Source organism: Cololabis saira, chromosome 16, assembly GCF_033807715.1.
Source record: "Cololabis saira isolate AMF1-May2022 chromosome 16, fColSai1.1, whole genome shotgun sequence".
Lineage (NCBI taxonomy): Eukaryota > Metazoa > Chordata > Actinopteri > Beloniformes > Belonidae > Cololabis > Cololabis saira.
Window position 1 is genome coordinate 24,193,035 of NC_084602.1, and position 72,089 is coordinate 24,265,123.

General features: G+C 40.8%; 2 protein-coding genes across 2 annotated transcripts; one reads left to right on the plus strand and one right to left on the minus strand.

The window, feature by feature from the left end:
- Window positions 1-17,043: 17,043 nt before the first annotated feature.
- tgfb3 (transforming growth factor, beta 3) lies at window positions 17,044-31,990 on the minus strand. Its single transcript, XM_061742876.1, has 7 exons — window positions 31,249-31,990; window positions 23,916-24,076; window positions 21,907-22,036; window positions 21,648-21,755; window positions 18,436-18,574; window positions 17,708-17,861; window positions 17,044-17,614 (listed from the first exon to the last, which is right to left on the minus strand). Exons 1-7 carry the CDS (start codon window positions 31,592-31,594, stop codon window positions 17,456-17,458), a joined length of 1,197 nt encoding a protein of 398 aa, XP_061598860.1. The 5' UTR covers window positions 31,595-31,990; the 3' UTR covers window positions 17,044-17,455.
- Window positions 31,991-34,939: 2,949 nt separating this feature from the next.
- On the plus strand, window positions 34,940-55,923 carry LOC133461884 (intraflagellar transport protein 43 homolog A). Its single transcript, XM_061742877.1, has 8 exons — window positions 34,940-35,026; window positions 45,356-45,426; window positions 47,595-47,627; window positions 48,346-48,392; window positions 53,332-53,404; window positions 54,993-55,068; window positions 55,170-55,232; window positions 55,472-55,923. Exons 1-8 carry the CDS (start codon window positions 34,973-34,975, stop codon window positions 55,574-55,576), a joined length of 522 nt encoding a protein of 173 aa, XP_061598861.1. The 5' UTR covers window positions 34,940-34,972; the 3' UTR covers window positions 55,577-55,923.
- Window positions 55,924-72,089: the final 16,166 nt, after the last annotated feature.

Here is a 72,089-nt window from a genome sequence, read left to right on the forward strand (position 1 = left end):
TCAATCTTCCTGCTGGACCAGGCGTATCCTACCTGGTAGGCAAAGAGTTAAGGGGCATGGTGTATGTGTTGTATAGAATAATGAGTCGGGTAGGTGTCGTGTTTGCTCCTGAGTGTGTGTGTGTGTGTGTGTGTGTGTGTGTGTGTGTGTGTGTGTGTGTGTGTGTGTGTGTCTTCCTGGCAGTTACTGTGTTTACCCTCTGCATGTGGAATTCCAGAGCCCCCTCACACTCTCCTCTGTCCTGCATTTTTGCGGTCGACCAGTGTGACAGGGGAGAGTGTGGGAAAAACGGAAGCTTCAGGACCAAAAATGCGCTGATGGAAACAATGAAGAGAAAGAATAAAGAGATGGGAAAAGAGAGAATGACATCGTGAAAAGTAAACGCAGTCCAGAAGAAAGGGGATGATTGTTTGCAGAAAGCGGAGGGATAATAAGTTGCTTCCCCATATTTCCAGCGCTCATTTTTAGGGGCAACTCAATACCTCTGTTATTGAGACACATCTGAAATGCATCCCAGTGTAGGCCTAAGCCCCTCCAACTTATAATAGAATCACTATGCTGGGTGTGTTCAAACGGTTCAAGGTTATGCAGCCCTCCAAACACCTTCCTCCAGCCAGCTGTAAAATTATTGCTTGCCACAAATATACCATGCACTGACCATGCTGGGGTTTCCCCAAGTAATACACTGCTGATAATCATCAACAGTTGAGTTTATTCCTCAGTATGACATCGGTCTTTGTGATCTTTTTCTTCTTGTTTTATAACAACATCCATATTTCTGCTGAAGGAGTCAAATACTTTTCCAGTTTGGAAGCCTGAACATCAAAATCTTAAAACGGTTGCAGCAGTTTTACCCAAAAATGACGGTTTCTCATCCAGTGATTGGATCAAAAAAGACTCATGAACATGCAGCTCTAGCCGTGCGTATATGGAGCCAAATCAAGGCCAAAAGTTTTGCTAATTTGAAAATAAAATTTGAACCTGAAAATTCTTTTTTACAGTTTCAATTTTATTTTTTTCAGTATCAGATCTTTTTTTCAGTTTCAAATCTTTTTATTTCAGTTTCAAATCTTTTTTTCAGTTTCAAATCTTTTTTTTTCAGTTTCAAATCTTTTTTTTTCAGTTTCAAATTTTTTTTTCAGGTTCAGACTTTTGGCCCCGATCTGGCGTGGGGGGCGTGGCATCAACTGAGAGGGGCGTGGCATCATGAGTGACAGCAGAACAGAGAAGGCGGGGGACGTTCCTCAGTCATGTTGCCTTCAGGAATCGTAGGTTGCAGAAGTTATCAGTAGAAGTATGATTCAACACGGTATATACACCATATTCAAGTGATTGGCAGTGGAAAAAACTGATATTAGTGACACATTTCTGTTTAAAAAGCTGTTTTAGACCGTACTTGGTAGTATGTGGAAGTGGGAAATGTCAAACTTTAAAGTGTGGCTGTTGAACTGTACAGTCTGGCATAGTTTATTGCTTTTATACTGCGATTAGTGCCATGTACGGGAGGAACGTCCCCCGCCTTCTCTGTTCTGCTGTCACTCATGAGGCCACGCCCCTCTCAATTGATGCCACGCCCCCCATGCCAGATCGGGGCCAAAAGTCTGAACCTGAAAAAATTTTTTGAAACTGAACAAAAAAGAAGTGAAACTGAAAAAAAGACGTGAAACTGAAAAAAATAAAATTGAAACTGTAAAAAAGAATTTTCAGGTTCAAATTTTATTTTCAAATTAGCAAAACTTTTGGCCTTGATTTGGCTCCATATGCGTACAGTTGTAAGTTTAGGTGCCGAACAGTACGCTTGCTTGAAGCGAATGTGCGAGGTCTTGGTGTCGTTCTCAGCAGGGCAGGGCTCCCTCTGCTCTATCAATATACAGTCGCTGCCAACATGAGGGGCTGCGAGAGCTCAACGTGGTATGACTTCAGTGAAGGCTTTGAAAAGAGCAATTTGTAACACAAATAAATGAGGCTGTTTGGTATTTTGTTTGCAAAGGTTTAGTTGGTCACAGCTGTAGCTACGGAAACCCGGGCTGTCGTGTGGCATTACGAATAGGGTGACAATTACAGCAGTGTCATTAACGTCAGCCCTATGTTGCTGCTTTCACTCCCTATTAATCACTCACAACAGTAGTTATTTTCACAGGATACTGTATACACACAGAAGCTGCCAAACGTGTGTTTATGGTTAAACTTTATCCCCCTTTAGTCAGCCGGAGTAGCATTAAGACACACGGACTACCTTAGTGTAGCAGAAGCGAAGCTGCCAGAGGTGGGTAGTAACGAGTTACATTTACTTGAGTAAGTTTTGGGAAATTTTGTACTTTTAGGAGTATTTTTGAATCACTATACTTTTTACTTTTACTTGAGTAGATTTGTGAAGAAGAAACTGTTACTCTCACTCTGCTACATTAGGCTACGTTGAGTTCGTTACTTTTCTTTTATCCCTTTTATCCGCGTATACGCGTCAATCTCATGACATCACTGAGTGATTCTTTGGGAAAAATTTTTGTTTTTTCATGTTTTGTCACATTTACACAGACTCAAACACACACACACACAGTTTCTATGAGTTCATGGGCTTGTTCTAGTTCTAAGGCTTGAAATTTTGTGCTACTTGTGCTTAATTTATTTTTTATTCTGTTATTATTTTATTATTTATTAAAGTACTTGAATTTACTTTATGATTATTTTAATTTAAGCAATTTTTTATGTTTTATTAATTTTAATTTACGTTATTATTTTATTGATTTAATTTGCCTGAAGATGATTATTTTGTACTTTTGTCTGTTTGAATGGTTGTGTTAAAAAAATAAATCAGACGTTACTCAACAGTTACTCAGTACTTGAGTAGTTTTTTCACCAAGTACTTTTTTACTTTTACTCAAGTAATTATTTGGATGACTACTTTTTACTTCTACTTGAGTCATATTATTCTGAAGTAACAGTACTTTTACTTGAGTACACTTTTTGGCTACTCTACCCACCTCTGGAAGCTGCACTTGGAGCCGTGTTTACACAAGAAACTTCAGCTCTGTGCGAGCGGTGTGAAATTTTCAGCTTTAGTCTTATATGTCATCTGCACATTCTGCAAAATTCAGAATTGGTTCTCACCTGCAGTGTTTCTGGCTGCCGGCTGACACTTGAAATGACAGAGTGAGAGACTGTTGACAAAGAAAGTGATGTGAAGAACCCAGGGGTCAATGCCCCTCCTCTCCCTCCCCCTCTCTCCATATGAAAGGGGCTGCTTCCTGTCGGGGTATGCCACGCTTTAAGAGGGCCAGTTCTATTTGTGGTTGTGTAATGGTATGAAAGAACAACTGTGCAGCCCCTTACAAGGAGGCAGTGTGTACCTTCATTACCTTATTAATGCTCCTCTGGCACATTGCTGTTCTGGGGTGAAAGGTTAATGCCAGCTACGCTTTATTTATTGTTCCCTCTAAAAAAAATGCTTAACAGATTTAATGTATAAGGTTGCAGACGTGTCTACTCCTGCTTTATGCCTCAGTAGTTCTTATATAGCCATGTGAAAAAGAAAGTAAACCCTCTCTCTCTCTTGATTTTAAAGCTTTACGTAACAGAACATTAAAAAAGGATCCTTACCAGGTCTTAATTTGAGGTAAATACAACCCCATCTGAACAGGAACACCTGATATATTACACTGAGCTTTTGTGTATTTAACAAAACAGGACAAAATGTAGAAGAAGTGTGCTGAAAGCTTAGCACAGCCTTACTGCGTCCATAGGAATTAAGAGGTTAAATGGCAGCCAGGTGCAGCTAATCAAATGTACTTGATTAACTGATCACCTGCAGGTGTGCACACCTCTACAAAAGCCTTACTGTATAAAAGTTTACCGGCCTGGAGCATTTAGGTGTGTGCTAACGCAATGCCAGACAGGAAAGATATCAGCGTCATTCTTAAAGAAGAAATGAGTGCTGACTATCAAATGAAGTGGAAGTGGAAACCGGTCACAACAGTTCCCAATCTTTTCACAAGCCTCCCAGCAAGCTCATCACGGAGCCAGAAAAAATTAAATATAGTGACAAACGTAACAAAAACTGTGGTGTTTTCATGCATTTTGGCCGTTCGTTTACACAAAAAACCAAGCTCAAAGTCACCAAAAACGATCAGTTCTGAACACTCCGGCCAAAGTGGAGATTTGCAAAAAACCCCATCTTCACGTTGGCTTGTAAACAGAGAGAAACGGACATTTAGGCTTCAGAACGTCACATTATGCAACAGAAACGTCACCAGCGTCATGTGTGCGACCTGTGTTTACAATTTGTTTGGCCACCGTCAATATTTTCTTGTATTTTACCTGTTTTATATTCTAAAGTCACACTTAAAAGTAACTCCACTTCTCTGTCACTCCAAACGAAAGACTCTCGTTCCATCTTGGAAGTAACTGGAACTTAAGCCGGGCATCCACTGTGCGATTATCGGCTTGTTTTGAGCCGATTTTCCAGTCGTGCGACTTTAGAAATTACAAATATTTTGAATTACAAACATCAGGAAACTGGATCCAATCAGACCGGTCATGAAATCACTACACTGGCTTTCAGTGAGTCAAAGGATAGAGTTTAAAATCTTACTGCTGGTCTACAAAGCACTGAATGGTCTTGGACGAAAATAAATGCTTGATCTGTTAGTTCCTATGAAGCTCCCAGACCCCTGAGGTTCATCTGGATCTGGTTTGTTGTGTGTCCCAAGAACCAGAACCAAGCAAGGTGAGGCAGCGTTCAGTTATTCTGCTCCTCACCGGTGGAACAAACTTCCTGTAGACCTGAGGTCTGCTCCAACTGTCAGCTCCTTTAAATCAGGCCTAAAAACATTACTGTTTACTGAAGCGTACTCTTAAATTAAATACTTACCTGCTGTACTCTACTGCCCTTATTTTTAACAGCTTGTGCTTTTTATTATTTTACTTTTTTTGTTATCATTTTATTTATTATTTTACCTCCTTTTCTCATAATTTTATTTACTGTACAATTATGTCTTGCTGCTTTTAATGTCGACGTAAAGCACCTTGAATCACCTTGTATTGAATTGTGCTATATAAATAAACTTTGCCTTGCCTTACTCGTATCATTTGTTGACATTTTTTTCCAGGATTCCAGGATTGGCTAGCATGACTTTATGCTTTTCGTTACACTGCCCCCTGTAGGTTTGGCTGCTCATAGCACCCCCTAACAGCGTATTTATGCGGGTTCGTGTAAATGATGGTATTTTTCAAAACGTAGAGGGGGAAATATCCGTTTTTGTAAATACCCGGCTATGTGTAAACGTGGCCAAAGACTGCACATGTATGGTTTGTTTGGAAGAGCTGCCAGGAAAAAACCTTTAGCTTAGGTGTGCAAAGTTAAACCTGAACAACCATAAGACCTCTGGAAAAATGTCTTTGGAAAGATGAGACCAAAGAGAAGATGTTTGGCCAAATGTGCAGCGTCACGTTTAGATAAAACTAAGCATAGCATATCAGTATAGACTCCTCATGCTGTGGTGGAGGGGTGATGATTTGGGCTTGTTTTGGAAACACAGGACTGGGAACTTTGGGAGGTATGGAATCATGGGTTGTATTTAGTTCTCCATACACTGCTTATACGTTTTGGTTGAACTTTTGTTTAATGAAGAACAGCATGGGGTAATAGGTGATGTATGGTTGTTCTACTGAAGTGTACTTAATTTTTGGAGGTAATTTTCTTTCTTTTTTATGTTACTGTAACGATTTTCTTTGTGACTGAGTTATTCAGTGCCTTGCCTTTAATTTCTTAATACTTGTGTGTGAAATCTTGACTGATACAAGTACTCTCTACACGCTACTTGTATTCAGAGTTTTGTTGCACATGCTTTCTTTGTCTTTAACCTCAGCTAACCACACTGCTGTCATTATTCACATCACCAAGGACAAGGAGCAAGAATTTCTCCCCTTCTTTTCACAATACCTCTCGAGAGGCTCTCGGTAAACACTCAGCATCACCCCCCTCTCAGGACTGCACATAAAAAGCAGTTATGTGAATTTGACTCCACCTTTCTCCTGTTAGACAACGGCTCTTCAGACGCTGTGCTCACACACCAGCGGAGACTTTTATACGTTCCTTTTTATGCTTAGCTCAACATGGAACCCTGGGAGACCTGCAGTGATGACCATGGTCTTAAAAATGCAGTTTCCTTTTTTGCACAACCCCCCTGGGATTGCTTGTTTTCAGTCCTTACTGATACTTGCACTGTGTCTTCTTAACAGGGGTATGTCCTCGGGATGTTTGAGGAGCAGATCCGTGTCAAATGGCCAGCAGGTGGTCTCCGAGGCCATGGGCAGTGAAACAGGTGGGTTTGATGTTGCAGTCCTACATATGCTTTGCCCTCTGCTCTGGTCCTCGCGTTGGGGGGGGGGGGGGGATTTGCCCTCTCTCTCCACCAGTGTTCATGATTACAGCCAGGCATAGTGGACATTCCCCATGGAGGACTGACAAACACCACTGGATATTTTTACTTTGGTTCTCCTTTGCACAGTAACACTATTGTCATAGTCATCAGTAATTTACAAACTTTATTAAAGCTTCTTTATAAGAGTGAAGTTGTATTGATAGTTGTTTTACAACTTGTTAAGTGTAATGATTTTTAAATAATTTTGGCCTAATTTAAATAAGAATAAGTAGGTACACTGTAAGAAATGTTCGTAAAAATTACAGTGAAAAACTGTAAAATAGCAACAGTAAACGACCATAAAATCCAAAATAGTATATCACTGTAGTAGATACATTATATTACCCTAAATCAAGAAAAGAGTACATAACTATACTTTTTACTGTAATAATATGTAGAAATCACACAATTTTATTGTAAAAATATAATTTTTTGGTAAAATTTTTTGAAAATACCATAATATCAGAAGCACCCTAAAATTAACTGTATTATTCTGTCTAAATTACAGATTTAGCTGATGTTTACATTTAAATTTACACTATAAAACTGTTCAACATTATGCAAGAACATACTGTAATTTCTACATAAACAGGTTTACAATATGTCTGTTTTTCATAGTAATTTACTGTAAATAAAACAGTTCTCAACTATGAAATGTATGGTTGCCTGAAAAGCGTACCGTAATGTCATATACATTGTTAACGTTTTTTTTACGGTGAAATTATGGCAACCACAGCTGCCAGTATTTTACCTTAAATTTCAGTTTTTTTTTTTGCAGTGTAGTTGATTATACAATATAGTAACATACAGTATCAGATATTGAAAACTAAAGAACTGTTCTGTGTTTTGTCAACTTTATGCTTATTTTGAACTGGAGATGCTGCGTAATACCATGTAAGCAGTATTTATTACTAATTAGGGCTAATTCAGTCACACAAATGATCATAAAAAGAGCATTTCCATGAAGTTGAGACTCCCAATGTAAGAGACCTTCACCACTCTGTGCAAGTGTACCAATGTTCAAAAATGTAATAATTAGGTCTTGCTGGGATTTCATAGTCTATGATACATAATAAAAGATATAGAGATTTTGGAGAGATGGTCATATGCAAGTAAAGAGTACTTGGCAGCACTGAATTCAAAAGAAACATGATTCTGACATAATATCACTGTATGGTCTCATGAATAATAGTGCACATGCGAATGTTAATGAATAGCACATTAACAATGAAATACGTCTTCCAGTCTGATTCATTTAAAAATCGCCAGATGTTATGAACCTCACTATCCAAAATATTACCAGGACAGAATTTTAAAAAGCAGCATTGTAATCGTGGACTATTTCAGTGCATATGTGTGAGTAATGCACCCCCACCTTTCACCCAGAGGTTGGCTTGGTAGATGTATGTGTTCAGGTTCTGAGGAAGCATATGCTGTCGGGGTGTGTATTGGCAAGAATATGACGATACGATATGTATCACCATACATGATACATGATACGATATATTGCGATATGTTGCGTTACTAGAAACAAGACAATATATTGTGATTTTATTTTAAAGAACTTTAGGAAAAAACTCAAAGCTGTTACATGCTTGACATCAACTTAGTGAATCATAACTGCCTTCCTTTGTAATGACTCCAAAATGAGTCCATACATCAGCTTTGAAAGCTTCCGAGCGGGTTGAATCCTCTCGTCAGCCATCAGCTTACTTAACGGACAATAAAGTTAGCATCATTTATCAGACCGGAGCTATCGCGAGATCTTGTTGTCCTGTTTGAGGTGAGGAGGTAATAAATGCTGCCTACTAGCAGTCAGAGAGTTACATGCAACACATAAATGAACAACCCCCGTTAGTGTTTGCATAGGAAACATTAATTTAAGACATTGATACAGTACTTATCAATACGGTATTGTGATGCAAAATATTACCATATTTCAGTGTATCGATATTCTTTTACACCCCTTATATGCTGCCAACAAGATGTGTGTTTTTTTTAGGGAAGGTCTTGCTTATTTGTGCAACACAATGCTAAACCACATTCAGTGCAAAATTATGCCTGTAGAAAAACAACTCATGTATTTTAAAGGTTCCCTGCAGTACACACCTCTCACCCTCGCATTAGGAAGCAAAATCTGAGTAAGAGTACAAAAACATTTCAGTTTCTACAGCAACTACAGCAGGTGATCTTCAAAATTCCAGAGCATAAAGATGAGGCAAGAGGGTGGTCAACATGACAATGTCTTCATTTTCTTGGGAACATAACCATCCAATTCAGCTTTACACTATAAGAAAATGTTACAAAAATAAAATAAAATATCTAAACTTCAAAATCTGAAATGTTGCCTGTGTATATTTGTTGTCACACATAGTATTTATGGTTATGCTGTAACATGCGGATGGCTCTTCCCCCTTAGATTGTACGCCTTAAATCTGAATGACTAAAGGTCAGATAACAGTGAAAACATATTTCATTACTTTTTGTTTTTTCAAACAATAAGTTTCAGTAATAGGAACAGTGTGGGCATTCCCATCTGTTGACCATCCGCAATTACTGTCCATCCGCCAAATTGTGGACCAAAGAAATCACACTTCTCACAAGACAAAATGAAACTCAGGCTTTGTGTGTTCCTACGCTCACATGTGCCACCCGTCCTGCATCATTTCCACAGCTCTTTCCATCCCAAGAAAAAGTGTTGAGCTTATTGCAGTAACATGCATATTAAGCAATCTGTGTTGATACGCACATCTGTTTCTGCGATTACAGCCTTTTCCAGGAACCGTCTACACATTAACATAATCAGATTTTTCACATCGTGGCTTGATCGAGCAGCCCCAGAAATCAGTGTCTGCAGTGTACAGTAGCTGCGCATTGACCAGTCAGATCCTTCACTGTCCCACCCCACCATGATCCCCTACCTCACACAAACACATACAGATTGAAAAATAAAACTGTGTGCCTCTCTATGGTAAGAATGTTTCTTTTTGTTCTCTCTCTTCCATCTGCTGCCAAACTATGAAAGCTGGCCTATGTTCACAAACATCTTAGAAACTCATCAATTACTGTAACTCGATACTTTGGGAGTAGCTTCTGAATTTCATGAATGCATTCTTTCCATCGTTTAGGGTGCACAGGGTATGCTTCCTGAAACTATATACAGTATATGTATATATATATATATATATATATATATATATATATATATATATATATATATATATATATAGGGAACACAGAAATAAGTCAACCCAAATCTGAATGAATGAACTATTCTTATTTGATACTTTGTTCTTTACATAGTTGAATATGCTGATGACAAAAATCACACAAAAGTGATCAATGGAAATCAGATTTAGCAACACATGGAGGTCTGGTTTGGACTCACACTCAAAATTAAAGTGGAAAAACACACTACAGGCTGATCCAACTTTGATGTAATGTCCTTAAAACACACAGATGAGGCTCAGTAGTGTGCGTGGCCTCCACGTGCCTGTATGACCTCCCTACAACGCCTGGGCATGCTCCTGATGAGGTGGCGGATGGTTTCCTGAGGGATCTCCTCCCAGACCTGGGCTAAAACATCCACCAACTCAACAGTCTGTGGAGGGAGCGAGACATGATGTCCCAGATTTTCTCAATTGGATTCAGGTCTGGGGATGGGCCGGTCCATAGCATCAATGCCTTCGTCTTGCAGGACCTACTGACACACTCCAGCCACATGAGTCCTAGCTTTGTCTTGCATTAGGAGGAACCCAAGGCCAACCGCACCAGCATATTGTCTCACAAGGGGTCTGTGGTCACTGCCTGCAGAACCACTCCTTTATTGGGTATGTCTTGCTAATTTCCTATCATTTCCACCAGTTTTCTATTCCATTTGCACAACAGCATGTGAAATTGATTGTCAATAAGTTTTGCTTCCCAAGTGGAATGTTGAGATTGACTTTTTGACTGTTAAAGACTACGTTCACACTGCAGTTCCCAAGTGACCCAAATCCGATTTTTTGCTCATATGTGACTCAGATCTGATTTGTTTATGACAGTGTGAACAGCACAAGTCACATGGAATCTGATCTTTTCAAATCAGATTCAGGTCGCTTCCATATGTGGTTCTAAATTGGATACAGGTCAGATGTTTTGCAATGCAACCTCAGTGTGAACAGCCAGGTCGGAATTAATGCGACTTTGACGTCACTTGAGAGCGACCGTTGTCGTAATACTGCGCTGGCGGGGGCGGGAGTCACTCGGAAGCGATCGGAAAAGGTCAAGACAAACATGGAGGATAGCGGCGACGGAGCTAATCAGTGGAGGGACAGTGAGGTCTTGGACCTTATTGGCACTTTTGCACTAGGACTTACTTGGCCCGGCTCGGCGCGGCGCGGCTCGACACGTGTGTTTTTGCACAGCCAGGGGAGAAGTGGGGGGGTTGGGGTGAAGCTGCTGTGACGTACTCGATTGCGCAACACCTTTGTTTGTGTCGGCGCAGATGAGAAATCAGCTGGAGCCGGGAGCGGCTGAGAAAAAAACAGCCCGTCTACATCGCTTTTTTAATTTTTTCTCGACAGCCACCAGGTTTATGAACATCTGCACCTCAGAGTTGGATCACCAAACAGACGTTTTTGCTGTATAATAAAATCGCAGCGAGCCGCTTCCTGATTCAAACGTTTGACGGCCCCGCCCCCCGACCAATCAGAGGCGTGGAGGGTGGTGACGTCAGAAATAGTCCCGGCTCAGCCCGCTATAGAACCTCGCTGAAATGGTTACAGAAAAAAGTATCGGCTTGGAGCGGCTCTACCCGTCTCAGCCCTAATGCAAAAGCGCAAAACGGGTAGAACCGAGCTAAGGTGATACTAGTGCAAAAGCGGCATATAAGTATTTGGGGGGGACACTACTATACAAGCTAAATTAGAGGGGTCTTATCGTAACCGGTCCGTATTTGAGAGCATATCAAAAGAAATGTGCGAAGAAGGACGTGGCTGCAGTGCACACACACCTCTCTACAGACAAGGCAGCCATCGCTCCACAAAAAGCCACTATTAAAAATGCGGCTTTCTTTATCCTCCTCCTCCTCTTCATTAACACTTGCTCACAGTTTCGTCGGCTTCCACCACACAACAACCTCAAAGCCTCCATGTTTACCGCCGTATGACGGCGTGCTGCGTGTGACGTCTTTGTTATTGTTCCTCTGTGCATGCGGGTCAGTTCATGGCCGCGATGCGTTCACACTCGAGTCTGATATAGGACACATTTTAAAAGATAACGTGAACAGCCACACAAAAAAATCGGATATGGGAAAAAATCGGAATTGAGCATTAAGGCCTGCAGTGTGAACGTAGTCTAAGTGTTCCCTTTAATTTTTTGAACATATATATATATATATATATATATATATATATATATATATATATATATATATATATATATATATATATATATATATATATATATATATATATATATATATATATATATATATATATATGTCCAATATGTTCATATATGTATGTGTGTGTGTAAAATGCAGCTGGCAATATATATATATGTGTATGTGTGTATGTATATATATATATATATATATATATATATATACTATGAGAGGAGAGTCTAGTTGAACAAAGACTGTCAGAGACTCAGTGTGGCCATTTGGAGGGGGGGGGGGGTGTTATTAGAAGGGGTGCAGCTTTTGTGGAGCACAGAGGTGCATCAGGTCTTTCTGCCTGCTCAGTGTACCTTTGTAACGAGATGACTGAGCTCCCCTGATTGCCTCTGACAGGCAGTTAGAGCGAGTCCAAATGGAGAACATTCTCTATGATCAGCTGTCACCCGTCATTAATCACCCTCTCCCTTTATCTCCCTCCTGTGCGCTCTCTTAATCTCTTCCTCCCGTTGCTCGTACAGCTCTCCCTCCATCCTCTGAAATGTTCTCTTGTGCACTCATCCCACCCCGCCCGGTCTTTCTCTGTCTCTTCTGTGTTGATTCTTGACATGACAAGAGGGCAGGGTTCTCATGAGGACCTGCGAAAGTTTACAAAGCTAGATTATATCCAACACATGTGTTTAACAATGCTTCCCTTGAGGTTCTTTTGAAGTTCTTAGGACTCCACAGTTAGTGACTCTGCTGTGATTTATTGCTCAACTCTGAGGGGGAAATGAATGCAGCACTTGTGCCACTTTAATGGGAGTCTGATCATGTCAGGATGGATCGCTTAGGCCCCTATCTATCAAAAAAAAAGGACTGTGTAAGGAATTGTTGGGAAAGAACGGTGGTTACTAGCTGACACCCCTTTTCAGATATATTATGCAACTTACTGGATGCTTGATTTCTCTGAATGACTATCCTTAAAACAATGGACTTCTCTAGGTAAAATCTGGTCATTACAAATACTCTTTGAGTCCTTGCACACTCTCGATTCCTTAATGATTAAGTATATCATTATGATTAAACTGTAGATCAATGCAAGTGTTGTATCATCTTTATTTTCTTCACTTTTGGACTGTAATAAGAGAGAATATATCCCCATATCTAATGATCTTTCTTTTGCTGAGCTAGAGGAAGCACCTTCCAGCGGTCTTGTCATTCGACTGGCTGTCAGGGAGATGTTTTCATTTTCCAGCTCAGTCAGGCCCCAAAGTGTAGAGGAACACCAAAACAAGCAGTTCACAGAGGGAGAATGAAAGGGAACAGTGTTTGGGAGCACAAACACAGCGGCTCTAATTGTATTTGGAACGCCGGATACCTGGCTGCATGCCAGGTGATAAGACGGGGTTCAGGGGCCGCGAGCGGAAGCAGTCAGACAAAAGGCTAACAAGCGAGCTGACTGAATAGATCAGCTGGTAGCCATCTCAACCACGAGTAATAGAGGAGATAAACAGATCAGTCCTAGCCAGTATTTTCTGCGGAGAAACCCTTTTGAGTTTGACATACATTTCTGTTTGTGCAGAAGGGTGGGAAGACCTTTAAAAGCTTTTTCATTTCTTTTAGAAAATGTTCTTTCCAACCAACAATAAATGAATGGATTGATATAATATATAATATATACGTGATGGAGAGGATCACATTTAGGCTGAGACAACAAATTGAGATTTTTGAAGGAAATTGGTCAAAGTGGCTCTCTTATGTGTCAAGTTTAAGACCTGATTTTGTATAATCGGCAAAACATTAGTAAGGTCATATCTTCCAAATTTAGACGTTTTTTTTTTTTGTTTTTTTTTTTTTTTCCCCTGCTTCCCAAGTGCATAATCTTTATGTTTTTTAAGTTTGGATGTTGGTGCCCATGCAAAAACAAAGATGTGGTACAGTATAGGAGTGGGTATGGTGTGTATCTATGTGAATATGTGTCTATATGCGAGTAAGATGTGGAAACTGACTGAGCTGTCAAGATAAGTAAGGGTGTGGGTACATGTGTCTATGTGTGTATACTGTATTTATGCTGATTCTGATGTCTTATTAACACCCAGATCTCCCCCATGTTATATGTGTTGTGCCCAGTTGGCACATGTATGTTGTTTTGTTTCAAAAGAAAAATGAATAAAAAGTAAATTACAAAAAAAAAGAAAATGTTCTTTCCTCTGTTGTTTCCTAGGTCTGTCTGTGTGCAGGAGACCGGTGCAGGGCCAGGATCCCAGATCTGGGGCATGTGCTGGCACTCTGCAGGCCTGACAGGTGTCTCTGAATGTAACTGCATCTCATAGAGGTATATTCTGGGAAGGGACAACAGATAAAATTATGCCAAACACTGAGCAGAGTCCTATTAATTTCTCTACAATGTAGCCACAGACACGCGAGAAGGTAGTCTGCCAGGCCAGGAATGCCTAGCTTTGACGCAGGTTGGGATTTGGTTGCGCAGCTCCAACCTCACTTCCCTTCATAGCCCTTGGCTACAATCAGTCTACCTCCCAACAGTTGCCCGCCCTCATTCCCTCCATGCTACTAATGCCACAGGAAGATTTCACTGACAGATAGCCTTCAGCAGATGGGTTTTCAAGCCCTGTTGGTATTTAACTACAGGATTCAGTGTTTAATTCGGTACTTAGGCTGTGGTATGTTAACCCCTGGCTATATAGTTGCCCTGGTAACACTCCCCCAACCCCCTCAAGGAAAAAAAAAAGGGTGTGATTTATGGTGACCTATACATCTCACCATGGCGATGGGTATTGTTGAGGCCACGCTGGCAGCTTCTCATCTTACTGTGGCACATAGTGAGCATGCTGAAAAGCTCCTATAGTTTCCAGCAGCAGCCAGAGTGGAATTCATGTAGCTGCTATTTTCTAACTCACTATGACATTTGCATAAAAGTAAGTTAAAGTATGGCATCCTTTGCTAGTAGCTTAAATATGACACGTTACGGTCTTGCTTCCAGTTTATAAGGGCAATGCTCAAGAGGTATCTCAAAACAAAAAGGTCTTTTTACCCATTTCTGTCACTCAAAGTATAACATAAAAAGGAAATAGAGCCATGTACAGACTTGTAATGAAGGTTACTTGTAAAGTAGCAGATTAATAACTTGAGGGCTGATTTTGCACAGATAAAACATATCTGAGGTCTTTTTGTAAGACTCCACGTTGTGGAGTTTATTGATTTTAAAACAGCACATCCTGTTTTAAAAGGCCATAATTTCCTTATTTTGTGATTGTTGCAAGTATACGTGCATTGAAATATTTCTGGACCGTGAAGATCATTTGTAGCAAGCAAGTCTGAAATGAAAACCTCGAAAATATACTGCCTGGTCAAAAGGACATACCGTACACAAATACTTTGTCACAACACCATTGATCAAAGCATGACTAATATTTCACCAAGATCTTTTGTTGATGATGGAAGTTTTGGACTGCTGCATTAAGTCTTCTTCATCACATCCCAAAGACTCCCAGAGGGTTTAAGGTCTGGAATCGGTCAGGGCTCGTGCATGCGTGAAAACTACATCTCACACTCTTTTAGTCCTCTTTTATACAAACAGAGACTGATGAATCCTGGCATTCTCATCTTGGAGTATATCCGTGGCATCAGGGAAGAAAAAAAAAACGTGATGGAAAAACCTGGAGATATTCAGGTAGTTAGGTGACATCACTCTTGGGCACATAACATTGATGAACTTTACTAGCTGAAGAAACCCTGGATCCTAATGCAGCCCCAGCAGGCTTGCACAGTAGGCACCGGCTATGATGGGTGCATCACTTCCTCCACCTGAGGTGCCAATCCTGTTTCATTGGGGTCAAATTGGTTAAATTTGGGCACATCAGACCACATGACCTGCTTCCATTGCTTCAGACCCCAATATTTTTGCTTCTTAACAAACTAAATCCTTTTTTTTCCTCCAAAAAAAGTAATTGTAGAGCTATTTAGTTGCAACACCTTGAGTCTCCTTTACATTGAGAATAGAAAAATACTCTTATGGCGTAGCATTGCAGTACGTTCTTCTGTTTATCTTCGATTACATCTCATCAAATGCTTTTTCCTGGAAAATGATGGGCCAACATTGACCTTCCAGGTCATCAATTTGGGTTAAAGAATTCGCTATTAGGTAAAACATTTTAATTACTGCACTACTTTTCCAATTGGAGGCTCTTACCACCAATATTTTTGCAGAAATATATGAGATGACCCCTGGGAGATAGTTCAAACAAGCATTTCAAGCACCATCTTATGTTCATTTTCACCCCTTTGCGTAGATTATTACAATTACTCCATCTCATTCATAAGTTTATTAAGGAGCCAGAATTACTTCTCTCTCACATGGCTTCTGATGGTTCTCACCTGCCAAGCTCTCTGCCACTGTTAAAAACCCATCTCCTCCTCAGGTTCCAAGTACGCTCTGACTCCAGGTTCATCTCCCCAATATCTCTATAAATGCATTTTAATTGGGAATTGACTAGATTGGAGGCTAGATGCCAAAACCCAAGTGTTTCATTACATAATGAAAGCATTCATTGCAAGAGCTGATGGACCGATATCCAGGTGTTTTTTTTTTCTTGGCCAGAAGCTGTATTAAAATATGTTTTTACCCAACAGTAATGCAAATTGAAAATCTCTATCCATCTGTCCATTTTTAATTAAAAAAAAGAAGTGTTTCCAAGAGTAATAAAAACATTTACAGTTTGTGATCTAGTTGAGTTCACGTAGTGACATACATCTCATACAACAGAAGGGCTTCACTTATAAACGAAACAATCCCTGGAATCACCAATCTGTTGCATTACAGAGGTAAACATAACCATGAAAAAACTACATTGAAATAAAGATTGTATTCCAGCATGTTTTCTTTTCTTTTTTTTTTTTCTAACGTCATTTTAATTCAACAGCATTTAATCCTAAACAAACAGTGTAGGAGCTGTGGCGTGCACAGCGACAGCTTCCAGCTCAGACATTTAAACGTGTCCTCTGTGTCCGGGCTGAGAGAGATGCTTGCTCGCAATAAACAAATCATTTTTATCCTACTCATCTTGACACACTTGCAATTATATTACGTCCTTGGGAATGCGTCGGTCATAGCAATCGTTGTTCTCCCAAAAAAACAAAAAAAGTAAGAGAAGGCTGGAGCTCACTGATTAGTTTTGTAGTCCTTCAGTGGAGAGGCACTTGATTCAGCTGCATTTTGCTGGAAGATGTACGGAGAGCTTTGCTTTCTTTTTCTTTTTTTTTACAATTATTCCTCTGTTCCTCTTTCAGTAAAAACAGGCTTCGGTTACCAATAGTTACGTGAGGTACAAGCGTTTCAAAATGCTGGAATATTCAAAAAAAAAACATTAAATGAGAAATACTGATGTCAAAAGGCAATGCTGAGGGTCAACAAGAGGTCTGCTGGCTTTGAGAGCGTTGCTGGAGAAGTGCTGCCAATGATTGTGAACAGAGTAGTGGGCTTTTTCTTTTCTTTCTTTCTTTCTTTCTTTCTTGAAAGAACTTTGGTAAGGATGGGGCGGAGGGAGATACTCATTGGCAGCCAAATTGTACCCTGTCCACTTTAACTTCACTCGCCTTCAAGTACTGCTGCGAGCTGTCTCATCCCATTGTCTCTCACCAGGGCCCGTAACCCAAAGGTTTAGCTGCACTTGCAGGACCTAACAACCATGTTTGAGAGCTGTTCCACCTTTGGTGAGCGACCCACGTAATAGAGGATGGTGAGGGGCTCCAAGTCCTGAGGAACACAGCAGGGTGAGGCGGACGCTTCGGGGTTCAATGTGTTATAGAGGCTCAGCAGCTGCAGGAGAAAAATGCAGGAAGAGATGAACATCAGTCAATGCATTTCCCAAATAGATTCTGCATTTTAAAGCGTTGCAACACATCGCCTCACCGAGCTGTGGGTGGTGTCTGCGCTGCGAAGGTAAGGACAAGGACCAGAGCAGAAGTTAGCATGGTATCCTTCTGGCTGATGGATCCACCTCCAACCCAAATCCTCCCGGAAATTAATATATAGTTCTCGCACGCAGCAATTCTCCTCATAATTGCTGCAGAAAAGAGAGGTCAGACAGGATTAAACCTTTAAAAACTTTAAAGCACACGGTTCTGAGACTTGTGCACATGTCCTCTATGGCCTCAGAGATGACTGAGAAGTTCAGGAATTCCAGTCTTAGGTGTGCCCTTATTTTCCCTGTTTGGAATCAGCCCAGGTGTCTTTGGTGCTGCCTGTCAGTTTAACGGAGGAAATCGAGAGCTGAGGAGACACTGTGCTAGAGGAGGTAGCATTTTCTAGCACTGACAGATCCTGACTTGCATCGCCTCATAGATCTGTCACGCTTGTTGGGTGATTAACGTGCTTCTACTGTGTTTTCTGTGCCAATGTGTGCTTTTCTTTGATATCCTTGTCATCTTTTCTGTACGTGACAGCCGATATCTAAACTTCTTGCTTCTCTTGCCTCTGTGCTATTATATATCCCCACGTATGCAAGTCTTCCTTATCATATAATTTAGGCTGGCCCAGTCCTTGCATTTCTAAAGCTGGCATGGAATCAGAGAGATAATTTCACAGAGTTCAAAACAATGAACAATAGTCTAAGAAGAGAATTACACAGTGGGACTTACTTGAAGCAGTAATTGGTGTCGAGGTCCCGCTTGCGTCTGCGGGAAAAGGAGTGGACATCCATCCGGTGGGGAGGTAGCATCATGAGGAGGAGGTGAGGGTACTCTTTATGCTTTTTCACACGCTCGTCATAGTCCACACCTGCGGGAAGAAGTCATGAAATTGTTTAAAAGGATAACTTGGCTTCAAGAGCTGTCAATCGTAACTTTCACATAAGGATAATCTGCAGGCACAACTTCACTCATTTCTGGCTTACTTTTCATCCCTTTCCATATTTAACACTGTTCCCTCTAACTTCCTCTTTTCCTCTGTTCTCCCCCCTGGGCCTGTGTCTGCTCATCCAATCTATCCCTGATAGCTAAAGCAGTTGATATCTCAGGGGAGATGCTGGTGGATGTGTATAGGCCTCTTTAATTTGGGGCCAAACGTCTGAGCGCTGTCACAGCACATTCCTTGCGGCCAGGCCAGGCAGGAGTGTTCCCAGGACCGAGGGCCCGGGGGCCCCAGTGCTAAGTGAGATACCAGATCAATTGTATTCCCATGCTCTGTGTCTCTTCCTCTCAGAAAGGAAACCCACCACCTTCACAAAAGCACCTTGGTGAGTATCGTTCTTTGAACAGCACGTTGATGACTAGACAGAAAGTAACTTTTCATGACCAGTTAAGCATTATTTCATTTGTACTAGACCCTAAGAGACTTTGATGCACAACACACCCGGAACAAGGTTGAAAAATCATGTCCTTGGAGTTTTTAAATAAAGGAAATACCACTAATGATGAAACAAATTGAAAAATAGTGATATGAACATGGTATCATCCATGAGGCATCGTCTAGACTCTAGACCATGCGCTAATACTTGTAAAACTATTTGACATTATACATATGCTATTAAAAACAATCAAAATTTACATTTGGAAAAAGTGTAATAACTTATACTGGAAACTCCTACACAGGCATTACAAAGTGGGGGAACGGGATCCAAAACAGGTTTCTTGTATCAACCATTATCGAGTCTCACTAATGCAAATCATCTGAAAAACTAGCAGAGCCCCAATAGCTCTAATCAGAATAAACCAAATTTTTCAACAATGCAGAGATGGCTATCTTGAACATTAGACAAATCGAACACAAGTCAAACAAACCAAATCGTTATTTGATTCTTGACTGTGAATAGAAACTGGCAGGACATTTCTTTGCACTGAGACCAAGAGATCAAAAGCAGAGACAAACCCTGACCAAACACAGTCTGCTCACGGAAACGGGACGATACAAAACAATCTCAGAAACCTAAAAACAATAGAGTCTGCGCTCAACGCACAACAAATGAGGGTGTGAGTGAGATGTTTTCATAGAGGAATAATCTTGTGCTTTTTGGGATGTCTTTCATCCTGACGGTGTGTAGCTTTCTAGTGCATGAAAAATGTCGGCAAAGTCAAAGCACCAAGTCCACACCGAAGGGAGTTTTTCTGTCTTGCAGAAGAAGCTTAACCTGTTGTACTCAACACATTTAATCAGAGTCTAGATGGTTATTCCCTTCTGCATATCTCCAGCATCACAAAATATATTTACAGACTTCCCATAGCTAGTTCGGTATGACTGTAACAAAAAAATGAGTGGTGGTGGATTTCCACAGGCACTCACTACAACGGTGAACATTCAGGGGAAGGACATTGAAAGAGTGGACTCTTACAAATACCACCTAAACAATAAACTGGACTGGTCTGATAACAGAGATGCTCTCGACAAAAGAGGGCAGAGCAGACTCTTTCTGCTCAGGAGACCAAGGTCTCTTGGAGTGCCGGGAGCTTTTAAAGACCTTTAATGAGTTGAGAGAAGGGAGGGAGGTAACCAAACTCTCATCCTAGCTGCTCCCAGCGAATCACTGGTGACTACTAAACACTTAAGTCCTCTTTGCAGAAAAAAGGCAGTTCATGTTAGCAAAGGGGGCAGTGGAGCTGCGTTCATACAACAAGGTATCACTGCCACCTATTTATAAGTTTGTACAAGTTCACCATTGATGTAACTCAAACTACTGTCAGTTGACAAAAAAGATGAGACTTCAATCGAGTGTTGTTTTAACTCTGAAATTTTCTTTAATTTTGACTGACGGTTTCATGATGTTCACATGTTCAATGAGTTTTTTCCTTTCATAATAGTGTATTAATAATGACTAACGCAGGTATGCCTCTTCCTTCCTACATATTTATAATGAATCTGCAGTGCTGCAGTCAGGACAATGTTTCCAGTGTCCAAAGCATCTCCACACAGTTGAATTAATACGGCTGTCTTTGATAGTGAGCTCTTTATCTAGCATGAAGCCATTTGCACATAGAAAACTAGCATTGCAAAAGGATGTAATTGACAGTGTGACTTAACCCTATAATGCCAGATGGATCATATTTTATACATGGATTTTGTGAGACATTTGCACCACCCCATAATAAAACAAACAAACCAAATATATTCAGAATCATACAAAAAAAAATATTATATAGATTCTGTTAAAGACACAATTAGGAGTGTTTTTCATTTCAATATATAACATACGCCTCGAATTATTTATGTGTATATATGTATTATTTCATATGTCAGGCATTAAAGGGATTAAATTACCTGTCACACAATTGTCAAGTTATATCAGCCAAAATGTGTAATGTGTTATTGTACGTGTAGATGCAGTACAGAGTAACTCAGTACTCAGTAACTCAAGTTATTAGTATAGACAGATTGTGTTATTATAGACAAGAAAAACATTTGGACACTTGAATTACAATAATTTGAGTTTTAAATTACCCTAAATATTAAGAAAAACAGGGGATAGTGTCAGATCTCAACACAAGACAGTTGCTTCAATAAAATATATCAGACAGAAAAGGACGCAGATTTTATATGAAAGTAATCTTATTTGAAAATTAAAGCATGTGAACCTGTTGTAGTACAAACTAAAATAAAATGAGCTAGCAAAGTAGCTGATAAACTATTTCTGACATTATAAATGCATGCATTAAACTGAATTTTGCATGTAATAGTTAGGTTGAATCTACTTGAGTGATTACTTGAGAATCACCTTAAAACCATGTTTTTAACTAGACTGAAAAAACCCCCAAAACAAAACAGACTTATATGTCTTTTTCAGGAAAATACCAAAACATCTTGACAAAAAGCCAAACCACTTACATCAATCACAGGACTGAAGTATCAAATTTTGTCATACCTTCGAACTTGACCTCCAGCACCTTGTTGGCATTCTCAATTATATCACCATTGGGCCTCAGAGTGTGACAGGGACAGTGCACGCTGATCTCCAGGCCAAGATTCGTCTCTGAGGAGAGATCATGAGCAGAAAGTGAGGACAGAAGGGGATGACATTTTTCCCTGAGACCATTAACCCTCATTACTAAATGAAGCAGTTCTTTTCTGGCAGGATATGTAATAATGTGTGAAACGAGGAAAATCTGAGGTGTCCCACTCACGTCGGTACATCAGCCACTCCCTCACTGTCTCTGTCACATCAAAGGAGATCCACTCATGTGTCCCCTTGGTCAAGACATTCTTGCCCCCAATGTAACGCTGTTTGGCTTTAAGGTCGTCTTTCGGGAGGATCTGTGAGGAAAGAAAATGTGACCCAGCTGCATAAACTTTATTTTTTACACTCACACACACATACACGCTGAACCAAGGCTGTCTCTTTGAGCCAGACTCTCCAGGATGCCTTGGGCCAAATGTCTACTCTTCATGGAAAAAGTGACTCCCTATGTTGATATCCCATTTTGCAAGTTAATGCCTGTGTGTTACCCTCTTGCCAATGAGAAACTTGCTGTACTTCACATCAGCCATTCAAACTTTGACTTAATCCTCTCAGACTCCATATTGTTTCAGTATAAAAAAAAAAAAGAGAAAAGAAAAAATTCGCACAGCATTCATGTGAAGACCACAAATATTCAAAGCTAATGATGGGAGGAAAATACAGAGGTGGATATCAGACAGTCATATCTGAACCAGCACCTCTCTGGGCAAAGGTGTTTATCTGTAGTGAGAAATGTGTGTTTGGGTAGTGGGTATGAGCCTTGGGCCTCACAGCAGTGCTACGGATAACCATGTTCCTGAACATTGTCGGCATCTAATCTGTCTTCCTGTGGGAACGAGGGGCCACAGGACTGCCAGCATCAGCCGCCTGCCAATCAGCTCCAGCCTGAAAAGTCTGGGGGCGAGTGAACGGCTCCATTTACTCCCACCAGTGGGCGACCCTGCCTCTATCTCCTCCTAGGCCCCTGGAAACAATCTTTTGAAGGCCTGACAGTCTGTATTCAGTGCTGGCCAGAGCTTTGCCTCAGAGGTGGTATGCAGTCCGGAGACACTTGTCTCACTGGCAGGAAATGTTGGAACCTGATCATCACTCTGAGCCTCTCACAGGAGATTAATAGAGAAGCAGCAAAAAAAAAAGCTCTTCTTGCCACCCCTTACACAGACATCAACCAGATATATACCTTATAATCAGAGGTGGACAGAGTACTCGACCCCAGTACTTGAGTAAGAGTACAAATACTACTGGTCAAAATTTACTCCGTTACAAGTAAAAGTAGCTCAGTCAAAATATTACTCGAGTAAGAGTAGAAAAGTACTTGCTTTTAAAGGTACTTAAGTATCCAAAAGTAAATGCTTTTAAATTTACTTTAAGTAAAAGTAAGAGTAAGAGTAAGAGTAAATTTCTTATTTTCCACATCAGTAAATTACTATATTTTTTCTAAATTAATTGTTGCAGGCTACTTTGGCGGTATCGTTTTGAGGAGGCTTGACGTATTTCCGCTTTACGTACATCCCAGTGGAGAGCGTGCACTGTGATAGGTCTCCTCCTTTGACAAAAACAGCTTGTGTCCAATAGGATTTTAGGGAAGAAGAAAAAAGAGCAGACCTGAAAGTAACAAGTACTTTTCAGCCTTCTTAGAAATCTACTCGAGTAAAAGTAAAAATATTTGTCTTGGAAATGTATTCAAGTAAGAGTAATAAGTACCAAAGAAATCTAATACTCAAGTAAAGTACAAATCCTCTGGATATGTACTTAAGTACAGTACTCAAGTAAATTTACTCCGTTACTGTCCACCACTGCTTATAATAAACATACATAAGCATAGGCAGATATTAAAAAACTCTTTTGAACTAAAGCAGTATGGTCAACTGCTTTGAGACTAACAGCTGAGAAAGAAGAAACTGCAGACTGGCAATGTGGTGTTTCTTAAAAATGGCTGCACAAGCTCTTAAAGTTGTCCTGATGTAGAATCCATTGGAGTATAAGCACATGGAATAATGATTAGCACATGAAAAGAGAAGAGAGGGGAGTTGGACACCCTAATATAAATGTTTTCATCTTTCTCACTGACCTATGCAGGCCTTCGGAGAGAAATCGAGCACATAAGCCTGTCCCCCCCGCCCTCCCCCCACCCGCGCTCTGCTAACAGTGGAAATGAACGGTCAGTTCACACACCTGGTAGAGCTCAATTCTCTGCTCGTTTTTCTTGGCGTTGCTGTTGGGGATCCGCCGCGCTCGAAACTCAGCCCGGAACAAGTTGGTGGCGTTCTTCTCCATGATTGACACGTCGAAGCGGAATATCGTGGAGGTGATACTCTTCGAGCAGTAGAGGTCATCTGCAGGTGAAGAGAAAAAGGAAAACTCACATTGTTTTCAAGTATAAGATTTCTCTTTTAAAGAAGAACTGACTGTAACCCCTAAATCTTTGATCTACTTCAGCTGTTGTTTGTTACCTCATTACGAACATATCATCAAAGCCAATTTTCCACATGTTTAAATAGTTTGCAGATAAAAACCAAAGTCCTGTCTTTTTAACTAGTTGTAATTCCTACAAACTATCTGCTTATGCCTCGTGTGGTGGTGGAACAAGCTACAGTGGGACAGCAGCATGCTCCTCCTCCCTCCAGCACATAAGCCCAACAGGTGCTCCCAGGGCTCAGACAGAAGCCAAATATTCCCTGGAACTCAGAGGTTTGGCCAGAAACATGTGGCCTCACATGCTGGAGCTGAACAATACTGGAGCAACAACCTAGGATGGAGAATTCAGCTTGATAGCAATGCCACTGAATGTCGGGAGTGAAGTGAAGAAGTGATTCTATCTGCGGAGATCTGGTTACACTGAAGCGTTCCCCTTCTTTATGCCATTATACCACGGAGGAGTCTATTATTTTAACAGGCAAAGCACATGCGGCGTTGAGCAAAACAAGCACATAGCAAACTTTTTATGAGCCAAGTGGAAACAGTCATGTACAGCCAAGCCTAGGCTAATTTATTACCTTGAGCTTAAGCTTTATTACTAAGTCTCAGATTTGCTGGTGGTTGAAAGGCGCATAGCACCTTTAGCTGATTTGCACCTCCAGCACTTTTGGGACAAATGGAAACTCAGAAGTTGTTTCTGTGTCATGCAAACTTGCACATCTCCAAGTATCTGTACTTTATTTGACCCATAATTCTGTTTCAGTGTCCTTCCAGTCATTATCTGGGATTCCACGCAGGTTTTTTTAAACTTTCCCTATTTATAGGTGACCTTTTCAGTGTATCATCAGACAGAGATCTGTCCAGCGTTTCCACACAATATATTTAGAGGAAACCTCAGTAGCCTTTCCTCCCCTCAATCACTGCTCAATATCCCCCCTTCCTCCTCCCCTGCCTCGCCCCCAGAAGGTGGAAAGCCCCACTTCGAGGGGAGATTTGAAATTCTAATCAAGTCTATGGTTTCCTTTTGGATGACCTAATTTTTCCCACTGCAATGGTTTTAGGTGGATTTCACATTACGACTTATTTTTGCCAAAGGTCTGAAAGGTAATTTGTTCCATGTTGGTGAGTGGAGGGGATACTTGTATAATTAAACTGAGATATATTCACTATTTTTTTAAGACCCTTTCCATTTCTAGATTATAGTTCTTCAGACTGGACATCAGGATGCTGACACAAACTGAGCCTGGAAACTGTTTGAAGCTGTACAGTTTTATGTTAATATATTTCTTCTGGGTCTAATTTCTACTCTTTACCTGGGGAAAAGAAATTAAGCCTACTGTTATACCTTAAGATTCAGCTGAGTAACTGCTCTTGTAGCAAATTATAACTAGCGGACCTCTTTATTTAGAATCCCTAACACCATCTCAGATCACTAACACTATCTCAAATCACTGACACCATCTCAAATGTGCATTTGAAGTCGGATATAAAAGCCTGCGCATCAGAAAAGTGACAACTTGATTTCTTTTTTGGCATGGTCTCTCAGTTCACTAAAACAGATACTGTATAGACTTCAAAGAATAAAGGTGAACAGACGAGTTGCCTATGAACAGACATTTAAACAGTTCTGCTGTAATTGCATGTAGCAATACCACTTCTGACCGCATGGGGCTCCATATCTCAAGAAAGGTCACATGTCAGCAACTGGTGCAAGACACAATGAAGTGCACCTTTTATACAAGATGTGGTCCACTGTCTCCACCAAGCGCCAACCATAACAAACCTCTGGGTTGAGGCTAATGCGAAACAAGGATTTGTTGCAGTTCCTCGATTGACCACTAGATGTCGGCTGCAAAAGTGAGTCAATCTCCATTGACTCCCATGTTAAAATGACCCAGTTTAATGAACAAATAAACATATTTACCACCTGGTTCAAAAAAACATTTTATTTGATTATACACCCATGATAACATTGAGTGAGGTAAAACATTTTGTACCACACCAGATCTTATATAAAGCAATACATATATTTCTAGTATGATTGATTGACAGTTGGTTCAGCCAGTGGCTATTCATAACTTCCTCATCTATAATCATCATGCTACCATACTTAGTGCAGCACCAGTCATTTGTACAAACTAGGGATGGGCAGTATGGACTAAAAAATTTATCACGATAATTTCTGGCATTTATCCCGATAACGATAAAAAAAATACCAATTCAACTCTACCTTTGTAACTATAAATCTATCTCCACATTCAGTCTTTGGAAACCCCAAAACACTCCTCTAAGAGAATACTAAATGCTACTAAACTACACTAATTAAATTGAATTGATAAAAACCAATTAAATGAGTCCACCTGTACTGAAAAAATGTAATGACTCTGATCTGCCGTGTTTGTTACACAAAAACCTCTTCAACAGGAATCCCTTTCTTTCTTTTTTGGCTCATTTCTTTCTTTCATTCTTTCTTTCTTTCCCGTACGTTGTGCGTTGATTTAAGGCAGAACCATAAATCAGCTTTACACAAAAATGTCAACGGGAATTTATCGTTTTTACCACGAGATGACAAATTCTTACCGTGGGGAATTTTTTTGACGGTATATCGTGAACGGTAAAATATCGCCCATTCCTAGTACAAACCCAGCATCATTTAAACGCAACTGAATTTTTTTATCAAACCGTCGAGAACATGTTAAACATTATATTCTGCTGTAAATGTCTGCTGGCAGCTATCCACTGAAGGATCTGGTAGCTAAAGCTAACTTCTATTGGCATACTGTGGGCATATAACCATAGGCTGTGCCCTTTACAAAGAAGAAGAGACTTCAAAACTGCTCTTCAGAACCCACCGGGCCTACATGCCCCCACATGGTCAGAAGTGGTACTACTACATAATGTGGCTTCAAAAGCAGGGTAGGGATTTCTAAATGACTATACTTCTGTTGATATTTGAAACATAACATCAACAAAACACAGAGAATTGGCTTTTCTTTCCCCCTTCCTGCAGTGCTACCAAAGAAAAAACAACCGATCATGAACTCTCCTAAGAGCGTTTTGTTTTCTTTCTACATTGTTCCCATAAGGTAGTGGATGATGGGAGGAAAATGATGAGTTCCAACTCACATAGAATCCCTAACCCAACCCCCCTACACCATAACATGGATCTTTACACTGTGTGACTTTTTCACAATTTACATGAGTTGCGTCTACTTAACATGGTCACAGTTGCAACCATGAACGGTTAATACAAAGGACGGACCATTAAGTCATGTGACCCATTGCTTTCTGGAGAGCAGTTTTGAACCCTCTTTTCCATCCTACTGCATGCAGCCATGTTGCCGGGAAGCTGACAGAAACACACTCAATACATGTCAAGCAAAATGATCTGTAGCTATCAACTCCTTTAGTCGATCCCTGCGAAATATCTCCAGAGCTGCCAACAGACATTTATAGTGGAATATTCCTTTTCACAAGTTCTCGGCAGTGAAAACAACAATTACTGTTGCATATAGCTGACGCTGGGTTAGTACAAACCACTGATTGCTTTGGTAAGCTTGGTACCATGATGATAACCAATGAACAATTGATAATGGCAAGCTATTGGCTGAGTTGACTGTCAATCAATCATGTTAGAAATAAATGTTTTGCTTTACATAAACTCTCTTCATGTGGTACAAAAAATTAACCCCCCTCAGAGTCGTGATTGAGACCAAAATGTTTTGTTTTAGAACCAGGGTGTAAACATGTAGCCTATAAATCTGCATGTACCATTAGCAAAATTTAAATTTGCTTTGCTGGTACATCTGCTTACTAACTCTTGGAGCTCATTAAATATGCCCAAAAGTCTTGGGGAGCAGATCAAATCAATCTAGCCTTGTAGAGAGAGTCACTGGGCAGGCGTAACACGATGATGACAGAGCGACGACATAATCCGGTGTAGATGACTGCATATGAGGATTATAGGTAGTTTTAATCTGCTTTGGCACTGACAATCAAAAATTCCGACTTCTTCTGAAAATCCCGAAAATTGAACAGAAGACGGCACCAAAATCATTCCTTTCCAAGGAAGATGTGTTTGCTGTTTTGCTGACAGGCTGCAGCCAAAGTTTAATTTACTCTTCCACACAGTACGCCCTACCATTGACCCGTTTTCATTGCTCTAAATATGTCACCTTGTTGTTCCTGTGATTGAACATAGAACTAACCAACGACTAACCAAGGCAGTTTGATAGGCAACCAGTGGTGCCGCCCTTTGGATGCGGAGGCCCTATGGATCCATTTCAGACCCTACATCTTTCTAGATGTAGGTCTGATCTATCAGGCTAGTACAGTAAGTGGCCACTCGAGGAACTGCAATGAATCTTACTTTCCGCATGAGATGCGACCCAGAAGTTAGATGCTTGCCGCTTGGTTGCAACAGGGATATTCTGCAGTCAGAAGAAGGTTATGACAATGTAAATTGGTTTCTGATGGCAAAGTGATGCGCTATAAATATATCTAATAGAGTGTGTGCTTGAATCACCATTACATTTATGAAGTTTCAGTTGATTTGGATGTTGAAAAGTTGCTCTTCTACGTAACTGTTAGCATTGGTCCCCATCAAAATTCCTCCCTTAATGTTCAAATTGAGGGTGACATGGTCGCTGTTGGTTGCAGGTAAGATACTGACTATTGATAAGTACTTCACAGAATCCCGCTTTAAAAGAAAAAAAAAACTTAATTTGCCACACCCTGATGCCCTGAGCCACACCTCAATTCCTGACACAAGCTCAGCTGCATCTTCTCATGACACAGAAGCTCCCTGATAAACGTTCCCAGGAATCACCTCTCTTTGCCCTTTTGCCCAGAGGATACTTGATGATGTCAGTCTCTCCAGAGCTTTGAGGAGGTAAACAAAGGAAATAGAAAGCATAAGTCGGCAGGTGCTAGCCAGCTGCTGTGGTTTCTAGATCTCATAAAGCATAGCAACAATTTCTTTGGAGATGAATTAGAGTTCTAGCTTGAGCTCTTTTATCCGCTTAAATTCCAGCATCTGGAATTGAAATTTGTTTGTTTATATTCCAGTGAAAAGGTTTGGGTTTTTTCCCTTGCAGAGACATTAAGGTTCTAATATACAAGAATATAAGTTTTCATCATGAAAAAGCCCCATGCTTCTACTCCATTTATCATACTGTGGACATTGACCGCTACAGATGAGATAATGTGTCAGACCTCTGTTGTGAGGAAAAACAATCTCTTTTCCCCTTTGATTAAACATGAGGAAGCAAAAACGGTGAAAGCGTGGGAGTTGTTTGGAGAGATGCTGCTTCTCTGGGAGCAGGCTGAAAACCTAGTTCTGTTTGTTCAGATGACATCATCTTTCTACTATCTCATATATCAGATACCCTGCTGTCCCAGCGCTAGTACTCATTTTTTACTGACCCAGCACTGAGTCAAAGATTGGCTTGAAATTTCACTGAAACTGCATGATCCAATATGCGATCCATGGTCAAGTCTGTATCCTGCAACACGTCATCCCTCCAGCTCAAATATGGGTGTCTTACTCCTTCAACAATATACTGTACATACTGGTCTTTTGACAGCAGCCCTAAACTGCTGCCATGTCTGAATTCTGCCTCGTCTACTCATAGATGGCAAAGGCATTGATTTCCATTTGTAGTAATGTCTTGCAAAGTAGTCTGGAGCAAGTGGTGCATTAAAGTATGAGAGAAAAGTTTCTGTTTAACTTCTTAACTGTTTTTGAAAAAAGAAAAAGGAACAAAACTTGACTACATTCCCAAACACTCCCACCTTCCAAAAGCAGTGCATGCAAAAGCCATTATATCCAGCAAGAATGAAAATGAAGTTTGCTGCTAAATTATCAAGGTGAGAGACATTATGTTCCTACATACTGTAACATGCCCATTTCTCTTTAGAACTGCATAATGGAAAGGGAGGGAAACCTTTTTAATTAGTGTATTTTTGGCCCCATCTGTTAATCTGAGTAATAACTTCCTTGATTATAAGCTGCTGGGCAGCCAGCAGTAAGTCAGGCTCATGTCTTCTATTATCACCTTTAGTATGGCCTACAGAATGATGTGTCCTGGGCACCTGGCCATCACTGATCCCACTCCTTAGACCTCTGTTTGTTTTGGGAGCTTTGGCTACCTCTGACCAGCGGATAAACCCGGAGCTGTGTATTTTGAATGTCAGAAGCACTTTGTGGGACCCGTGAAATGGATTTGATTCAGGGATTACTGTATGCTGAGGCTCTGCTCAGTGTCACTGCACAACATAAACACCTGTTGATTTCAAAATGGTAACGGCACACACTCACCGACCTCTGACCGGGAATAGGCACAAATCCAACTGCTCCACTAGAAAATGACCTCCCTTTATAGGGAATCTGAAGCTCAGTGAGCTTCTGCTTCTGATTTATGGAGCGATCAATGGGCCACATTTTATACAGGAAATACCAATATAAATGAACAAGGGAATTAGATCATAATAAGGAGCCCCTCCAGAGAAATGGTAGAGGGAACAGAGGTGAATAACAGTGGATGAAGAAAAAATATTGGCCTTCCATCTAGAAAAATGGAAATGAGGTACTAGAGTTGGCAATAAAAGCTACTACACTTAACAGCCTGAGAATTTTTTTTCTCTGAGGAATGTGTCAGACTGGAGTTCCCATGGCTTTCGCGTGAGGTATGTATGTGGAATGGTGCTCATTCCAATTAGAGAGTTTGCTTTGCTTCCTCCTTTGAGCAACGCACCACCGCTCACTGGTGCGCCCGTGGGTGAAACAAAAGGCAGGTGGACTTGGCTCTTTTGATTTTTTCTTTGTTTTTGTCTATTATGGGCGATCATTATATGCGCAAAGCAAAACACATGTGTTTTACTTTAATTCCAGATACACATTTTTTAAAAAGTAAGTTTTCGGGAAAAAAAAAGAAAAGGATTTGTTGCACATGCAAAATAAAATATCATGCCAAGTGGTGGCAGTACCTGCACCATTTATATAACTATAACAACGAGAGTTTCTTTATTTTGAGACAATATAAAATATCAAAATGATCAAAATAAAAAATTATTAAAAAGAAAAACTCACTGTTTTCTGGTGAAGTATTTATCATGTTCAACTTGTAAATCTCTTTGGCGTAGTAGTCAGTCTCTGCGTTATCCTGCCCGCAACTCTGCTGCCGTTCTCTCCCCAGCTCCTTAATGAGTTCCTTGGTGCTGTTATAAAGGGCCATGACCTGATACGGTACCTGGCTTGGACCTGTTGTCTGAGGCGGGCTGGTCATCCGGAGTTTACTTAAGATCTGTCCCCGGACCGCTTCCAGTCTCTTTTTCCTGATGTTTGCGATGTCCACAGTGGTGCAAGTGGATAGCGAGAAAGTCATTGTCACTAAATTTGAGAGAAGAAAAAACAGAAGCGCTCTGCCCAGATTCATATTTAAACTGCGTTCACTCACAACCGATTTGAATAGGTTTCCGATCTGAATAGGTTAGAATCCTTTTTTTTTTTTTTATCTTTTCATTCAGGTCGTGAGTGAGTTCTGTTCTTGGAGGAATCCCATTTTCTTAAGTGCTATGTCATCTTTGCAAAATGCCCACTTGGATGGGAGCAAATCCGTGCCATTTTGTGAAATAATCTTAATTCTCCATCAAAACTCTTTATTACAGTCCTCATTACCCCTTGCCTCAATCAAGCATGTCTTCCTTTTGCTTTTAATTCAAGTGGGGCCGATCTCGGCGTCGTGGTTCAGTTTCTCCAATCCACTGGGATCGTCCCATCCACTTGCGCTTGTGGAGTCCGTAAAGCTCTGTTATCTCCCTTTAGTCCAGCCTCAAGCGCACTCTCTCGTACGCCAGTCGCACTTGCAATTTATACTCACAAGTTGTGACGTTTCTGAGGGAGGGGCAGCAGCTTATAACCAGTGGTCGGACAATGAGCACTGTCGTATTGTGAAATGTGTTGAAAAAGACCATTGATTACGTTGTCAAATCTGTTTTACAAGGTTTCATAAGAACATTCCCTGGCTGTACTGATTTTGCCCATTTAATATTTTTGTTTTTCGCCCGCACCATTAATGTATTTTAATAGACTAATTGACAGTGAGGTAACTGAGTACACCTTAATCGTGTTCAAGATTTTGAAAGACATAGATAACATTAAAAAAATATTCTAGATTGAAGATATCAGATAGAGGGTCACAGTTAGAGAGTAGGGTTCCCGGTGCACAGTGGAGCTCCCAGCTCAAGGCTGATTTATGGTCCCGCGTTACACCGAAGCAGAGCGTACGCCGTACCATACGGCGTACGCTCTGCGTCGATTTAACGCGGAATAGCCGCTCTCACCGCTGCAGACTGCTGCTGTGTCGCGCTTCCCTGAGTATGAAAAACTATGCAACACTGACATCTGGTGGATAAAAATAGAACTGCAAGTCTGATATGGGGCTTAAAAAAAAAAGAAAGGCGTTTCACGTAGAAATGGCATATCTGTGACATTGTTATTTCTACACAGGGGCGAAAATCCTGTTTCATAGTTGGGGGGGGACAATAAACAGTAAAATTTTAGAGAATAAATCCAGTGGGGGACAAGGAATAAAGGTTTTAGCCTTCCTTTAATACAGCATTTTGACATTTCCATCTCTATCTTGCAAACAGGCAGAAGACCTTTCTTAAAGCAATACAAAACAATGGTATTAGGTGGAAGGTGGCAATAATACAGCACATCTGACATAATACACTGCAAAAACCCAAAATCTTAACAAGAATATCTGTCTTATTTCTAGTTAAAATGTCTCATTTTTAGTTAAAAAAAATCTCATTACACTTAAAACAAGACTCATCACTGGAAAAAACAACAATTTTCACCTGTTTCAAGTAGATTTTCATTTAAAATAAGTAGAAAAATCTGCCAATGGAACAAGATTTTTTTGCTTGTAATGAGAAGATAAATCTTGTTCCACTGGCAGATTTTATTTCAAGTAAAAATTTACTTGAAACAGGTGAAAATTGTTGTTTTTTTCCAGTGATGAGTCCTGTTTTAAGTGTAATGAGATTTTACTGTTTATTATTATTTTCGATTTCGGTTTCGGCCACAAATTTTCATTTTGGTGCATCACTACTAAATACTACTGCATTGTTCCAAAATTATTAATTCTGTCTCAAATTATTCTAGGGGGGGACAGCTTTACTAATGGGGGGGACTTGTCCCCCCTGTCCCCCCTGGGATTTTCGCCCCTGCTACATTTTATTCATTTCAATCTGAAGGGTTTTATTTTATAATTTTTTTTTAACTCTACTTGTTTATCTACAGTATGTACGCAGCATGGGTGCAGATCCCGGGGGGGACGGGGGAACGGGGGGGACATGTCCCCCCCCAATTTCTGAAAAAAATAGACTGTCCCCCCCAATAAAAATACCCTAAATTATTCAAAATTGAACAAATGTATTTTCAGACTTAAAGGTTGAATATGTAGAATATTTATTAAAAATATATTTCTAAAAAAATAATACATCCACGGTGCGTTTTGAGGTGTACAGAATGAAAGTATTGCTATTCCATACATTTTTTTTTTTAGTCCGTGGTGCGCGTCGCCGCGTAACCCTACGCCGTAGGCTCTGCGTCGGTGTAACGCGGAACCATAAATCAGCCTTTATGGTGCGCTGGAGAGGAGAGGAGGCAGGGAGCTGGGTGGAGGGGGCGGTGATTTAGCGGATCGTTACGTAACGGCCCGCCACCAAACCACATGCGCCGTTTTTGCACAGTTATGCGGAAAATCCCAGAAAGCACACAATACACTGAATGTTAAAAGTTCGTTGTTTTTTGGGTGTAATTGATGTCAAGACACCCAACAAAACACAAAAAATCAAGAAAAATTTGTTTTTCATGTCACAATCCCTTTAAAATTATGATTTACGAATATAACAGTTAAGTTGTTTAAAAACACATACAAGAAAGCAAGTATAAAAATGGGGACCTCTAAAGAAAGTAATTTACTTTACATATGTATTTCTTTGATTATTATTTTGTTCATTGTGGATGGATTATATACGATACAAATATAACTGCCAGCATTCAAGGCTGTTCGTGGATCATTGTAGAGGTGACTGGGAGATTGGACTCTTGAATTTAGGATATTGTAGGAGACTGGTTCAATTATGATTATAATTACTGATATTGCTTATTGGTTGTTTGTGTTGTATTTATTTATTTTTTGTTATTTTGTCTTTTTCCTTTCTTTTCTTTTCTTTTCTTCTCTTTCTTTTCTTTTAATTTTATTTAATTGTTATAGGTTATATATGATATGATATTGTGAGGAAGGGACAGGACTAAATAAGCGTTCTGCTTCCTCATGTTCCCTCTCGAACACATTGTTTTGCTGTGTGTTTTATTTTTGAATGAGACTGTTAAATTGTTTAGCTTTTTTTTAAATATTTTGATGCTTTTAATTTGATTGGGTTTTGTTGTGTTCGAGACAAAGCCAATAAAAAAATAAAAATTTTTAAAAAAAAGTAAGCAGTGACACACACTGTTGGCTGTTACAAATAAACAAGAAAGGTAAGCACAATAAATTATTCCCTGTGCAGTATTTTTTGGCGAGCCTTTACCAATTTATGGCATGGTATGAGTTGCATATTGGCAAAAAATTTAAAATTAAAATCACGTTGTTGTCCCCCCCAATCCTGACATCGGATCTGCACCATGGATCTATTATAAAACGATCTGCACCCCTGGTACGCAGTACTATCCGGGTTTGATTGACGTACTGCCTGCGTTGCCATGGTAACGTTGCCGCGTCAGGAACTACCAGGCTGCTGCCATGAGGAGAGAGACGGACGATAACTTGTTTGACTACAGTGGAGCCGCGAAACATGTAGGTGACTTGTTGTAATCCGACATAATGCAGTCAGGAAATATGAGCAGGAGATAAGAGGAGCTTTTAGAACTGTCAGGCGAGTTGAGGCTACTCGATCCTGTGGTTAGTGTTGGCTGTTTAGGGGTTTGATTTCCTGCACCAGAACAAGCCTGCAGGTGATACATGTCTCTGTTTAACCCGCACGCCAACGAAAAACACGCTATCATGTGTCACTTTTGAGCAGCGCCACTTGTTTCAGAGTGTTGGGGCAGCGTTAGCTCAGCGGTTAGCCATGGCAGCACAAGTTACCCAGCATGCACCGCTTGAGTATTGGTGGCATAGACATACATATATGTATGTCTACATATATATGTATATATGTGTACATATATATGTATGTATATATATATATATATATATATATATATATATATATATATATATATATATATATATATATATATATATACACATATATGTGTATATATATGTCTATATGTATATGTCTATATATGTATGTATATATGTCTACATATATATGTAGACATATATATGTCTATATGTCTACATATGTATATATATGTCTATATATATGTATATATGTTTACATATATATTTATATATGTAAACATATATGTATATATGTCTATATAATATATATGTCTATATATATGTATATATGTAGACATATATATGTTTATATGTCTACATATATATGTATATATGTAGACATATGTATGTCTACACACATATATATATATATATATATATATATATATATATATATATATATATGTTTATATATATGTTTATATATATATATATGTTTATATATATGTTTATATATATGTATATATGTCTATATTTATATGTATATATGTTTACATATATATTTATATATGTAAACATATATGTATATAATGTCTATATATGTATATATAATATATATGTCTACATATATATGTATATATGTAGACATATATGTCTACATATGTATGTCTATATATATGTCTATATATATATATATGTATATATGTCTATATGTCTGTATATATGTATATATGTCTATATATATATATATATATATATATATATATATATGTATATATGTGTACATATATATGTACATATGTCTGTATATATGTCTCTCTCTCTCTCTATATATATATATATATATATATATATATATATATATATATATATATATATATATATATATATATATTTTATTTTGTGTAGAGGGACATTGTACATTCATAAACATTTTAAAATGTAAATATACCCAATTGTAACCAAAAGGCTAATTTGCATTGGCAGTCCCCCTGCAAGACTCAGTAAAAAGATACAAGCAACATTACACGACACACGATATCAACAACAATTAAAAATCGCTCAACACTGCAATAGTTAATACAATAGATAAACAATGATCACAGATTAGAGACGTTTTAAGCCATTCCTTGAAATATCCCTAGGAAGAGTATGTACAATCCCTTATTGTAGATGGAACGCACTTTACCTTCCAAAAATTGGGATTATGATTATAAATGTAAATAAAAACAGAATGTAATAAGTATAGAATCATTTAAATGATGTGTTTAAGTAGTAGTAGTGTAAAGACATTGTCATCAAATGTTAAAATGGCACAGTTTTGTCTGTTGATAATATATGCTTGTTTTGAGGATGAATGCAATAATACCAAAGCACATTTAGTGTTTGGGAAGTGAGATTGTAGTTCATTGTAGTCATGAAAATATAAATATTTTCCCTCCCTTACTTTTCTCTCTTATTAGCCACAAGACAGTTCAGGCTCTTCTTTTGTTTGTTTCCTAAAGCAGTGGTCTTCAAGCCTGGTCCTCAGGACCGCCTGTTCTACATGTTTTAGATTCTACCCTGCTTCAGCGCACTGTGCTACAAAGGACTGTGTCATTAATGGCACTTTTGCACTAGTATTTACTCGGCCCGACTCGGCTCGTCACGCTTCTACCCGCCTCTACCCGTGTGTTTTTCCACAGCCAGGTGAGAAGTGGGCAGGTTGGGGTGAAGCTGTTGTGACGTACTCGATTGCGCAACCGCTTTGTTCATGTCGGCGCTGATCAGAAATCAGCTGGAGCCGCGAGCGGCTGAGAGTAAAACAGCCCGTCTACACCCCTTTTTTAATTATCTCGTCAGCCACCAGGTTTATGAACATCTGCACCTCAGAGTTGGATCACCAAACAGACGTTTTGCGCTTTATAATAAAATCGCTGCGAGCCGCGGGTCGCTCTCGCGCTGACTCCCGCTTCCTGATTCAAACGTCTACCGGCCCCGCCCCCGACCAATCAGAGGCGCGGAGGGTGGTGACGTCAGAAATAGTCCTGGCTCAGCCCGCAAAGAACCTCGCCAGAATGGTTACAGAAATAGTATCGGCTTGGAGCGGCTCTACCCGTCTCAGCCCCTAGTGCAAACGTGCAAGACGGGGCTGCACCGAGCCGAGCCGGGCGGAGGCGGGACTAATGCAAAAGCGCCATAACACACTTGTCCAGACCTGGATGAGAAGCTAATGACGACCATTAATTAGAATCAGGTGTGATGATGCAAGGCAACATCTAAAACATGCAGGACAGGGAGTCCTTTGGACCAGGGTCGAACACCACTGTCCTAAAGCATTAAAGGAGCTTGAGGCAAGAATAAGAAATGAGACTCATTAGCGCTACGACGACCGTCGGGGGTACTGCAGCCAACAGCGAAGCCGGCACGGGAGAACGGGGAGAACGCACATGCAGCGTCATTTGACGTCCCATCAGCAGGGCAGCGCGGGAAATTTCGGTCCGGAATTGCAGCACATTTTGCAGCACACAGCCTGTTCAAGGCAACGGAAAGATACGCTAGAGGGCTCATTCGTTTTGGTTTGGAACGCTTCATCTGACATTATTACTAGAAAACTTAAAACGTATACAAATTTTTTTTCATAAATCCTGCCTCAATCCTGCCTCATGCTCCTTTACATTTTTTAAAGTTTATAAGGGGTGAGAAGTTTGGACAGCAATCAGGCCAGTTTAACACTCTGGCTCTTTTACTAGGTGCTGATGTAATACAAACAAGTAATTTTTCCATTTAGTCGCACTGCACAGTTTGGGTCCAAATAGTACAGTGGGAAACAGAAGACCCTGATCTGAATTGTTTCTACTGGCAAGTGTTTTGTTCAGATGGTAGTAGTTGTTCCTCTTAGCTCTGTGTTACATCATATCACTGTCACACAATTGTTCATGTCAATAAAAGTAAATGAAGAATACCACTCAATCGAGAAAGGTGCTTTGTTTGAGGAAAAAAAAAAATGTGCATCTTGGGTTTATCTCCATGTCACATGGACGAGATGATTCTTTGTTGATCACTGAACTGACTGTCTGATTCAAATTGATTGATCACCATCACCTTGCCATCAAGATCTGTGCAAGTTTTAAAGACCCATCTATTTGATTCAGGTGTGTAGGAGCATGTACATGTCTAAAACAGGCAAGCGAGTGGTCCCCTAAATAAAATCTACACCGAATGATATCATTGCGGAAGGTGATGTAATGCACAAAACATTCCCCACTTTAAAATGTGTGAATGTAATGTTGTTTTTTGTGTTTTTTGTTTTAATCCACAAACATCTGGTGACCTCCTAGAAATGATCGCATAACCTCCCCCCCAGGGTGAGAGTCTGTTCACTAAGGCACCTTTATGACATCACAGATGTTGGCTATGTGCTGATAATTAGCTGTCTCTTCATAGCCTAGAGTAGTTTTATTTTACACTTTATGTTCCATCTTTAAAAAGGCTGGGTACAGAGAGTCATTAGTTTCAGTCTGGGTTATACGTGTTTATTTCTTTGTACGTGTTGTAGATTGACATTTATGAATGCAACCCAAGTTTCTGTCACGAATTATGCTGTGCTGACTGTGGGTCGGAAGATCACAGAACTCAATATCAGTTTTCGAGCTCTGCCCTTTGTGCACAGAAATTTCCCACAGAATCTTTAATGATCTTATATCAGACATATCGAATTAACTCTCCGATTCATTTTTGAACTTTTAATGTAGAAACACTATTCTTATCTTGGTGAACTAATTGTCCACATTGCCTTTCATAGAATGATGAACCCTTCCTAACCTTTCCCATCTTTACCTCTGAAGGATTTCATTTCACTTTGAGATTTACCACTAAGGGCCTGATTTACTAAAGGTTTGCGTGTGTAAAAACCTGTGCAAACTTGACATCACCCGCAAACCAAAGTGCCAGCTGATCTACTAACAGTGTGCAAAGAGGACTGCGTCTCTCAAATGCGCAAAATAGCACACGCAATTCAGTTAGTACTTTTGCCCTGATGAATAATCAATATGGGGCGTACCCGGCAGAAATCCTAAATACTGGGAGGGGAAGATGCAAATTGGTCCATTTACCACGCGCAATGAGATTTACCAAGCCTGAAAGTAATTGCGCGTATTGTGATTGCGTCTGTAATTAATACGTTTGAAAGGAAGGTGCTAATCTGCTGCTGCTGTTATTGTGGCAAGGAGGCGACATCCAAAATCAAATAATACGCAGAGAGAGAGTCTTTATTCTGCTGCATGCTATTTTAAAAATGGTTGCACAAGTTTTATTAAAGGCCACTTTTTCTTTAGTTCTCCGCCTTATATCTTGCCACCTTCTCTTATTGTGCCCCCCTCCACTCGCCCACAAGCAGGCCAAGCCTTTGTGCCAAAACTTTGTATTTTATTGATTACTTATCTTATTGAATGTGAAATCATCCTTCGTAAATTACATTTAATTAAAACCCGTGCTTATTAATCACAAAACACAGGTTAAACATCATGACCAAATCCGCTCCGACCCGCTGTGTCAGGATCAGCGCAGAGACTGCAGCTTCGCCTGAATTATGGTTCTGCGTTAAATCGACGGCGTAGCCGACGGCGTAGCGTCGCGGTGCGGTGTGCGTCGCCGCGTAGCCTACGCCGTCGTTTCTGCGTTAGTGTAACGCGAAACCATAAATCAGCCTTTAGTGTGCGCTATGTGCGCTGTTCTGAACACTTCTCTTCTCTTCTTGCCATATGATGGTCCCGTCTGTCACACATTTACTGTCAGTGTTTGCTATATAATATATAATATTTGCAATATACTGTGGACATCTGAATAAAAACTTAACTCATAAATAGATTGAATCAAAGCGCTCTCCAGCTCTGCGTCTGATTGTCTTTTTCTCCTCAGATCATGCCGAGCACCGCCGGGTCACGTAAACCCGACCAATTAAATATTAAAATCAAATTCAGTCGTGTGGCCCGTTTTTCGATTTCGTATTTTTGATCTGTGCCTAAAATTGAAATATGAAAAACCAGCCGTTTTTCCGTTTTTTGTGTTATAATAAAAAACTAATAACAACATAACCAATGTTTTGGTTTTTGATTGGCAATTGAAAATGGAAAGAACGAATGATACACGGATTCATCCAGACTCTCCATGGCGCAAAGTTTGCGCTCGCAAACCGTAAGACGCGCAACACCTCATTTAAATACTGAGGTTTGCACCTGTTATCAATTGCGCACGCAATCTTAGTTGATCACCCGCAAAACACACAACAACAGCACGCGCAAACTTTTTCAGTGCACACGCAATTTAGTACTCTTTATTTAGGATCTTAGTAAATCGGGCCCTAAGTGTCCTTTATTTGTATTTTCTTTTCCAGCATTATACACCCTTTACTCTTTTCTAGCATATTTTCCGACATATTTGAAACATGTTTTGAAGCATACATACATAAATGTCTATGAAGGTGCTGAGATATTTTACATACCATTATTCTTCTATAGCGCCCCCCCTCATTGTTTTCATGTGTGTGTGTTGGATCTTATATGTTATGTGTTTGAAGTGTTAAATATTCAAGCCTCCACACCACTTTTAAAGTTCACAGTTGCAAAAGTATCTGCTCTTGTAAAATATATAGTTCATCTCTCTGACTCTGGCATAAATTTGAATTGAATTACAGCCATTTTAAGCAGGGCACCTCCATTTTCCATGTGCTTAAACCTTTTTGGATAAAGTGACAAAGTTGTAAATGTAACCATAATTTTTAATACTTGGATGAAAATCGTATTCAGTTAATAAATCATCACCAACATTTGCTCCTGGAGATACTTTGTCAGCCCTTCACTGGAGACACCTTTAGTTGCTGTATGTTTGTGGATTTTTCTGTACTCAGTTTTGTCGTCAATGAGTGAAAATCATGTTCTCTTGTGTTGAGATCAGGCAACGGACTTGGCCAATGAAGAATATTCAATTCTTTGCCGTCAAAAAGTCTCGAGTTTGCTTTTTCAGTATGTTTAGGGTCATTATCCATCTACAAAGTGAAGCACTGTTCTATCAGTTTTGTAACATTTGGCTGGATGTGAACACAAAGTATATGGGCCAATACACCCCCTACTTTCTTCCACTAGCCCTCCCTCACTACCACTACCCCTAAAAAAAGAAGCCACAGATTTTAGGGGACTTGAAATCTTCCCAGGGCCCTGTCCCTAATACTCCCACTACCCCTACTTTCAGCACCACCCCTAAAATCAGGAAGCTGAGAGCCAAAAGCTGTTTTACTTTCAGCTGTAGCGCTGTTAATATGCCACTTTATTAAGTTTTAATATTTTACCGTTAAGATCCCCAACCTGGGCTCAGTTTATCCAAATAACGCCTGTTAAGAAATTTGATCTGATGTTTTCGGCGATGATAAGAGCCGCCGGTCCGGGGAGCAGCAGCAGTCGGAGTACAGACGTGATCGCCGGGTCAACCTGCGCTGTCGTCCCGGGGGAGAAACCTGCAGCTCTGTTGAGAATTACCGCTGGCTGAAATAAATCGTTTAGGAAGATAAATGTTGGTTTAATAGATGAAATCTAACAGTTGTAGCTACGCCTGTTAAGAAATTTGCTCCGAAAATTTCGGGATTTCTGCCTGCCTGCCGGCTCAGGAACTGATTTATGGTTCCGCGTTAAATCGATGCAGAGCCTACGGCATAGGGTACGGCATAGGGTACGGCATAGGGTACGGCATAGGGTACGGCATAGGGTACGGCGTAGGGTACGGCGTACGGCGCACGGCGCGCGTCGCCGCGCAACCTACGCCGTAGGCTCTGCGTTGGTGTAACGCGGAACCATAAATCAGCCTTTATCCTGGCGAGGTTTGAAAAAGACTTCGCAACAACGGGCAAACGAGTGATTATGTACATTCATTGAGTGAATATTATGAAAGTAAAATATATATTTCTCGCTAGAAATTTAATCAAAACGCATTTTTATGCAGAAACTAACTCAAAATATTGATTTTATTCACTAAAAAATAAGAAATGTCCGCCAAATTTTTTTTTTTTTTATCCAGTCCGCAAATGACGGCGAAAAGCATTTTGGGAAATTTTTCTGGCCCTAGTTCAACTAGAGTGCATCCGAAATCCCTCGATCCGTAGTGACAGATTCATAGCCACTAACCTCGTTTTCCCCACTACCCCTAGGTGAAAAGAGGAATTGGGACACCACTACCCTCACGGGAACGCGCAAAATTTAGGGGTAGGGCTGAAAAGTAGGGGTAGTGGGTGTATTGGGACAGGGCCTATGTCTATACACCTCAGAATTCATATCGCTACTTCTGTCATTATTCACATCAATAAACACCAGTGAGCATGTTCTATTGGCACCCATACATGCCCGTGCCATAACAATGCCTCCACCGTGTTTGACACATGATCTGGTATGTTTTGGATTTGGAGCTGCTCCTTTCCATCTCCATGCATTTCTCTTCAGCCTGATACAAATCTTGGTTTCATCAGCCCAGATAATCTGATTTCAGATTCCAGCGTTATGGTGGCTTCTGTCACAGTTACTGAGATCTCCTTTTATTTCGTCATGGTAGCTCCAGTCAAAAAGCTGCCAAGTAACACGTCAGTTCCTGATATCAACTCCAAACTTTTTATTGGCCTCATTTGTCTGAAAAGTAACAAGGGAATAGACTGTAAATGGAGCACAACTTGTTGATCCCTTTTTTGAGTTAACTGTCCAAATATCTCTGACCCTCTGAAGTTGGAGGTACTTTGATTGAAAAGTCTACTATTCCTAAATGGTAAATTACACATTTTTGTGAAATCTGTTAGATTATTATGAAAAGGCTTCACTTTGATCACATCTTGATTCTTTTGTTCCACAACAACATTATGTGATGATCTATAAAGATAAAAATCATTAAAACTCTATTGTTCAACTATTTCTGGACTCAACTTTGTATGAAAAAAGCCAAATCAAAGGCAATAGTTGAAATACAACAAATAACTTCACTTTGCTATTATTGGTATTTGTGGAATCAGTCACATCTCCTGCTCTTCTAAACTGTAAACCAGCCAACATTCTCTAACTAAAACGTTCCAGCAATGTTATTACTTTAGGCAAATCTTCCCAAATTAGGTCAACTTCCCTAATGTATGAACCAGTATTCTCGCGCCCTCCATGGCCTGCAGTGCCATGCAATACATTTTTCCAGACTGTCGTGCATTTGAGTGTTTTTTTTTCTCCTCTTTTTCTTTGCAGTCTTTGTTTATGAAGCCTGTCCTTCTCTGCCTTAAATACCCAAGTGATTGGTCACATTCTTGACATCCTTTTAAGCAAAAACTCAGTTGATTTTATGGGCTCTTAAGGAGAGACTATCATAGAATCTTAAATTAGAAACCAAGGAAGCTAAGTTAATTGCCTAAACAGCCCTGAATATTTCACAACAACTGTCAGGTTCATATTTGGTCATGAAGTATTGCAGAGGGAGATTGTTTTGTTTCTCAGGACACTTATGGTCCTCTCCATTTTTGTTAAGTGAAATAAATGTCAGAGGATGGAATTTATATCTCACAAGGACACTTGACCTTACTATCTTGTCTCGTGAAAATTATACATAGCCAGAAATGCCAAATATTAAACAATATCACTTGAAGGAATTCTATAATCTTACTTAGAAAGCCTCGGTTGTCATTCTAATCATTTATGTTCTTATTAAAGAGACAGTTACTAATTACACAAAGTTGAGGGGGTTCGTTCAGCCTCAGCTCTCTCGATTAATGGCAACATACAGTGGAACAGAGTGGGGTCCCCCTCCCTCTGCCATACTTAATGGTGACATTCAGATTTATAAATGGCTTTGGTAAAGGAATGAGCCATGAAAGAATATTTCCTCTTTTATAATAAGCGTAAGAAATTCGTCATGAACACTTTGTCCTCTGCAGACCCAATTTAGTAATGAGAAATGTTGTGCCTTTTTTTTTTCCCTAATTCATTTGTCTAGTGCCTACCCTCATGCGCTTGGAGAAATTCATTCATTCAAGTGCTGTTCTCAGGGTCTCAGTCTAGGGATTGAGATACATGCTCACTTTCCTATTTTCAGAATCAAAGAAAAAGAGAGAGCACGCACCACCCCTTCCCCCTCCTGAATCTATTTAAGGGTCTGATTTAGTTCCCACACTCGAATGGTACAAGGAGACATTACTTAAGCCTATAGATACATTCTGCACATACTTGGCATGTTGCCTACTCTCTGGGAGCTTTTTAGTAGTTGGAACTTTTATAAGAGAACAAGATTAGAAGATAAATTTGGTTCAAATGGTCATAATAACTTCAAGAGGACAATTAAGTTTATTTTCTTTGCTTCTACATTAATTCTGAACTGTGAGACATGCTTTGGGGTCGTAATTTTCTGCCGTGGGCAAGAGGGCCCTCTAGTGACGCATTTACGCTAAAAACTCATTTTAAAACGTCAACTCTGTATGTCTTATTGATCTTTTAACAAAATAATGTAACTCACAAACTAATCTGTTCACCAGTTTCCAAGCATGTATTGCTGTGACTCAAAAGTCCTTAAAATATCAGAATCAGAATCAGAATCAGAAAAGGGTTTATTGCCAAGTTTTCACACGAGGAATTTGTTATGGGGATTGGTGCAACACCATACAAATATAAAAACAAATATATATATATATATAAAAACAAATATATAAGAGATAAAATAAAATGAAATGTATAAACAATAAAAAGTATAAACAGTAAAATAAAATGTAGACTGGAAATGTACAAAATGAGGTTTTAAAGTGCCGGGTGAGTCTGTACAAGAGTGACTTAGGAACTTAGGATAGGTAAAAAGTATAGACAGAAATATAATATTTATAGTTAAACCCTTCTAGTTTTGTGCAATTATTTTCTAAGATTAAAGCTGGGTAGCTATTAAAAGGCTTTTCAGATAGGGTTTGTCCATCTTCCACAGTATATCAGCGGGCAGTTCTTCAGCAAAGCTGTTTGTTATTAAAGTTCTTTCTTCCTACAGGGCCCCCCTCCTAAACCGACCCGGCGGCAGGGTGGCTGGGCAGAGGAAAGCTCTGGGTCTGGCTCTGCCAAGTACGTATCGTCACCTTCTCCCTCCTTCTCCTGTGGCAACATTGAAAGCGGAGACTGCAAGCTTGTGTTATGTGTTATTAATGAACTCTCATGCTGTTGAATGAGCTTATTTATCAGTGCATATTTGGCACTCAGGCTGTGAATCAACAAGGTTAGAAGGAGCCTCTCTGAGTAGGCAACTCTCCATTCGTCTTCATCTGCGAGCAAGGCGGTAATTGACATGGTTAATGCATCAGCCACAGGAGGGCACTGTTAGTCAGCTAGCCATTTCAACACAGGGGTTCAAGCCACTTAATCACCCTTTACCACTGCAGTCTGTTCTTTACACAGGGAACACAACATGGGGAATTCATGAAATATTTGAAACAGATGGAAGGTGTTTGCCAGAAGCTTTGATCTACAGCTAACAAATCTAACTCTCCATTCTGTACATGACTGACTGAACATGAGTTGCTTTAATATGCTATAGAAGAGTATGTTCTTCCTCCTCCATGGTGCTCCTTTCCCTGGCCCTCAGAGGAGATGAAAGCACAGAGGATTCATTCAAGTGAAAAGGCAAAGTCAGTTGTACTTATTTACGTAGTTTGCTGCACCGTTAGTGCAAGGAGGGAAAACGGCAAACTCAATAGATCTTTCCTTTCACACGGAAGGTCAGCGTGTTGCATCCCCACTTTTGCGCAACCCCACTTGATTTCCGTCGTCAAAGTGATTAAAATACAGGAGGTGTAAAAGGGGTTTGCACGTGCATTGATCCTCTCTGAAACAAAGTAAGTAATGGTCCCCCCTGGAACCAGCAAGGACTTTTCCTTTCAATGTCACCCCTCATGCTCAATCACCACCGCCCTCCTCCCACTAATCCCAGCGAAGAAATCCCAGGATTTGTCGATCTATCACTTGTAATTGACACTAAATGATCTGTCAGTTTATTGATGAACCTTTGAAACCAGGTTGTCACAATATATTTTATCCCTAACAACTTTTTCCAGACAGTTTTACCATGTCTATCGCTTTGCCTTACATGAGTCTTAATCAAGGGGCCTGTAATGTGTCTTAAGTGTCACAACCCCCGCCTCCCAGACAGGACACAGTCCAAGGGCAGGCAGGTAGGTTCCCTCAGCTCATCTCTGCCTTGCCTCGCTGGACTCAAGTCAATTCATGTATTTTTATATAGTGTCAAACAGCTTGCAAAGACACACAAATCAGGGATAAATATTATTATCCAAAAACTGCATTGCCATCTTTTTCAGTCTCACTATATTTCTTTCCTTTGAGCTTCTTCTGATTTGTTTGTTTTCCTCAATTGAAAAGTTCCACGTTTTGTATATAAATATGTGTAAGTCAAGGAAGACATCATATTTACTTTTAACATGTTTTTAAATGAAGATAAAAACATCCCTAAAATCCTCTGATAATAAGAAGAATCAATTTGATGCGTAAATAAAAATATGGGTTAGTGTTCCTGTTCCCGGTGCGATATAATTACTTTTGACTTTTGTAACAAGTGTTGTCTCAACATCAACATCATTGTAATGTGCAATTCTTGTTAAGGCTTTCTTCAAATACATGTTTTATGTTTGTTTTCAAGTCGTCCTTTTAATGTTTGTAGCCTTTTCTCAAATTTATTTGAGTGTCATAAAATCGAAAGGTAGAATATTGTTGCAGCAGTGATGACTTCACCAGTAGGGGGCACTACTCAACCATGACAATCAGCAGCAGCGTTCTGCTCAGGCAGAAACAATTACAACTTGGTTTACAAAAACTAATTTTTTGGTTTCCTTGTTAGAAACACACAAACATGCAATGTTGTGTTATATTTGTACTGTAAATACTAACTATCTAAAAAAAAAAAAAAGATAGCTAAAAGGTGTTCAGGCAGAGAAATGCCAAATAATATGTTTGGATTTAGCATGCTTTCCTCAAACTAAACTGAGTATATTCAGAAAAGTCTGAAAAGAGGACAGGACAAAATGCTAAGAAACTGTTGAAGAGATCAGTAGACATAATTATTATCAATTATCTCACGTCTGATTTAGAATAATTCCTATTATTAGATATAGATGAAAAAAATACATATATAATTTAAGGGAACTGTAATTTTGAAAGGAAAAAAATATAGTCTAATTCAATAACTTTGTTCAATTTGTATTGTTCTGTTTGCTGATTAACAGATCAAGAAGACCAGCAGCCGAGGATCTGGAGGAGTAAGTCCACTCAGACGCTTTATTCATTTTTCATTGCATTGTTGAAGTTGTTAATTGTATTTGACAGTTATATTTTTGCGTGCATAGGCTAAAAACAAAGAAAAGGTAAAATACTCTTTTCCTCTCAGTACTCTGAAAATTGAACACTGCGCGTTCAGATTGTCGCAACTAATCCTTGTCCTCGAGAACAATCACTTAACATGATTACAAAAGCAGCGTGACTGAGATGCTGAAACTTTTCTGGCCGTTTCTTGTTATTCCTCATCCTTCCTCATAGACATCACCATGAGGATAGGCAGGTAGACTACATAGTTGTGGTTGTTTTACTCATCATTTCATGTTTGGAATGAATAGTGTTACCCTACAGGGGACAAAAACTTTACATTCTATACCTTAGTGAGACTCCTTTAGATTGAAGCTCCAGCCGTGTGAGTGTTTGTCTTTTTTGTTTTAAGAATTTGTAAAGGTGATCTTCTCTGAGGCCGAAAGGCTGGTCACACTGACAGCACAACGTCTCGCAGCTGTGTCAGAGGCTGCTGTTCTGATTTCAGAGTCAGACTGTAGGAAACTACTTATTACAACAAAGAACAAAAGCAGGCACATCATCAAAGCAAAGCCTAGGAGCCATCTCACTCACTTCCTACAAAAACCTCACTGTCAGGCTGGGTTTTGAAAGTATTAAATAATTCATACTCTCACACTTTTTCTGTCTCCACAGCCGTCGTCTGCGACCACAAACTCCCCAGGGATCAGATGATGAAGGAGGTAAGAGCACCCTTGCAGTCCCCCACTGTTTATGTCTCCTCACGGGCAAAGAGGAGCCCTCCAGTGCCTCTCCAGCACATTTATCCTCTGAAAGTAGAGCAGATAAGCCACAGTCAGATCATCGCTTTTCACTGATGCTCTAACCACATTTGTCCCCGGTTCTAGGATGGATTCATATGCTAAAAGACTCCTTTTGACCACTGAGTGTGTGGCCAGTTCTGAGAATGGCCTTTTTAAAGAGCATGACAAATGAAAAAGTGTATCTAACACAGTATTAGTCAGAGTATTCTGACTGTTAAACACATAAACTCGAAACTCCTTAAAAACTCATGCACCACTTATATAACGTATGACTGCTCGATAAAATGTTTGAGCAAACTTTATGTTGTTTAGTTTAGTGAATCTAATTTAGATGGAAGCTCCAGCTGTGTGTTAGCCTTTTTATTTGTAAAGGTGATCTTCTCTGAGGCTGAATGGAGGCCCTTGCATCCAGCTAAGAAACAAAACAGACTCAGTACATAGTTTTGAAGAGTTTTGATAAATTGGGTCCTTAAAAAAGTATCAAGCAACCAACTTCCTTTGGCTTTTCTCTCTTTTAGGGGTTGCCACAGCCAGTAAGTGTGTTCTGCATATTGATTTGGTTTAGGTTGTATGTTAGATGACCTTCCTGACACAACCCTCCCCTTTTATCTGGGCCTCGAACCAGCAGTACAAGAACACTAGCTTGTAACCCTGCTGCTGGCCGGGGCAATAAGGGAATGACAGGTCGGAGATCAATGCGGCAACTTCTGGTCGGAGAGCAAATATCTCTACCTACTATACCAAGGGTGTCTTTTAAGCCCCTCATAAAAATGCTCATCAAAAAAGTGAATGTGCTTAATTTTCATTGTTTGCATATTCTTTAATAATAATGATATCGTTTACAGTATATTTTTTGCAATGGGGAAGAAAAGAGAGCTGTCTGAGATAATCAGGACCCAGATAGCAAAAGATGTTAATTCAATGTTGAATTATGATTCAAAAAGGTTGATTTTTGGTTGTGATGGACCATTGATGGAGGATCAACCATCAAACAATCATCCAATTCTAATGCCAACGTCTAATCAAAGTTGAATCAACGGATTCTGTTTGTTGCAGGCCAGGCTTCAACATTGGTTCAATGTTTCTGCCTAACCTCATTTCAACATATATTCACTCATATTTTGCTATCTGGGGAATGATAATGTCAAATATACATAACGATTTGAAAAACTCTTGAGTTAGTTGCCAAAGATGACAGCCGTTGGTCATGTTACAAAGAAGTTTCACAATCATAAAAGCATTGCCACTCTTGCAGGACATTGTGCTATGAGGTAACTCAATAAGAGAAACCTGTGAAGGTTGGTGCAGATTGTTGAAACAAACAGCACGAAAGACATCTAAGAGCTGACCCCGAGTAACCTAGAGGGGTGATTTCAGCCCTGACTATAGGCCACACGCTGAAACACAAATGGCTTTGAGGGCAAAACTAAAGGACACCACTACTTAAAGAATGTAGGGGCAAAGGCCCTAAAAAAAGGCTAGAATTATTGAAAAAAAAAAACAACCAAAAACTCAAGAATGTTTCTGGAATGAGGATCTACATACAAGGAAACATAAGCTCCATCCCTGGGAATTAAGTGACAGTTTTCTTTGATGTAAGAAAAATGAAATATGAAATAATAAAATCACTTTGCAAGTAGTAAAACATAGTGGTGTTACTTTGAAGCCGGGTTGCTTCTCTGCATCTGCTTACAGAGTTTCAAGTTATCGAGAAAAAAAAAGATTATATTAACCAAACTTTTTTGAGAAATATGTTAAATATGGTATTAGATTCCTCAGTTAGTTAAAGGTAATGGCTCTCAGCATGGCAGCGACAGCACGACAGCACTTCTAACCTTTCAAGAAGGTTGTCAATGCCAGCAAGATACATTTCAAGACTATCAATAATTCAAAAGGTGCAGCTAAATATAATTTAGTTTCAGAACCTTTTTTTTTTGTTTTCTTCTTGTTCAATAACTTTTATCAGCTCATTAAAATGTAGCAATTATACACATTTTTCACATTTGCATATACATCTAAAGATAATCAACTCTCCCACTGCTTTAAGTGAAGGGTGTCAATAATTTTAAACAGTACTGTAACACTAAATCCATAGCTGATGCAGAAGATTGTGGCCAGATTAAAGCCATACACTCAACAACAAACCTGCACACACAACATCAGACAGGCACTGTGAAATACAAATATACTGGTAACTCAGTTGCTCTTGACCTGTGGTCTCACCAAAGCCTAACACTTTTTAAACTCACATTTCCTAAATAATAAATGCATTCCAATTTCAAAAGTATAAACACACTTAAAAGCAACCGCTGATAAAAAGCAATGAGTGCGGGATTTGAGGGGCAGTAAATGTTTTCTGACGCTGTGTTCACTTCCACACAGCACAGCGACCAAAGTGACCAGTTGAATGGAGAGTACAGAGGTTTGGTTCTCTTGCAGTTAATGCCGCCGGAAGGATTATTACTCTGTGAAGGGAGACCTGTTAATACAAAGCTGGAGGCAGGGGCATTGGAAATTACAGTGCTGAGGGTTAGTGAGATAGCCCCTGCAATCTTGATTATGTCCCCTACCCTTATCCCTTATGTCCACTGGCTACAAGCGCAGAGAGAGAAGCACAGAGAGAAGGCTTGCCCTGTCCCCTGCTCCCAGTTCCCTATCAGCTGCCCCTGCAGCTTCCTGCTGGTCACTTAAAATAGCACCAGTATCACAAACACACCCGCCTGCTTCATGTTTCTTACTCTGTGATGTGTCGAATATTGTCCGGCGAGCCTTTTCAAAGGGATCCGTGCATTTCACTGGACCCCCGCGTAGATCACGGGAGCCCGAGTAATGTGGAGAGATTGTCCTGTTCTCCAAAGTCACTTGACTGGCATGCGCCCTCCGGGAGTATGTCTACATTCACAGCAAATTAGCCCTTTTGATATTTACATGCTTCAGCGAGGAAGCTGGACGGGGCTGTGTAATAAGGATACGCGTGGCCTGCTCGCTGCCAGACAAAAGCCACCTTGATAGATGTCCAGCTGAGCGCAGGAAGTCAGTGTGGGTAATGTGTGCCTCGCTGAGAAGACTGCTCCTCCTGATAGAGTTGCCCTTCGCCTTGGAAGAAAACACTGGCTTGTTTGCAGCTGCTTTTATGGCCTTCTTGACCTCCTGTAATAGGTTGGATTTGAAGCCAATTTAAAACTGTTGTTCCTCTTTTTACTTAATAATAGACTTTGCATATAGACAGCATATGCCTCTGTGCCTCACTCTGAACTCTCATGCAGTGTGTTAATAGTGCATTACCAGCTGAAGTGAAAAAAGGGATGGGGACAGACAGACAACCCAGGTAGCTGTTTGCAGAGCTGGACGGCAAAGCTTTTTGATGTCATTGCACTAAGACCATTAAATTTGATTGGGAGTCCAGGGGGGATGGATTCTGCTGAACGCTGTGCTTTGTAAATGAGAGGACAAAGTGTCACTGGGGCCTCATGAATATGAAATACCCACGCCCGCATTTATTTGGATATCAGAAACACAGATGAATCTTGTCAGCGGCTAAACGAGTGTGGCATTCTTAATTTAGTTTAATTAAAAAAAGAGAAGGAAATAAGTTATCAGTTAAAGGTTTGGTATCCGGCAAAACTTCACAGTTTATGTTTTGGCCTAATTGCTGTCAGAATTCTGCCTCCATCTGAGAAATATGTCAGGAATCAAATTATTTTCTCTTCAGTCCACCAAAGTTAGATTTTTTTAAGTTTATTTTCAGGGGTTATTTTGAAGGAATGGTGACATAGATGCCAAGATATTTCCTAGCATCAGATTCAGACTTCCATCTGCTCACCTCTATTTAGCTCTGTTATTGACTTTCCCCTCAGGGCGCAGTAATGTGGTTAGAGATTACTGACAACCCTTTTCGTGCAGTCTAGCTCTCTCTTTTTCTTTCTCTGTCTGTCGGTTTTTGTCTCTCTTTTATTTCTTCTTTCTCATTCTTCGTCACTGTCAACACTCAAGAGAAAATATTCACGAGGAGAGAAACACAACTTAACTGTATTAACTTAAAAAAAAAAAAACAAGCCGTATTATTCTATCTTCTTAATTTCCACAGTCACTTTTTGGCAATGAATGTCAGCATCCAGAGTTAACCCTAACATATGTCAGTCTGACTCTTTATTCATAATTAACCATTTAGCCTATCCAACCAGTCCCTCATCCTCCCTTATTATCTTCCTTTTATTTTGGTGCCTTCACGTGTCAATCTGAAAAATACTCTGAGAGTTTGCCCTGTCCTTCTTGGGAGTGGAGCCATCCTCTGTCCTGTTGCGTTTTGCCAATTAAAGTGGGTTCCCACTGTTTGAGCAGCGGGCTGGCGGCTCCTGGCACCGCAGCCCCTGCCAGGCCGCGCTGTGACTTCCGACCCCACACAGATGGGCCCGCAAGCAAATACTCTTGCACATGGCTGGATGCTGCCCCAGTCGGAGTGGCAGAGTGGACATGGAGGTCGGCCTACTGGCCACTACAGGTCCTGGGGGTTGCAGCGCTGACAGGGCCCAAATGCTAAGGTAGCAGGGGGTGCTTTCTGGGGAGCCCCTGGCCAGCGCCCTCCTCGCAGCAGGATGAGCTGCCGCTTTGCCTCCTGAATATTCATGGCCGCATGGCTATTGTCACAGGGCAGCTCTCATGAGGACACAGGCAGCGAGAGGGAGGGAAGGAAGTACTGCACGGATATGCACACAAAAACACACACCTCCAGCAGCCATACAGTGGGTATATGCTGAATTGTAATCATTCATTTTAGTAATAGCAGTCGAATGACAGATTTGTCACGATGTTTACGCCATAATTTACACCTAAGTTGGTCTCTGTTTTCTGTTTTTAGATATTCCGGTGATCCCAGACCTTGACGAAGTGCAGGAAGAAGATCTTACAATGCAAGTTGCGATGCCTCCAAGGTAGTGAACTCTTCAATCCATAGAAACTTGTTTCCAGTCGGCCTGCAGTCACTCATGAAGTTGTCCCCCAGTCAGCGGAGTGACAGTTGACCTCTGCACATGCACAGGACTCCGTGGCCTACTCTGGTGACTGTGATGTTACCGTTCCTCGTACTAGTGCCGAGTGCTTGGCATTATGCGGCTGAAATAGAGAAATAACAGTTTGGTGTGATTTATGCATCTCTTCTATCGGGGTCCTCACTAACCAGGCCTTGTGATTTACAGGGCAGTGAGAGACACGCCGACATGTGTCGACAATGTAGCAAGGCTATGACAGTGGTGGAGGTTATTAGGCTGGGACTTGCTCTCTGTGCGAGATAATATCCACATTGAACTCATTGCAGGGGCAATGTAGCGTATAATGTGCAGTAAGTAGGACTGGCATGCACTGCTAGGCCCCGGCCACTTTCAGAGCCCCCCTACTTAATTCCAACCCACCGATAAGCAGCTGGGTTTCAATTTGAAGCATTTAACACTTGGCAACCATCTCCTGCTCTCTGTGGTCTTTGCTTGAAGTCTTGAAGCTTGATGGTGCACAAACTTCAAACTTATCCAGAGCCACTTCTTGAATTTACTTTGCATGTAATGGGAAATTATTATACCTCCATGTAGGGATGGGCGGTATGGACTAAAAAATGTATCACGATAATTTCTGGCATTTATCCCGATAACGATAAAAATGACGATTAAAAAAATACCAATTCAACTCCATCTTTTTAACTATAAATATATCTCGCTCTCAGATCCGCCATGTTTGTTACACAAAAACATCATCAACAGAAATTTCTTTCTTTCTTTCTTTCTTTCTTTCTTTCTTTCTTTCTTTCTTTCTTTCTTTCTTTCTTTCTTTCTTTCTTTCTTTCTTTCTTTCTTTCTTTCTTTCTTTCTTTCTTTCTTTCTTTCTTTCTTTCTTTCTTTCAGGCTCATTTCCTTCCTTCCTTTTTCCCTTCCTTCTTTCCTCCTGCTCTCTCCTTCCTTCTTCCCTTCCTCTTTTCTCCCTTCCTTCCTCCTTTCCTTGTTTTCTCCCTTCCTTCTCCCCTTTCCTTCCTTCCTTCCTTCCTTCCTTCCTTCCTTCCTTCCTTCCTTCCTTCCTTCCTTCCTTCCTTCCTTCCTTCCTTCCTTCCTTCTTTTTTCCCTTCCTTCCTTCTTTCCTCCTGCTCTCTCCTTCCTTCCTTCCTTCCTTCCTTCCTTCCTTCCTTCCTTCCTTCCTTCCTTCCTTCCTTCCTTCCTTCCTTCCTTCCTTCCTTCCTTCCTTCCTTCCTTCCTTCCTTCCTTCCTTCCTTCCTTCCTTCCTTCACATACATTGCGTGGATTTAACGCAGAACCATAAATCAGCTTTATACAAAAACATCAACAGGAATTTATCGTTTTTAGATGATAAATTCTTATCTTGAGGAATTTTTTTGACGGTATATCTTGAACGGTAAAATATCGCCCATTCCTACCTCCATGTGAATTACATACATACATACTGGCAAATTCTTAAATCAGTCTAAGTGTATAAGGAGCCTATTTTTCTCACCTATGCTGACTTTTTTTACTCTCTCAGCATCCGGGTGAACCGGGTAATGACCTACAGAGATCTGGACAATGATCTGAAGCATCATTCTGCTTTCCAAACCTTAGTAAGTCAGACATTTATCTTCTTATCTTCTAGGTCTGTTTAGTTCTGTGACTAGCATCACCTGCGTTTGTGCAAGTAAGTTTCACTGCCTTCTCTCTTCAGGATGGAGAGATCGACTTGAAGCTCCTCACCAAGGTTTTGGCGCCGGAGCAGGAGGTGAAAGAGGTGAGTGAGTTTTTAGAGTATATATAGCTTATGGGCTCCCGGCGAAGGCCTGTCCAGCTGTTCTTAGAGCGCCAGAGGAGGCTGCCACTCTTTTCTCCCCGGTAATCAAGATTTATGATGTGTACATTAACACCCTCTGCTCCCCTTCCCCAACTCTTTTCCCCGTGCTGTCTTTCTTGGTATGTCCGCTTCTCTTATTCTTCCTTTCTCCATCTATTCTGTCCTCTTTTTCTCTCCAGGAGGATGTGGGCTGGGACTGGGATCATCTGTTTACAGAGGTGTCCTCAGAGCTACAGATGGAATGGGATCAAGGAGAGAACGAGGAGACGGGGCAGAAAGGATAGTGACTCTGGTTAATTTGTTTCTGTTTTTGTAAAGAATGTATTCTTATAAATATATGTACAGTTTTTTTTGTATCTTAAAAAGTTCTCTGTTCAGGAATCAGTGCAAAGACTATATTCCTTTTTTTACATTTACTCTCTTGACATTTCTCTTGTTCATGTGTCCTAGATTCAACTTAAACAGCCAAAAGGCATTATCTGAAAAATCCCTCTGAAAAGAGCCGTTTCAGATAAAAATGTCCTCTCTGTACTGGCAGCATTATCAACACACACATACAAGTCCAAGGTTGATAATCAGCTAAGCTGAAATCCAGTTGATTGTGTTCAAATTAACATTCCTCATTAAAGCCTACAACCTTATTGTTATTGACTGTGCCATTGACTTTATCTTGCAGCTCTTCGATAGGAGCAACCCCTTCTTCACTATTATCTCAAATGCATTGAACAGAGTTCCTATTGACACCTGAGGGATTAGCATACATTATACCTTTTACTGAATTAAGAGGAACAGATGTAAATTGGGAACAGGACAGCTGCTGTGGTCAGGTGTGTGCTCTTATAAAGTAATGAGCAGATTCAGCACAACAGTGTGAAAACAGAATGAAGAGCGAGCGGGCCGTGAAAAGAAGTGTGTCCTTTCATTTCAAATAACATTTGCTCGAATATGCCGCAGTCATATTTGGTATAATATGTCAATTACGTTGCGTGTCTTGATTCTAACATGTGCTGGACACATGTGTCAACATTCACATTTGCCTTTGGTTCATGTGTGTGAATATAAATGCAGGCCTGCAAAGTTCGGCCAGGTCTATTAGGGAAACAGCAGTAACATTTACAGATTGTGATTAGGTTTATTTCTGAAGCAGAGATCAGTCTCATGGCATTTGATGATGCACAGCAAAGTCCTCAAGGACGCACAATGTACGCATCACAGCAACAGTTCAATCACTGCCCTTCACAAATAGATCCTGACTTTTTTTTTGATAGGCGTTGATTTAATTTTTACTAAATGTAATTTTCTGGGTGAAGTTTTCACACAGGATATTCAGAATAACTGCATGTGGCATAATATTCAAATTCAGTGAGTGATCGCTGGGTTTCTATCAGACATACAAATGTTTTTTTTTCCTTCTTTTTTTTTTTTTTTTTTGCCATTTTCACAATTGGCTTGTTCAGGCAGACTTAATGAATTCTGCCCATATGCCCTGAGCAGCTGCTATGTTGCCCCTTCCTCCTGCCCCCGCCGAGCTGTGAAGTGCCCATCCATGTAGAGACAACCTCTAGTTGTCTCTCTGGAGAAGGCTAAGCCTGCCACTCCTCCGCTGGCTGCCAGCCGGTGCTATCTGTGGTGGACTGTGGACGGGCCGAGGAGTCAGATTAGGGCCCAGTGATCACGAGTTGTGCCCAGCCCCAATTGATTGGCCCAGGCGTCGGTGGATCAGAGAGAGGATTAAAGCAAGAGGGAGATCCAGAGGCGCTGTTTGCCATGTGCTTGCATCCAGATTCTCAAAGTGACCTCTCTACTGCCTCAACCCGCTGCTCTCCTCTCCTCCTTTAGTCTCTCCATATCTCGTAGTGTCTACATTACATTCTGACGCTGCAGCCAGTCAAAAGTGACCTCTCACTGCCCGAGTGCAGAGAATTCAATCACATCAAAACAGCTACAATATGAACATCCTTTCTAGAGAGGAGGGCGATTGTGTTTTGAAAGAACCTTGTGTTCCTGCAGCTTTCCGATGAACACAATGTCCCTTGGAGAAGGAGGTGAGCCTAGTCTGAGATCACAGTGTCTCCATGTATGTTAGGCCTCATTTATGGTCAGCAGTGACATTTAACAGTTTATTTACGGTAGTTAAATACATTTTTCCACAATATTTGACACTGAAGATGTAAGTTTGTCAATTAAAACCCACTGCAAAACTTTAAATATATGGGCCAATATAGACCAGCTGGTTAATGTGAGTTCTCAGACCTCTGGGTTTATTTTATTTTTTTTATTTATTTATTTAAAGGACAATGTGCAGGTACATTAAAAAGATGGCTGCACCAGTTGGTTTCTCTAACGGGTCTTCAAAGGTTTTCTTGAGACAAGAGTGAGGTTATGGTCTGATAACCCCGTAATTAAATTATAAGTTTTGTTAATACGATCCACTTTATTTGTGAAAATCAAGTCCAAGAGAGTTTTAAAGGAGCTAGTTATTCTGGTTGGGGTCTTCAACATTTGAGTTAAGTTAAACTGTTTGGCAATCAGTCTTAACTTCTCAGAGCGTGCTTTATCGAACCAGTTTAAATTAAAATCACCCATTAAAATAGTTTCTCTATTGTTGCAAGCTTTCAATATATCTTTCAATATGTCAAAAAAAGCAGAGTTCTTCTCATTTGGTGGCCGATACAGCACAACAACATTTAATGACATCTCAGGGGACAAAAACATTGTGACTCCTACAAGGTTTGAATGCGCATTTATCTGTGAAGTCTTTTTTCTGTAATTTTTGGTTGAGATTACTTTTAATTTTGTGGCAAAGAAAACAAAGCAAGGGAAGTAATACAGGTTTAATAATCAAAAATACAATGAAGGGCCTCATTTATGTAATGCTTCTTCCTTCTCTCTGTCGACAGGCCTTTCTTAATGTATTTTGATATTGGTTGCTAATTGGAAGCACAGACAAGTGAAAATATGCTTCCAGCTTAATATGCTGTGGCGTTGACAGAAGTTTATACATCTTATCTGTTTTCAATATCTCCCTTCCATATGGCCCAAAAGCAATATGTGGAGGTATAATTAAAGAAAATGGGAAGATGTAGAGATAGCTGGGGCCCCTCAGACACAGAGTGAGGGGTGAAGACAGACGCGCTAAAGCTCAAAGAATTATTAGGCCTAGTTCATTTCATCAGGAGCCGCGTGCCTGTCACAGTTTCCCTGTCAGAGACCCGGCCAGCACTGCATCAGTCGGCCACGTCGGATCGGCCACGAGAGGATGATTAGCAGTTTAAAAAGGTAAAAACACACGGGCATGCCCACAGGGCGAAATCACATTTTATTAATTTAGTAACAACATAAATATTTGCAAGGTCAATTTGCATTCTGATTCGGGACATAATGCATGCAAATGCAACATCCTCAAACAGAAGTCTTTTGAAACGGACCTCAAAAAGCAGCAGTAGTATTGATTTGCAACAAAGAGTCCATGATATTTCAAGTTTAAAGGAGAAATCCATTGACACACAACTAAGCCAGTCAGATCAATATCATTTTTTTTGATCAAAAGGGGGGATTTGCCTTTGAAATAGTTAACATTAAACAGATGTTTTATTTCTCATTAGTCACACTGCACCTTTGAAAGCCCTCAGGGGGGTTGTGGGAGAGGAAAGGGAATTGGCTCCACCAGAGACCATAAAAGTGGATTTTTAACACCTAAAGAAAGATAAATTCAGTTATTATTATTTACTTCTCTCTTTTTTGGTTAATACTCTGTCGTTCCAAGTCCTTTTCTGTTGTTTACCCCAGGTGGCCTCGAACATAAAAGCTCGGGATGCTCCGGGGCATCTTGTGGCAATCGTGCTGTCAAGTGACCGGGGAGGGTTAACTGAGAGCAGAAACTGCGAGCTTCACATCTTTAGTGACAGTGAGATTGCCTGAATCCATTAGTATTACGTCCTCCTTTTCCCCTCATATGTTTTTAGTGCAGCTGTGTGTTGGAAGGCAAAAAGGGGTTTGAACATGAAATACAGTCAGGCTCCACATTTGTCATGTATTTTATTATTTCCCTTCTTCACCTCTCCGTCTTGTAGGCAAGGCCCTTCATTTTTCACATGACTGGTTTTCTTATCATTGTGAGCCCTCTCCACTGGCCTATGAGTGACTTAAAGGCAATAAAACACTAAACATTCTGTAAAACACGGATGCCTCTCAGGTCCGGAGGCCCTGCAATGCCTCTCTGGGAAATTATGATAATAACTCAGTGGCGGTTGGAGTGGCCAGGTCGCTGCGAGGGGCTGGGTGGCGGCGGTGGGGGCAACAGGACCAAGTTCAGCAAGGTCCTCCCGTGCAGGGACGGGTCAAGGTGGCATGTTGAGCCTCGCTGCCCCACCTTCGTCTCCCACTCCGGTCATTAACTCTTTCCATCACGCGGAATGCCGGCTGCAGCCAGGTACACAACAAAACCTCTTTTTCTTTTAGCTACCGGCAATAAAACACCGGTTGATGGGAGAGTGGTTCTGTTGGCCCCCTGGCAGTGGTGAGGTCAGTTGTGGAGCTTATCAGGGCCAGCGGAAGAAAATGTCTGAGTCAACACAACTCTGCAGCGTGCCCTCTGAGGGTCAACTCTGCCATGAACTTGGTACTTTGTAATTTTGTTCCTTTGGAAAGGGAAGACAGAAGGCAGGAAGAGCAACGTTTATTAGTCCTCTTATTGTTGAACTGTGTCTGGCTGGAATTTTTTGGTGTCTGGATTTGTTGCTGCAGGGAGGGAGGGAGGGAGGGAGGGGCTGGACGCGGTCCTGCAACACCTCTCGAGCGTGTGAATGAGAAGGAGCGAGGACAGGAAGAGAGCGTGGGCTCCACCACTGAGGTGCTGACAGAGGGGATAGAGGGGCTGAGATTGCACCTGTTCCGGGCCCGCGCACTCCCAGCAGGGCCTCGTCAGGGTCTCATCCTTGTCCTGGCATCTGTGATGGGAGCCCAGACCCACCTCCAGTGCTTGCTCCACCTCTTCTTAGCTCGTGGAAGAGAGACGAGAGACGCTGGAGGCTCCATCTGCCGAGGGCTCTCCTTGGTCTCTGCAGCCCGCCTGGGGAAGGGGGTTGCTGGGCCTCTGTGATGCTGCCACAAGGGTCTCACAGTGGTAGACCACGGTGCGGCACATCAAATGTCACTTGCCAGCTGGCCAGGCTTTCTCCCCTGTAAACAGAACTAATGACCATTCAACACACACACATGCATCAAACTCGTATCCCTGGGTAGAATGGAGGCCAGACAACCGATATAGGTGAAAAAGCTTGGTTAGTTTGTGTAAGTTCCGCCCTGCTGAGGTTACAGCTAGGGTTGCCACCTTTCAGAAATAGAAATAAGGGACGCCCTGATTTCAGCAGCGCAGGAGCCAAAGAAAAAAGCCCCAAAACTTCTAAACTGAATAAAAATGTGTTTATTTTATATGAAAAAACAAAATGCTTTGATTTAAAGTTTAAAGTGCTTTAATAGCATTGAACTTGCATGACTGTACAGACGGCCAACCATACTAGCAACTGAAATAGCCTGCTATGCTATGTATGTCCATATCAGCCCAGATGTAATATAGCCTACAGGTGAAGAATATGGTGTAAAAGTTAATTTATTTCAATAAATCAACTAGAATATGGTGTAAAAGTTAATTTATTTCAATAATTCAACTAGAATATGGTGTAAAAGTTAATTTATTTCAATAATTCAACTAGAATATGATGTGAAAGTTAATTTTTTTCAATAATTCAACTAGAATATGGTGTAAAAGTTAATTTATTTCAATAATTCAACTAGAATATGGTGTAAAAGTTAATTTATTTCAATAATTGAACTAGAATATGGTGTAAAGGTTAATTTATTTCAATAATTCAACTAGAATATGGTGTAAAAGTTAACTTATTTCAATAATTCAACTAGAATATGGTGTAAAAGTTAATTTATTTCAATAATTCAACTAGAATATGGTGTAAAGGTTAATTTATTTCAATAATTCAACTAGAATATGGTGTAAAGGTTAATTTATTTCAATAATTCAACTAGAATATGGTGTAAAAGTTAACTTATTTCAATAATTCAACTCGAATATGGTGTAAAGGTTAATTTATTTAAATAATTCAACTAGAATATGGTGTAAAAGTTAAGGAAAATACGGTACAAATCGTGTCCCGTATTAGTTCAATACGGGACGCAACATTTTTTTCTCAAATAAAGGACAATTCCGTATTTTACGGGACGGATGGCAACCCTAGTTACAGCGGCTATGTGAGCTTTGAGGAGGGAGCTCACATCACAGTGGGATGTTGCTAAAGCTACTCTCAGATTCTGACTCAAGTCCACTAAATCACAGTGTATCGTTCCCGCTTGCATGCAACATCACAGGACTCCCAGCGCTTCCCTAAGTCTCCGGGTTCCAGCTGGGTCTGTTAAGCTCTTATGTTGGATCTCTGTCCGGAGGAACTGCACATAGTGATGAAGTAGAGTAGTGAAAATTGTTCCTGCTGAGTTTTTTTTTTCCTTTTTTTAACTGCACCGACAGCAGAGCTTTCCATTACTAAATCAAAACTCAACATGATAACAAACACCTCATCGTTTAGGCAGCCTCACCTTCACTTTATCCGAATGACAGGCGCGGCATTCATCTGAGACACCTTGAGTTTAGTGTCTCCACACTGAAGGACGTTGGTGTCTCCATGCTTCCTCTCCCATCTCATCAAAATCTCCTTTTCTGTGTGTGTCTCCCAAGCCCAAGAATTCCCCCTCAAACAATCAAATTATTATTTTTAGCATCCCTCAACCTGATAATTTCATACGTGTCCTGCAATCTCATTTGCCCCGATGTCCCCAGCACATGCGTTTATGGATATAATTATACATGGGGATATAAATAAATCTATCAAATGCAGGATAGGAATAATGTGACATTGAATGTTATTCCCAGTTAGGCAGGGTGAGGTAGAGAGGTCACCCAGCTAGACTGAGCTACATGCAGCCACAGCCCCACTGGTCCACTGGAGTGACTTGGCTTCATCTACAAACTAGCAATAAATATCTGGCCATCATTTATTTTAATTCACTCCTTTCTTGCTCAGATGGAATGGATTCTTAACCTTGTAGGACAAGGACACCCGCATGCTGCCTGCCTTGCTTTAGCTGCTAAATTATTCTTCATTCTTCAGGGGGAATAAAAAAAAGGAAAAAAAAAAGGAGTTCAGCGTTGCTCTGTCAGCTCCAATGAAAAGCAGGCATGAAAACGTTGTCACTGAACCCCTGGACAAGGAAAAGAAGGGGAGTGGGCAGTGAAAGACAGAGTGAGAGAAAGTGAGGGGTGAGAAAGAAAAGGGGGGTGATGGAGGTGGGGGAGTCAGCAGCCTCCAGAGTGATTTATTTGCCAAATCAGGACACAATGAGTCGATTATGAGTCCTCTAATAAGAGAGAGTGTTTGGGGACCCACTAATTGGGCATGATTGAGTTGCAGTCTGGGAGCCGGCGAAAAGGGAACCTGGTCGGCGGCTGTCATGCAATCATCAGCTAATCAGAGCTTTGAAATTAAAACTGCGTGTTTAGGGTAGAGGACAGGATAATGGCAGAGACCTGCCGGAGCTCCGAGGCCGTCTGAGGAGGCTGTCACGGTGTGTATGTGTTTATCTGGCTGTTTGTTTGTGTGTGTGTGTCTGTGTTTATAAGTACAGTATGTGTCTGAGAGTGTCTCGAGTGAAAGGACCGATTAATGTACGTGTGTGTGTGTGTATGTGAGTGTGTTGGGGGCCTTTAATGCCTGACTGTGGCCTGTGCTGATCTTGATGAGGATGGTGAAGTAGCTGTAATCAGCCAGGTCCCTTTGTTAATGCTTGTATGGTGTGAATATGTGTGTGTGTTAAGCTTTGAACAGCAAAGTAAAATACATATATGCATCTGAGAACCGGCATCCAACAGAGGAGTTAATAAACATATTACATTAATATTGAGAAGAAATCTAGGAATATTAATATAAATTTGTCATGCAAATATTTTTACAGTTCAATATATGAAGGGAGAGGAAGATCAATCTGGAGACTGTGACAAGAAGTCTTTATCCTGACCTACAGTAGCCCCAAATTAAAAGTAAAAATAGTAAAGTCAAATCATGACGTGGAATATATATATTTTTTAAACTATTTTTCTTTAGAAAGTAAAACCGGATCAGTTAATTGCCCTGTGTCTGTCAAACATGCATTCAGTTGAGACAGTTGACTTGGAGATGTTGTAATCTCGTGCCGCCACTAGGGGGGAGTGTTTATCTGCAATGTATCGCGAGAGCTCGCGGACGGAGCTAATTGATAACAGGCGCTTCCTCGATGTTTCATTAACGCAAACGAAGATGCAAAAGAGCAGCACGGATATGATAGGTGTCGCAGAGGATAGAAAGACATGTTTTATTGAAAAAAAAAGAAAAAAGAACAAAAAGCCCCAAACCAACAGTTTAACATTTTCTTTTTAAAAGTTCCAAACGTATAAATAGTGTAATGAAAACTAGCGGAACCAATGAGGCTTCACAAAATGTGTAAAAGCCCCTTTTTCCGTCTCTGTTGGGTTTCTGCTCTGCAGGTTAGCTTTGTTAAGAACAAATTCAAGCAGTTTATTGTGAAATGTAAAATGTGGGATAATACATTTGCATCACTATTAAAACATATGACACAATTATGTCATACAGAGGTAATAAAGCCCATCTCTAAGCTTCACTGAAGACTGCAGGTTGTGCATTTGGAGGGTTGGATTCAAATTCAGGAAAATGTGTCTGAAGTGTGATTTTTAATCTATGATAATTAATATAAGACACGTTTATATGTATAATAGATGCTGGAGATGTATTTAAATGAAATCTTTATTTTACGTTTTTTCCTGGGCTTCAGTTATTTGGGTGTTGACATTTTTAGTTCATCAAAACACTGATACTTATTAGATACAAATTAGATACGTGCTGTCCACGAAGCAATATTTCATCTAAGTTCACATTATGGTCAAATAACAAAGCTTTCCCAGAAACTTTCGCCATATTTGTTTACGTCTGTTTTTTCTCTTCTGTCTGTATGTACAAATTACTGACCGAACAAACCAAAGCACAATATTTTCCCAACCCTCCCAAGGCCTCGTCTAATTGTAAATGCGCCTTACGTCTAAAGAGGAGCTCACTATAAAAATCTGAAGCAGGTTTAGGCATAAATGGGATTAATTTCCAAAGAATGTCCTTTGCTCTTCCTCCCATAATTTCATTTGCAGGGTCCACAGGATGAATAGCCAAGCAGGCAGTGAAGTGGAACTGCAGGACAGGCCTGGAGGGGCCCGAGCTGCTTCACCACAGCCTTCAGGTTATGTTACCTTGATAATGTCACAGCTGCAGGAGCATACCAGCCATCATACAGGACACAGGAAATCCAATTATATGTCTTTTAATGTGCAGGAAGTTAACACGCTAATTTCTTAGACTTTGACTTCATCCTATGTCTGAGGGGAAACATTCCTGAGGGAGATTCCTAGGATTGTTTTGTAGTTACTTACCAGGAATGATGTCTATCAGCTTTCTGCCTGAAAGGAATGAGACTGCTACATGTTAATAAAAGCTGAAATAAAATGTTTTTTCTTGACAAGAAAAAAAAGAAAAGAAACCAAAAATGAAGAATATGGAACAGGTTTACATACATAACTGAGGTTATGCTTGAGTGAGTTTTAAATCTGCAACCCAAATATGTCCTGGAGTCGTGTGTTTGTGGCGGCTGCAAACGGGAGCAGGTTCCCCCACCTGCATGGACCTCTGACTGTTTTTTGATTTAATTAAAAGGAATAAAGGGCATCAATTTCAGCTGCGTGGCGGGGAGATGACAGTACACAAATTGAAAGTAAGCATCTCAGTGGAGCAGGGAGGGGGCTGATCCATCATTAACGTGGGGGACAATTCCGTGTGCTATGTAACAAGATTAGAAACATTATCATCTCATCGCTGGACAGAAATCCCTGCTGCTGAGAAAAAAACAAAATCCAAGGAAGGTTTTTTTTTAGTCCGAACGGCATTAGGAAATGCTCAGAATGCTTCTTGATTACATTCCAACAGACCTGCTATGTTACACATCATTTTGTTTGTCATGTTTTCTGATACTTTCCCCACACAGCAGTGATTATGTATCTAAGAGGTGATTATGCAGTAAACCCGCCCTCCACCGCCCTCTTTGCTCATCCTGAGCCGAGCTCCAGTATTTCAGTTTGTCGGCTTCTCATATGAACATATCCCAAGGAATGTGAACGGTATCGTCCAGGAGCCTTATTAATGAACACTAAAGACAGATGAGTCTCTCTCATGCCAAGCAGGTTGCCTCAATTGGATTAGGAAAGCTGAGATTGGGATGGATCGCTGTCCATGTGCCAAGTGCCCATTAGCTGGGCCAGTATGCCGATACGTAAACAGGCTCAGGATTCCCCTCAGTGGATCTCAGACTGGTCTCAGCAGCAGAGGATATCTGAAGCAATAAACCGCACTGACAGGCGAATAAACAATGAACATTTATCAGCTGTGATAATATGATGCTTAGACAGCTGATTTAGCTTTTCCTTTTATTGTTCTGAAAATACAAATAACTGTCGTGAGCGGCTTTCTGTCAAAATGTACAGTATCACTGGCATGCTGTCCGTTGCTTATGTTTCAAAGGAAGATGCTGTGTTTTGCAGGATAGTGTCATGTTCTGTGGGAGGCGTTGATGGGCACGGTGCACGCCAGCGGACACCAGGGGCCTTCTCCAGCGTGCTATAAGAACGGACGTGAGCGTGAAGAGCCGGGGAGATGTTATCAATCACCCAACACGTCTCAGCAGAGGAGCTCCTGGTGTCTGTGTAGAGAGTCCCGCTCATACTGATCCATATAAAAGGCTGTGTGATGTATTAGAGCACATGAGTGGGGGCCCAGCCTGACACATGACTGACAGCTCATTTGACAGCCTGGGGAAAGTGTGGTGGGAAGTTTCAATCTAATCTAATGTCTCTGAAAGAATGAAATTGTGGTGCAAGTTCACGTTTTCATGTTCCATCTCGAGAACAACACACTCAACCCGATGAATATGATCCGGAAAAACCCTGCGTAAAGTTGTGGACGTGTACGGAGCTGGACGACACAGTCGTCCCTGAGTCGAGACCCTCTCTCCCCGCTGACACTCCACCCCGTCAATCCAGGTCAGGAATCAGGTTTCTGAAGAATAACAAGAAAACTGAAACCTCGATCAAACCCATATCTGTGGGTAAACAAAAACATTTTTGTCATGCATTATCAATCAGTCGTCTCGTGGGGTTTTCCAGGCAGGTGATCTTTGTCATTCAATCGCTCCGCCGCAGGAGCCGGGTTCTCTGGAAACGGAGTCGCCTCAAAGCAGACATTAATATTAAGTGCAGTGATCAGCTTCTCTTTGGCCTGCTCTCCTTTCTCTCTCTCTCTTTGTTTCAATTTATTTATAGGCCCACATCTTTGTATTCCATGTGTATCTTGAAATCAATATTTCTTATTTTGTTTTATAGGTTTATAACAATATTTTTAATCCCATGCACCATTTTTTGACGCGACGAAGACCATTTCTATTGACATTAAATTAACTAAAAGTGACCTATAAAAACATTTCCACACACCATAGAGGTCACAGAACCTTTCTTAATTACTCCGGAAATGTAAAATTATTTTAGCAGAAAACTATCAAAGCCCAGGAGACTAAAACCTCCCAATGCCTCCTCACAAAATTATCAATCATTGAGGGCTAATTAGCCATTTTACAGCTATTAAAAAAGACACTCAGCCCTTTTCATTATGCCCCATCTATTTTCCCAACATTATGCCCTCTCTTGTTTTTGTCCGACTCCTGAAAGTTACTCAGAACTTCTGCTGTATTGAAGAATAAAGGATGAAATTTGCACATTCGATGCGCCAGCCTTTCTTCCTCTTCACCCACGTTTTATTCACAGAATGAGGTCAGCGGTTGTCCTGCCAGCGTTGAGTGTCAGCTGCAGGTTTTTCCATTGAATCAGACTTTACACGGGTGTTTAGCCACCTGACAGGCCTGACTTTGGCCTCCCAGCAGCCCCGGTGACCACAGAACCTGATCTCAAACAATCAAGCAGCTGCGTCTGCTCCCTCCAAACGCGCTGTTGTCAAACATGTCACACACATTTCTGTCCTCGCGACGCGCCTCCTCTCCTCCTCTCCTCCTCCTTCCTCTCTTCTCTCCCTCTGCATTTCCAGGCTTCGGCATCCACAATTACCTTTTAATTCCACGGCAGCTCCGCAAATGTTCATATTGTCTAAGTGATCATTAAAATTTATGGCTAGCTGACTTCATCCAGCTTGCAAGGCCTCGCTGGCATAAGTCATAATTATGTGATGACACTGTAAGACGGAATGTCCACACCGGTCCCCTCGTCCAGGCCAGTTAAATGATGTAATTAGCCCACCTAAGAGGTGAACGCTCCAGATTGGATAAGTTATTAAATGTTTGGATGAACCTGAGCTCAATTTCCCTAACTATCGCTGTCTTCCTCTCGCGCTCCCTCCCTCCCTCCTTCCTCCATTAGTCCATTAGCAGTTATGTGATACTATATGCTGATGGGGCAGTGGACAGAGAAAGTGGGTAAATTAAGCCTGACCACTGGTTGTGTTATGGGCTGCTTTTCTAAGGTGCCACTGAAGGACACTGCGAGCCAGAAGTGAGCAGCGCAGCACTGAGTAGTCCGTAACCTTAGGTTATATCTCAGACTGCACATTATTCCCGATTTGTCAACATCAAATGGATCCATGCAGTTCATTGTTTTCCACCCATGAAAGTATGGAAAGTGTCTGTCCTGCACATAAAACGGAGGTCAGACAGACAGGCATGTCAAATTTAACCCATCACATTGCTCAATTTGTCTCCAGTTAAGCTGTAATGGAAGGCAGTGCACTGAATGTGACAGCGTGCCTACTGTCGGGCCCTTGAGCCCTTGTGTGTGCATTATTGTATAGGCTGTGTGTGTGTGTGTGTGTGTGTGTGTGTGTGTGTGTGTGTGTGTGTGTGTGTGTGTGTGTGTGTGTGTGTTTCGTGCTCCACCAGAGGGTGTCACCAAGCGTGACTGTGTGTTATTCACACTGACGAGTTCCACTGTTCACTGTCAACTCTCATTGTGAGGGGAAATAAGCCTGCGGAGAGAGCAGCGGCCAGGCAAGGGCGGACGGCAGAGGAAAGCCCCCTTACAACTGCCAGCCCAAACACAAGCTTTCTCTTTCAAAGAGATTTTAAGTGAATATTCCCACATATCAACATATATATCTGATGCTCTGAAGTGGATATCCAGACTGTGCGAGCTGCACAGTCGAGCGATGCTCTCTTAACACATTCTTCCAGGCAGAAGCAGAAGCTCGGGTTGCATGTGGCCATGTTTGGGGAGGGGTGGGTGTGATGGTGTTTGATTTGTTGTGAAGATTCGTGCGGCGGGACTCAGCAGAGTCCAGGTTGGCCCAGCAGGCCTGCCAAGAGTGACACTTCCTCTCTGTGTCTCGTCCTGCAGAGAGCTCTGACAGCAGGGACCTGGTGCTGAGCCGCATCCCCGTTCATCATCACCAGAACTGACCAACCACCCGCGGAGAGCAGGAAGGGAGGGAGACTGTTGTCTGTGTCCCCCCCCCACCACCATCCCTCCCCCCCTCCTCTTTATCCTCCTGCTCTGTCTTTGGCCCCTCTCCAGAGAGACCAAAAAGCCAGTCTCGCTCCGCTCCTTGATTGTTTTTGTTCCTGTGAGCAGACAAATAGAGTTTGGTCTCTTACAAAAGAAAATGCCCAAGCTCATCTGATCTTACTGCCCTAAGGAGCGGTCTGGCCTGAAGAGCGAGTGATTGGAAAATTACAGTGCTGCTCCACGTATGTGGCCGGAGAGGCCAGAGTCTCTGCTGTCGTGTGCTTGGTGTTGATTTTTGAGTCTGTATATGGATTCTTGATCCATTTATTGTTATTTTTCTACTTCATATTGTGTATTGGATCCCAATTAGCAGTCCAAAGGTCAAACTTTATTTACAGGAATCTGTCAAAGCTAATATGTGGATAGGTGTATGCATATTAAAGACGCAAAGGTCAGGTTAAATAAAAAATGTAAATAATCAGTGCAAGGGAACTCTTTTATGACTGGCTGAATCGGTTCATACTTTGGAGAAATTTGGCTCTTGTCAGAGTGCACCATTTGCGGTTATCCAAATTTGGATAACTTTGATTACAGGAATGTCTCAGAAAATTTGAATATTGTGATAAAGTTCTTTATTTTCTGTAATGCAATTAAAAAAACAAAAATGTCATACATTCTGGATTAATAACAAATCAACTGAAATATTGCAAGCCTTTTATTATTTTAATATTGCTGATTATGGTTTACAGTTTAAGATTAAGATTCCCAGAATATTCTAATTTTTTGAGATAGGATATTTGAGTTTTCTTAAGCTTTAAGCCATGATCAGCAATATTAAAATAATAAAAGGCTTGCAATATTTCAGTTTATTTGTAATGAATCCAGAATGTATGACATTTTTGCATTACAGAAAATAAAGGACTTTATCACAATATTCTAATTTTCTGAGACAGTCCTGTACTGTGAGTATGGTTCATTGTTGCTCGGTAGTTAAAGTCCTGCTATTGCATTTTTCTTTTTAGAAAACAAAACAAAAATACATGTTTGACATATGTGATCTTTTAGCTGCTCAGACATTTGCTCTTTTGTGTGAGAATACTACCTGTTGCAGCTCCAGAGGGAGGGCGAAGCGCCGTCCCTGCTCACGAGTGGCTCTCTGATAAGTGATTACAACTGAGGGATAAAGAAGAGCTGAAACAAGGGCCTTGTCAGTGCAGACCCTCCACATCTGAGGTCAATTTCGCCCCCCCCCTGATTGCATCTATTTTTGTGATGTCTGAGTGTGTTTGTGCGGGGGAGGTAGGAGAGGTGGGGAGGCTTTACTGTTGCCTCACTGAAGTCATCATCATCATCATCTGACGAGCAGACACTGAAGCCTGACCTGCTTCCACGCTTCCACGCCCCCCACCCCGTCCCTTTTCCCTTCCCCTCGTCCCTCCTATCTCTGCTTCTCTTCCACCCCATGGCCCTGGCCCTCATCCTGCTCTTTCACTCCCCCCCCCCCCATGTTCGCAAATCACTTCTTCCCGTGTCAGCAGGTAAATTGTTTTGTCCTCCCATTCCCTGCTTTCATTACCTTGTGTAAATTAAGCGATATGTCGTCCACCGGTGCGCGCCAGAGCACTCACCGCGCCAACGCCAAAATCATGAGATTTGGCATAATAAATGAAGACAAACTGGCAGTAGCAGTGCTCCTCTCTGCGCGGGCTCGCCTTCATTATTCGCTTAACTTGCCGGAGAAAATGACTTAACCCTGACCTGTGTATTACGTCCCATATTCACTCCAGATAAAAGCCTTTTTACAGCGCACAACAATTTATATTCCGGCAAAGAGGCTGCTTTTCTCTGTCAGTTTTCCAATCTCAGCTCCTGAACACACGTCATTAAACTTGTCTTGCCTTCCTGTATTTGTCCATCAGTCCTTCTTTTTACATAAAATCTGGCAGCATTATTCTGGGATTTGATGGCACCCACTCATTTTTTCCCCTTGGAATGTTTGATTGGAAGAAATATAGCCGGGCTGCGGCTGCTATCTCCTCTCCTCTGTGGAATCATGCGCTTGATGAAATAGTGTTCCCTTAGCAAGAATAATAAAAACAGACTTGTGCATTACAGGGGGCTCTCAATCTGCCAGCGGGGCTGAGCCGCGCGAAAAAAGCCCACCCCTACCCTGTGACAGATTTTTATAGTTATCCCAGCAGATAAATGGAAATGGGTGACCAGGCTCGGGAAGGCCACTGCAGCTGAGTTTGGGTTGCAAGGCTGGACGATAGCATGATGTGTGGTGTGAACAGTAAAGATGTGACTCTGGAGAAGATGATGCTGATACCAACACTTTTTTTTCTTCTTTCCCTTGCATTTAGAAAGAAATCTGTGAGAGAGCCGTCTCCTGCTGGTGCTGCGGGACATGTACAGTACACAGTGCCAGCATTACCACAGCATCAAACTCTCTTAAATGTAAAAGGTCGCGCATGGAGTATGCATGAAGTCTTTCATTCACTTTTACTGCAGCTGCGCCTGTAACACTTCTTCAGCTGAATGTTTCTACTCCTGCCACATGGCAAAGCAGATGCTGACCCTTGCTTTTGAGCTGTCTATTGTCTCATAAAACCATTTATAGGTTTATTAAACAGAGCAGCATTTTGGTTGCAGTTAACATTAAACATGAGCTCTAAATGTGAGCTGTGAAATAGAGTACAGCTCATGCATCTGGCGTTTTTCATCTGAAGTTGCAGGAAAACGAACCCACAAGTAAACCCTGCGATACACCATTTTATCTGTTTATTGCTAGGTTAACTTATGTCAGAATTTGTCAGAAAAAAGTAATATTTGATTAGACAAAACAGAGCAAAGCAGTATATCTGACATTTTAGAAAATTACAACCTTACTTTTTGCCTTTTTTTTGAAAAAGACAAAAAAAAACCTAAATATATAAAAATACTGAGTCCTTTTCAATCTGTTCCACAATAGCTAAGCTTGTTATACCACGTTTTAGAAGTGTTTAATCTATTAATATGAAGCACAGGAAAACGCATTTATTAAAAATACTGAAACTCAGTCAGTTTGTCCTGGAAACACATAATCACAGATTAATTGTAAATTATATGGTAAATACATATAACAAACATATACTGTATGT

Coding starts and splice junctions, on each gene's coding strand:
- tgfb3 (XM_061742876.1), bottom strand. CDS start 31,594: ATGAATCTGGGCAGAGCGCTTCTGTTTTTTCTTCTCTCAAATTTAGTG. Junction 21,756..21,906: donor GGAGTGGCTGATGTACCGAC/GTGAGTGGGACA, acceptor ATCTCTCCTCAG/AGACGAATCTTGGCCTGGAG. Junction 17,615..17,707: donor CAGACACCACCCACAGCTCG/GTGAGGCGATGT, acceptor TTTCTCCTGCAG/CTGCTGAGCCTCTATAACAC.
- LOC133461884 (XM_061742877.1), top strand. CDS start 34,973: ATGAGGAGAGAGACGGACGATAACTTGTTTGACTACAGTGGAGCCGCG. Junction 48,393..53,331: donor GGGATCAGATGATGAAGGAG/GTAAGAGCACCC, acceptor TTCTGTTTTTAG/ATATTCCGGTGATCCCAGAC. Junction 55,069..55,169: donor ATTCTGCTTTCCAAACCTTA/GTAAGTCAGACA, acceptor TTCTCTCTTCAG/GATGGAGAGATCGACTTGAA.